A 72,089-nucleotide genomic window follows, 5' to 3' on the forward strand; every position below is an offset into this window, starting at 1 on the left:
CGCACTGTGATGCAAATATAAAAGTGATTATTATTTTGTTTTTTATGTTACCATTTTTCCAGAAAAAGCAAAAACGAAAAACATAATATGGATAAACGAAATAACATTTTATTAATGATAATGAAATTTGAAACAAAGCCCACATAGATTCACTTTCACCTTGGGAATAGTGAAAGGATTTTGAAAATAACAAAAAACAAACATATTACTTCGACAAGTGAATAACATAAGGAACATCAACAACAATCCAATTCTGGCAGATCGATCCACGTGTCACAAAGTCTGGCACTTGTTGCTCTTCATCGTCTTCTAAGATTGCGGCAACAGACTGATCCTTAGAATGAATAAAGCCAGCAATGTAAAACACTTCTTGAATTCACTTCAAATCTCTTCGGCTTGTACTGGTTGAAAAAACCAAACTAGCTTTGTTCTTGTTCTCAGCAAGCTCAACAATTTGTCCCCAGCTAGCGGATTGACCATTCTCCACCATAAACTAAGCATCTTTTAAGGATGATATGGATTCACCATCCTTGTTAACAAAAATGTTATCAATAGAAAGAGCTTGAAACGATATTCCCTAAGCTTCGCCGACATCTACATATGAAAATGAAGAGAGATGACTCGCCAACATGGCCTGCTCGCCACCCATGATTCGTCTCAAGCATAATAATCACGACAGCTTAACACACTTCCAACCACTTAGTATGTAAGCAATCCTGACCCTTGTGGCGTTCCTTCGTTGAAAAGGTATTGGTGAAATGCTGCAACCTATACAGACCTGCAGCCTTTCATATAACCAGCATAAACATAAGCCAAGTTGTAGAAACAACGATCCACCTGCAATTAAGCTTAAGTCAGAACACGATACACATAGGCTTCGGGACATGGAAACTAAATCAATAACTGTGCTATAAGGCACAAGCCCTAAGGTGTTGCTAACAAGGGAAAACCAAGTGGGTTTTCTGCAGGACACAATACCTATTGCAGTCATCATTCACATGATCACATGCGGTAAAAGAGAACAAGCCAAACCATTAGCGGTGGACATCGACATAGTTTACTCACAAAAGCATGATGACCTAAGTTGTATTTCATTGCAAGCTAACCATTCAAGCCAAGCAATCATCAGGCACTTAGTCGTCGTGCATTTGAACACCTGCAGGAAAACAAATTGACCAAATTATTTCAATAGGTGATGCACCACCCTATACGCCTGGGGAACCATGATGCATCACATCAAACCAATCCCAAATGGGATATAGCCACGTCAAGGTATGATGAATACCCTGCAGGGCCAAGTCAGTAACACTGAGCAAAAAGATAAGCTGCAACGACATAACATTTACACCGCAATTTTCATTTCCAACTGACATAGCAACTAACCGACCATTCACCAATTAAATTGCACTAACCAGGTAATGCCAGCTAGATTACCTAGAGATCCACCATAATCAAAACTAAAATTATGACTGTGCTAAATGAAAAAACTGATGGACGAGATTAACATTAAGCTACCGATAGAGTGTGCCCAGACTACCAATGTTTTAGTCACCCGCAACCATATATTCTCTTTGCTTTCTGTTGTTATTAAAGTCTTGCCATGAAACATTTTCGAGCATATACTTGATATTCTTCTGGTTATTGGGGTATCAGCCATTGCACATATTGACATTCATTCAAAGCATGTTTTTGAGGATCTTATATTTGCAATTGTTCCTTGCTAGTTGTCTAAGACAAATCATGTGGAGAAATTACTGAAGGTTTTCATAGATATGTTTCCTGAAATAGTTGAGCACAAAAGGCTATCCATTGTTTTACATCTCCTATCGAACTTTGGGCAAGGGTAAAAGCTTGTCCTTATTGCTTATCTTGTTGTTCTCTTCACTGGTTTCAAGGAAAGCCAACCTTTTCGTCAATATTTAGACGCTAGATGATTTATCATTTTGTACTAAAGAAGGGGAATATGACTTAGCAGTGTAGATTTGTGAGCAGTTTACAAATTTGACATGCCGGCAAGGAGCTATTGAAGTAGCTGGGATTATATACGAAGTTCGTAAAGAGACCGAGGATTAAGGTTTTGAACTCAACATGAGTTGGGTGTGTTAGGAACCAAACCGTCAACATGAAAAGGCCCCGGAAGAGCTTCTAGAAGAAGCTAACTCCAAAGGAGAAAGCGCAACAGAATCTCTACAACCTTCAAAATCCAGAACAACTCCCTCTACACCTCCCGGCACAACTGAGTCGACGATACCAGACCTTCCTTCTCCGATGAGATAACTTCCAAAACAACAACCTGCAAACGAACACAAAAAACTCAAAATAGAAACTCACAAGAAAACCAATCTTCAACTCTTATCCACAATTCATAACAGACAGAAATTTCTCAATAGAAAAACCTATCAGTCTCACTTCAACTTTTAAACAGAACTTACAATTAACTTCAAAAATATAACAGTATCAAAAATCAGTTGCAAAATTCATCAATCCCTAAGTTTCCCTTAGCTTACCTAAACTGCCCCATTCGGTTACAACCAACCCTGACTTCTATAAAACCAACCAGTTCCCAATCATTTGGGGGATTCTCCATTTTTTTTGCTCTCATCTTCATCACTCTCAATCACACGTGATTCTCACAGCTCCCTCCCAATTCCTCACTATACGCTCTCCATTACCGTAACTGTTAGAGCTTCAACATCAGAAGCTCTAACCAGTTGAGCTTCAACCTTCATCATCCTCTCTGATACAATAAATCGCAGGTGCATCTCAAGAAGAAGTTATTCCCACAGATTGGAGATTGGAGAAGAAGAAGATTGCTTCGCATTCATAAAGAAGAAGGAAACATCGTCACTGCCTGGAACTAGAGCCCTCGTCGGCGCCAACATAGTCATCACCATCGTCGCATCCGATAAGGTAAGGTTTCGAAACTCGCTTTCTTTCAATCCTTTGTAGCCATGACATAGATGAGAACTAGGGAGTTTAGAGCCCCAATCCCTTGGGTTCTGATCCTCGGAGAGAGGCATTTGATTTAGGATTTCAGTCTTAGGATTCTTGGAAGATGCCGTTTCAGTTGTGGATCTGGAATAAGGATTTCGTAGAATTAATGAGATATTCGGACTAAGGAGGTGTAGATGAACTAGTCGATGTATAGAATTCCTGTTTTGGTGGCCATCGCCGCTGGAACCGTGTCTCTGGTTGGCGCGCGCCTTCAGGCTATTTTTTCAAACCAAGTCTTCTTCCCCAATTGCCATGTGACTGAATTGCTGAGGGTCAAGAGATTAGGATTCTGCAAGCCAAGCCCAATACAGTTGCTGGTTACCACCCCTATGTTCCAAACACACCCCCTGGCCAGAAGGCTAGTTTTAGTGGGCCTTGACCCGTAGGCCCACTCGCCTGGAGGGAAATCTTGCACCCTATAACTCCAGTATGCACCTCCTGGCCATTTTCAATTATTTTATTTTCTTTGTTGTTTTTTGCGTGGAATTTTTTATTGTTTTAACTTCCTTGGTTATTAGAATTAGTAGTAATACATTTAGTAGAATTTAATTAGAGTAAATTTAGATTTTTAACATGATTAGGATTTATTTGTTTTGTTAATCCATTTGTTAACCATGAAAAACTCCCTAAAAAATGCTTGATTACCATGTGAGGTTTGATTAGAATTTTCCCATAATTCTTGACTTTTTAATTCATGTTTAGGAGTAAAATTGATAAATGCCACGTTCGTGTTCATGTCTTGAATTTTAATTCCATTTAAAGTGTTCAAGTTCTTTGATTATGGTTGTTAGACCCAAATTGAAAATGTTATTTCAATTTGACATGACGAGTTAGCATGTCCATTATTGTTCACCATGATCACTATACCATATCATTCCATCATTTTACCATCTCATTCACGTGAATTAGCATTGTAATTACATTTTATTAATCCATACTAACCACTTGCTTTTTTTGTGGTGACATGTGAGCGAGAGATCCGAACATCCTCCAAGTATTCCTTTTATTTTTATTTAATAGTTTGTAAAGAGTAGCTCCCTTTCATGGCTTTATGTTGTATTGTGTGGGTTCCCCCCATTGTGGGTCAAATGTCCCTCATCCCTTAACCATGTAATAGCTTAGATTTATTGCTTTCTAGCTTAGTTTACCATGCATGTCAATAATCAAGATAAAATACAAAAGGATAAATAAAGCATTTCAAAAGAAACAAAAGGTACTTGATTCAACGTTGTAGCGGGGTATTCGTTACCATTAGAGATATTGACTAAATCCAAGGTAAACCATACAAGTCAAGTCGCCACCGCACTTCTATTTATCCAAAGGAATGGTTAGAAAGCGAACAAAAATATAAAAGTTTTATCGAATCAAAAACTAGTAAAAATGTCAGAGATCGGGGTAAGGGGGTTGGTTATGCAATGGAAGTGTCGCACCTCGAAAAAATGAGAACACGACCTAAGCAAAGCGCAATCGCACGCTCGCAATGATGGACTGAACAGAGTCGCCGCCGAACTTTATTTATTCCTAAAAAGGAAAGGGGAAATATCGATAAAACCCAAGAAAGAACGACAATGATTATGGTCGTCGCAACCAATATCAGGGTTCGGGAGTCGGTTACGCAAGGGGAAGGTATTAGCACCCCTCACGTCCGTTGTATTCAACGGGAACCGTTTAGTTAGTTTTATTTTGAATGTTAGCTTATGTTAGTCTTCTCAAGTTATTATGAGGGAAAGAATAATAGGATCAAAAGAAAAGAGAAGATGTTTTTGGATTTTTGACGAAGGACTAAACCTAAGTTTTTTATTAGTGGGCCTGACAAGATTTACAAATCCTGCTCCTACGTATCTCAATAGAGAAGTCAAGGCTTACGTAGTTCTGGGTAGAAAAATGTTTGTTTGTTGGTCGATTTTAGCGAAAGTTATATTGTATTAATCGATGAAAAACATTATTTTACCCAAAACAGATGAGGAGCAGACGTATACCACACATCGAATGGATTTACAAATCTACATTCGGAAAAACGTCACTTATCTCGACTCAACAATCGTGGCCGAAACATTGTTTTGCATCACCTTAAGACAATATATCTTTCGTTTATTAAAAAGTTTTTTGATTAGTCGCACGACAGCGAGAAAAGAGTTTGATTGGTTAGATGTATTTTGAGTAATGGCGAGAACTTGGATGAGCGAGATATCCATCTCGAATCCTAGTCTCAGGAGTGCACGGTATACACCATGTTCCATTTCCATCTTTATTGAAAAAGTGTTTAATAAAGATTAAGTGTTTTGAATTTGATTGAGAAAGGGGTTTGAAGAAACCTGTAAGACCCCAATTTTGACCCTAAGATCCCTCATGGCATCATAACATTGCATTTGCATTGCCTCAAGGATCTTTAGCATCTTGGTTCCCTTTGCCTTTGGGTGGGACTCCTTGTGATTGGTTTGAGATCACCAAGCATGCTTGAATTATACATCATTGTTTCTCTTACTTTTGTTTATTAACCAAAAGCACAAAAATGTGTCACTAACATCTTTTATTTGAAGCTTGAGTATCATCCAAGACACTTTGTGGCTTCTATTTAGATGATCAGTCAACACAAGGGAATGGCTTAAGATACTTCCAACAAGTTCAAATGGGGTCTATTCGTCAGTCAAAACGTTAATCTTGAAGGAGAAAAAGTTTGTTCATGAGTTGTCATGCTCGCTAGGCGAGCAGAATGGATCGCCTAGCGAGTCCCAAGAAAAGCCACTAGAATCACCTACGCTCAGAGGAATTTCTTGAACTGTCATGCTCGCTAGGCGAAGCCCATGTGTTTAAAAAAAAAGAACGAAAAACGGAAAAAAAAAGAATGAAAAACGAAGAAAAAGAAAACGAAAAAAAATAAAATAATAAATAAATAAAATATAACAGAAAAATTTTGGACTTGGGCCTCTCTCATTTGAGCCCACAGGTCCACAGAAATCATGTTATAAATTCAGAGTTTCAGTGAAACAAAAGGATTATATTCCTATTACCCTGGCAGGGAAAAAGATAGTGAGAGAAGAGCTAACAGAGTTCAGAGCAACCTCCAGAGACTGAAGGGAACTCATCGGCAAAGAACCAATTCCCTCTCATATAAACCCTAAGAGTGCTTTGCAAACCCAACCGGGCAATTCAATTTCATTCGATCTCTCCAGTCAGGTTTGCCTTATTCCCATTACTTTATGCTTTTAATTTGAATGCTCTGAATGTATGAGGTATTATGGGTGAATTTGATACCCTTTTGATGCATGTGTTTGACAAGAGGTTTAGGCCTCCTACCCTTGGTTGCTTTTTGTGAGCTTTTTGTGAATTTTAATGGCATGATTCATGTGGTTACATTTTGATTTGGGGGCAACTCTTGATTACCCTATCTTGTTTCTCTAACCTGTTTGTTGAGTTTTTTTGTGTGAGGGCTCACATACTCTTGCAGAGATGGCCTGGTGTTCCACTTTATTTGTGGGATACCACCTGGAGGTTTATTCCGATTACCTGTACTGACTCACTTTCTTTGATGGTGCTAACTTGAGAGATCTCTGGGTTTCTTATTCCTTTATTTGTTGTTGCTTCGGATCTTTATCCGCGTGGTACTTTATTTTTCCCGCATTTTACCGCTTTCTTAGGTTTCGCATAGCCTCTCGTGGCATGTCATTTAAGGTAGCGTGGTTCCTTCATCTAGGACTGCCTTTTTGCATGAGCATCCCTAAACACCCCAAACTCATTGACTTTTCTTCTCCTAAGAACACGTTATCTCCTTATACTACAGGCGAGTAAGTCTCCAAAGGTCGAGCATCCGGTAGATTGCGTAGTAATGTCGTTCACCCCAAAACACAACCCTTACCCCATAGGCGGTCGAACTACATTTTGCTCTGATTTTCATCCCAGATGAGATACGTAGGCATAAGACGTGATGTCTTAGCGAGCACACTCCTCTTTAACCCATAGGTAGCCGAGCTACGAAGACTCTGATTCTCAGATTCAGATGAGATACGTATGCAATGGATGCGACGTCTGTGCGAGTCATTTTCTTTTGACCTTCTTTTAGTAAGTAGTACATTAGATAAACATACACGCTTTTCTCATCCCTTCAATCATGTTTGCACAAATAAATTTTCAAAAAAAAAACAACAACCTTTGCAACAAATGTGAAAAGGGCTCCCTAGGAGTACCTAGGATGCTTTGGGTGCCTAACACCTTCCCATTGCATAACCAACCCCCTTACCCAGATCTCTGACATTTTTACTAGTTTTTGATTCGATAAAACTTTTAGGTTTTTGTTCGCTTTCTAACCATTCCTTTGGATAAATAGAAGTGCGGTGGCGACTCGACTTGTATGATTTACCTTGGATTTAGTCAATATCTCTAATGGTAACGAATACCCTGCTACAAAACCATATTGACAATTTTAGACGATGGCGAGAGCTAAGGTAGGCAAGGCATCCACCTTGAATCTTAATCTCAGGAGTGCACGGTATACACCATGTTCCTTTTCCATCTTCATTGAAAAAGTGTTAAGGTAGGAATTAAGTATTTTTTGAGTTTGAAAGACGAATATTTGTAAGAACGAGACATAAGCCCCGAGATCAATAATTCAGGGTTCCACCGGAATGCCAGATTCCAATGGTCCCTTTTCATTCGAATTATTTAAGAAAATTATTTAATGGACAACGAACACTTGATAAGAATCAATTGCTCAAAGAGTTACGCCAGAATGCTTGATCCCAACGGCCCTTATTTTGTCCAAGTTAATTAAAGTGTTTTAGGGACGAAAGAAAAGAATGAATGGTTAACCCAAAACGCGTGGCTCGGAATCAATCATTCGAGAGTTCCCACCAGAATGCTAGATTCCAATGGTCCTCTTCTTTCGAGTTTATTTAAGAAAAGATTTTTGTAAGTTATGTTTGATTGGGAAAGTACTTGAATCGCACCGAGAATGATTTAATCGGGTTTGGAAATTATTAATGATTAATGTACAAAGGTTTGAATTTATTGCAAACTACGCGGGTATTGCTTAAAAGCACTCGACTCACAAGGGTATAAAATATGATGCAACTGATTCCAATAAAAAAAGACCCAAAGTCTGATAAAAAGGATGAAGAGAATGTTGTGACAGCTCCTGCAAACGACGACAGCACCAAAAGCAACCAATTAATTGCAAGCTGAATTCAATTTGGAGTTAAAAGATGGAATTGAACAAACCCTCTCCAAGTCAGAACCCAGCTTGAGAGAACCCTCTAAAAAACAAATCCTGTAGTAAATAACGCATGAACTCAGTTTCCGTCAACCTATCCAAATTGCAATACATCCTCCTTGAAAATCCAGTCTAAAGCAGACCATTTACAACCATCCAAGCATGACCAAACATTCAAGTCACAACCATGGCAAATCGCATTGGTTTGATAGCCCACACTCATGTAAAGCCAAGTCTTGAACCATCTAGGAAAAATTCATTTAGCACAACCATTTTGACATCATAAGCTTATCCTAAGGGATTCATTTAGTGGTGACAGTGGCAAGAAAATCGAAACAAAGTCAGAACCAAAACAGAATTCTCCAACGGTGATAACAACCTCCAACTGAAATTCTAACAAACTCTCTCTTCTCCAAAAACAGAACGAATAACAAACTTTAACCGACAATACACCACTGTAAATATCTAACCAATTCTTCAATCCCGCCGCTACAACCGTCAACGGCGTGCTCAGCGAACCCCGAGTACTCTCATTCACAAAAGCAGCAAAGAACAATGACGATGACGAAGTTCCAATCGATAAACATAGTTCCAGCGGCGGAAGAATGTTAACAAAATCTTTGATACATGAAAACCGCAATTCCGAATAGAGTGGTCATAGCTCGAGTAGAACCCGAGAGATTAACGGTGTCGTCGTTGATAGGAGATTGCGGTGTCGGTGGTGCGGTAGTTACGGTGCAGGTGGTTACGGTGGTTTTACGATTGGTTGAAATTGAAAAGGTTTTGGTTTGGCGTTTTTTGTGGTATAAGGTTTGGTTGGAAGGCGAGAAGTCGAGAAGAGGTTGAGAAGTGTGAAGTTACGGTCATGGCGATACCCATGGTTCGTCATCACTAGCAACTGTGCCATAAACAATCTCTTCACCAGAACTTGGGGTGTCATTCATCCATTCGCGAAAAGTGGTTTCACCAATTTTAACTTCAACAGAGGAACGATCCCACTGCTGCATTTCATCAAACACCTCGAACGCATCATGATCTACCGGAACCTTCTGGCTCCATAGAGAAATGGGTCAGGAGATCGTGCGAGATCTCTCCGGGCACCCTTTTCTTTTTGTGTGTGTGTGTTTGACAACTATTAGGTCCAAGTTCCCGACTCCCTTTTAGTCTGTGTGTTCAACCTCTTTGTTTCTTTTGACGTCTCAGCGTCTTCTTGGTGTTTGCTTGACAACTACTAGGCTCGAGTTCCAGACTCCCTTTTAGTTTGTCAGTTGGAGAACCTTTGGTGTTCGCTGGTTAGCGATTGTTTGCTTTTGTTTAGAGTCGGATGTAAGCTCATCTATTGGCCTTCTGTTTCCTGTTTGCTTCTGTTTGGAGTTGGATGTAAGCCCAGCCATTGGCATTCCATTTCCTTGTTTGTTTTGTGGAGTCGGATATAAGCCCAGTTATTGGCATTCCGTTTCCTTGTTGAGTTTCTTTTGACGTCTCAGCGTCTCTGTGTTGTGTTTTGTTTCGGCGTGCGTTAGCCGAACTACGGTAGCTCTGATTCTCATTCCAGATGAGACACGTAGGCATAGGATGTGATATCCTAGCGAGCCCGCTTCCCATTTCCCCGAACTACGTTGACTCTGATGTTTGTTTCTGACAAACTACGTAGGCCCAAGATGCGACATCCTGCCGAGTCCCCTTCCTCCGTCTTCTTCCACCTGTTTATTCCAGTGTGTGTGCATTCTTTTAAGAAGTTATTTAGAAACCTTTTTCTATTATTTTGAGCGTGGATCCCGTCGAGTACGGCGGATGTGAGGGGTGCTAATACCTTCCCCTTGCGTAACCGACTCCCGTGCCTTGCAGTCTCTGGTCGTAAGACCATTCCTTTCCCTTCTTCAGGTTTACTTCGAGCGTTTCCTTTCCCTCCTTTGGGATAAATAACGCACGGTGGCGGCTCTGTGTGTTTTTCCGCCGGTTGTTTTTCGCGTTGCGGCACATTGCAACGTGAATGCTTGATCCAACGTCAAGCATTCTCCATCGACTCCAAGATCCATCATTTACATCTCTTCTCCATTACCTTCTCAACCTTATCCTATCTCACCTCCATTCTTCACTCACTATTTTCATGATAAAATCAAACACTTGATTCAACGTCAAGTTCCTTTTTTAAAACCATTTTCATAACAAATTGGAATGCAAATGGGGTGTATGTGTTTGTACACAAAATTCAAGTAATTGGGTTGTCGGCCGTACCTAGCCTGAGGACCCGACACTTGACTTTCCCCCCTAAAAACATCTAATGATTCAAACAAGTTAGATCTAGGCGCTATGAGGAAGAAAAAGAATAGTTAGGACTCCATTGTCCTCTCGATTCCCATGTACTTTGATTGTTGATTGTACTTAGTCAAGGGTTAGATACTTGTCTCCCTCTAAGTTCCAACGATTAAACTTGCCAAATTCTTTTCATAATTCAAATCTCTTTTGGATGAAAAAGAGTGGTTAGGATAACTTATCATCTCAACTCCTGAGTTATTGGACCGTTGGTTGTATCTAGCCAAGGGTTTAATGCTTGTATCCATGCATAAAATTAACCCTAACAAATCAAATCATCTTTTGCCTTAGTGCACTCTTCAAAACCTTTCAATAAGGACGTGTTACTTCCGTTCTACCGCGAACGAAGCTTAAGCCTCCATGTGTGAGCAAGTAATGTTTAACTGCTAGAGTGCGAACCAAGCGTATCCACTTTACCACAAACAAGCAAATACTTTCTGCTCCCATGACATAGTATATAAGCAAGTGAACAATAGCGCGCAAACGTCAATACTGTTCAGTAAAAACAACCAAACAAATACGCCATTTTGAGCCAAACTACGAAGCTCTGACTTTTCTATTGCACGTATGGGGATACGTAGGCACAAGGGCCCAAATCCTTGGCGAGCACACTAAATTAAAACTTATTTTCTCTCCCATCACATTTTTCATCTCACTCCTTATAGCAAGCAACTTACAGATAAATAAACATCCATAGGCATTTGATACGAGCAAGTGGTTCCCATGGAATACCATGGATGTGAGGGGTGCTAATACCTTCCCCTTGTATAACCGACTTCCGAATCCGCTCTTGGTTGCGATACCATTTCTCTCATTTGGGGTTTTATTGCTATTTTCCCTTTCCTTTGGAATAAATAAACTTCGGTGGCGACTCTGTATTTTTCGCGGCGCGTCAGCTGGCGACTCTGTTGGGGATAATATGGAGTTCCCATAAGCGAGTCAAGCCTAGCTTGCATGTATCATTTTGATTGGATGTTTATCTTTATTATTACTTACTTTATTTATCCATGCCTGTTATATATTCTTGTTATACATTATCTTGCTCTGATCTTGTGGGATAAGTAGTATATAGCGAGAAGCCCAATACACAGGCTTAAAGAGTTCACCTAAGATAAGAGGGCTATTCGTATTGACCCGTCGGATGTAGTTGTCTTGAGGGGGAGGTACGAAGACCCCGCTTGGAGTAGATTATTTTTGGGGTTTGGTTGGCACGTGAGTCACATTCGCATTGACGGCCATTCTTCCGAAGAGGGTCCATGACTCCGAGGACCTTTAAACAATCCTTGGCTTTCTAGGTTGAAAGAAACTTCACTTAGAGGAGGTCATCCCGAAAGTGTTGTTGGCCCACAAGTATTTTGTATCGACGACACTTTCGCCTCATGACCCGTGAATCTAAGCATCTTCAGAAGTCTTAGTACTCAACTTGTAAGGGTACATGGGTTTCTTGCAGGGAAACTTAACCTCCAACACACCTTGAATATACAGTGATCTGGTCCTCTTGTAGCATATCCATTCATAACATATTTCATTTTTCATACATACATTGGGCCTTATTCTCGGAGAACCCTAAAGGTCTGTGATTGTGCAGTGAACATTCCAAGATGGGCTCAGAAAGGAGGAATACCCTTCCACTCAAGTTCAAGCTTCCTAGAGAGGATACCCTGATAACTCTCCGCAACAAGGTCACTCCTTGCAAGAAGAACAACTTCATCTGCAGATATGGGCGGATCCTCGATCTCATTACTACTCCGATAGAAGTCTCAACTCTGGTGGCCTTGTCCCAGTATTATGATCCACCTCTCATATGTTTCACGTTCCAAGACTTCCAACTGGCTCCAACTATTTAAGAGTATGAGAGACTCCTAGGTTGGTATGTGAAGGACCATCCTCCCTTCACTAAGTTGGGTGAACCACTGGTGCCTGAATCGGTCGCCGAAGCACTCCACCTACCTATTAAAGATGTCTCCCTTGGTCTGGGACCTAGGGGGTTTGCTAGAAAGTTCTTGGAAGAAAAGGCACGGGCCTTGGAGAAAGAGGGGAAATGGCTTCCTTTCAGTGCCATCCTTGCTCTACTGATTTATGGAGTCGTCCTGTTCCCAAATGACGACGACTACATAAACCACTCCATCATCAGTGTGTTCGTGTCTGGGAATCCTGTCCCTGCATTGGTATCTGATGTGTACTACTGCTTGCACACTAGGCATGAGAAGAGAAAGGGTGTCATGTTGAGTTGAGCTCCACTGTTGTATACTTGGCTCATATCTCATATGCCTCAGAAGGGGCCTTGGGTGGACTTCCTGAAAGATTTGAGATGGTCCCAAAAGTTTGCTTCTCTCACCGCCAAAGCTTTGATCTGGTAACTTCCTGCCTCCAACGTAGAGCAAGTGATCATGAGCTGTGGAGACTTCCTGAATGTGCCACTCATGGGTCCACGAGGTTGCCTCAATTACAACCCTTCGTTGGCCCTGAGACAATTGGGATACTCGATGGAGAATGAACCAAGAGTTGAACTACTGAGGGGGCTTCATCTTGCCTGATGTAGGAACAGAAAACCCAACTCTGTTGCAGAGGGTTAAGAGAGCTTGGACCCACTGAGGGGCTTCATCTTGCCTGATGTAGGAACAGAAAACCCAACTCTGTTGCAGAGGGTTAAGAGAGCTTGGACCCAGATTCATCGAAAGGGCAAAGAGCTAGGCAAGCGTGATTGCCGAGCTAAAGAGCCGTACCGCCAATGGGTGGTGCAAAGGGCCAAGGAAGTCAAGATGCCATATAGTGTGGATGTCCCGATTCCTCATCCAAAACCAGAACCAGTACATGCTTCTAAGGAAGAAGTGGACGTACTGAAAGCAACCATCGCACTGTTGACCAAAGAAAATGAGGACTTGCGATCTAAGCTTCATGCATTGGATAGAGACCATGCTAGGATGAAAAGAAAGAGTGAGGAGGATCTCGAGCTTTTGTCAGAAAGCAGGAAGAATGCTAAAATTGAGGAAGATCTCAAAGAGAAATACCAAGAGGGTTTAGCTCAAGCTGATATGGGGTTGAGTTCTCTCCGCAGACAGCTGAAACAGACAGAGAAAGAACGAGGGGACAACCACCATTGGTTCGAGTTGGCTGTCAAGGAGAAGAAGGCATTGAGAGATGCGTCCGACCTGGAGATTCAGGATCTCAAGCTTGCCCTCCGCGAGGCCAAGGCCAAGATAGAGGTGGAACGTCACCTCAAAGAGGAGGCAATAAGGGTTTCCTATGTTACCCCTCAAATATGGAAGGAGAAGTGCCACCAGGTTGAGATTTCCATAGCAAGTCTCGAACATTGGAAGGACCATTTTCCTGCTTTAAAGAATGAGAGTTTGGGTTGGCTCAAAGGAGAAGACTAAGATGAATAGCCTTCTCGACACCTATGTTGGATCTATCAATTTGCTGCAACCTACAGCCGTTCTATACTGAGCCAAGTATGATTGCTTGGCAAGGTTCTGCAATGAATTGACCCAAGAAGTTCCTTGGAAGCTAGAGGACGCCCTAAAGGACGCTGATGAGAAAATCACTCCCCACTTTATACTCCGATTCCTCTACCTTTGTGACCGAATGATGAAAAGGTTCGAATTTGAGCTGAATGAGATGAAGGAGCGAAAAGCAAAATGTGTCATTTGAGCGTAGATCCATGTTTTCTTTTCCATGTTTTGAATTACTTTACTTAATTCTTTTGTAATTGTAATATCAAATTCATGAATAAAATTGCTTGATTTGAGTGAAGTCAGTGTTCCAACTTTTTATGTCTACTCTATAATGCTTTATTGTCGCATCATGAATCGTATAAGGTTTCCCCGAGAATAAAAAAATGAACATGCATCATGCATCAATCATTTATCCATGCATTTCATAATACATCTAGTTGGTCTCACCATTATTTTGGCTTTTCGCTCAGTATCTCTCGTCGTCAAGCTGACTTCCCACTGTAAGACCCTAATTTTAACCCTAAGATCTCTCATGGCATCATATCATTGCACATTGCGTTTTGCCTCAAGGATCATAGTATCTTGGCTCCTTAACCCTTGGATTGGGACTTGTGTGAGTTGGTCTGAGACCACCAAGCATGCTTGAATTGTATTATTGCTTTTCTTATTTTGTTTACTAACCAAAATCACAAAAATATGTCACTAACTTGTTTGTTTTGTAGCTTGAGCAATCATAAGATCTAAGGCTCCTAGGAGGCCCCTATGCTCAAAGAATGGTCAGGTGAAGGTTAAAGAAAGCATGACAATGGTTCACAAAGCTCTCATTCATCATATATGCCTCCCAAGTATCTCAATTTTTCAATTTGATCAAAGCAAACCAAGGGGCTTGGGGATTGTTTCCCAAGGAAGCCCTAATTCATCTATGCATCAAATGTGCCTTACTCATGAAGCAACCTCAACCCATGATCAAATAAAATCAAGGGAAGTTCTTTCATTCATAATTTCATGCATATTTGAGCTTATGTGAGTATCCTCAATCATCAATTCATCAAGGTTTGAAGTTTGGACTTGAGAAGTTGATCAGTCAATTCATCTGACTATTTTGAAATCCACTGAGACCTAACTTTTGATGTGTTTGTCAAATGATGATGACCCCAAGAGCAACAATTTCCTTAAGAACCATATTAACAACTTTCATGTTTATCAAAAATTGATTTGAAGCATGGAAGGTCATCATCCATTTCAATACATTATAGGTCATTTTGACTGAAACCCTAATTGTGGGTCAACTTCCCAAGGACCTAACTCACTCATTTTTCATGATTTTGAGGTGGGATCAAATGCATTGGAAAGTTTAAGATGTATACTTAATTTTTTATGTTGAACAAATTTTAATAATCCTAAAAGAAACACATTTGGTAATGCAAAACATTATAGGTCACTTTGGACCAAAGTCATTGAAATGTGAAAAAGTCCAACTTCAAGTGCCCATAACTTTCTAATCAAAACTCCAAATGATGCAAAATTTAAGTCCAAATTGTTTGTATTGAAAAGTTATACAACTTTTATGTTTAAGGATTTGTCATTTGAGGTTTTCATCATTGAAACAGAAGGGCTTGAAGTTGGTCCATTTTGGAAAATTTCACATGCACATGTTTTGCACCTTGAACTGTATGACCAATTTTAATTAATTTCCCAATTCCAAATGGATTTTTGTTCAACATAACAATTTTTCCTCATGTCAAGACCTTTCCAACCATTACCCACAAGGCCATGTTTCATTTTGGTAAGGTGCACTTTCGAAGAAGGGAAGATTTATGTGCATTTTTGGAAACTTTGTTAAAACTTCATGCACACTCCAATTCAATTACATGTGCACGTCCAAACCAGCTCAATTACATTTCAGCATGCCAAATCAATTAGATTTGGGCCTCCCATGTGCCTGTACAGGCCCATGCATGGAGGCCCTCATCACACATGCACATGAAATTTGCCTTGCTTCCATCAGCATTTGCTATAGATAGAGGTGCTTAGCTTCACCATTTCTCAACCTCAAGGCGCCTTATATGCTGCAGAACTCAATCCAAACCTCACTCAAAAGGAATTTTGCAATTTCATTTCAATTTTTCAGATCCAATTTTCAACTTCCTTGGTTGATTATTGGACTCTAATTCCTTAGCCTAGCCCTATTTCCATCTCAAGAACAAGCTGATATCAAGAATTGGGAAGGATCGTGCCTCATAGATCTGCATTTCAAAGGTTGTTATCCAAACTTTTTCAATTCGAAACTCACTAATTCTAGCTCATTTCTTGTGTTTGTTGGCTCCTCTGAAGTCCTGTCATAAGAGGCAATTGAATTGTGTATTTAATTTTGTGAATCCATCAAGTTCAGTTTGAACTCCATTATTTTCCATCTCTGATTTTTCTTCCTATGAAGATCTAGAGTGAAAACCAATGGCACATGGGTGATGTACATCACCCCAGCTTTCCAATGATATGAGGATCGCCCATTTTTGTTAAGATTTTTGGACCTGCAACTTCCACCGGAGTTAAGACACTCGCCAGAGAAGACGGTGGTGTACACCACCGTCCCCGTTGCCAGATGTGATATGGACCGTTTGATTGCATCTTCAGATCTAATCACAGCCTTCCATTCTTATGACTTTTAATAATGCATGATGTTTCTCAGTTGACTTGAGACCATGGTGAGCGTGCGCATGAGGATCCTTTGATGTGCCACCTCATTTAATGAGGTTGATCCAACGCGCCTGGATTTTTTTGCTTTTCTGATTTTTCTATTTTTATTTTCTTAATTCCATTTTATTTCAAAAATTCATATCTCTTTCATTTTAAATCCAAAAAATATGGGACCAATTGCATTATTTCCCTTTTAAATTCTAGTTTCTGAAAATGATTTTTAATATTTTTTATTTTGTCATTTGATATTTTTTGTGAATTTTCTCTTTTCTGGTTATTTTTATTTCATTTTAAATAGTTTCCAATATTCAAAAAATGCAAAAATATTTTCTTAACCTCTTTGAATGATGATGAATCTATGAAAAATATTCTCATCAATTTATTAATTGATTTGAGATTTATTTGAGTTTTTAGTTCAATTAGGTTATTTTTTATTCATTTTTAATTGTTTAAAAATAGTTTCTGATTTCTAAAAATGCTGAATTTTTTTGTCAAACTTTGTTTGACCTTATTGAACTTAGGATGATCCATTTGGACTTTTCAAAGTTGATTTGAAATGGATTTGAAGTTTGACCTTTAATTGTTTATTTTAATTCAAGTATTATTTTAATTTTCAAAAATACCAAAAATATTTTATTTGTTTCTTGATCTTTAAGCTTCATTTTGCTTCTGTTTACCGTTGATTGACTTTGATTCTATTCATGTTTGATCAATGTGTGTTGGATATTTCATTTGAATTCCATTTATGTACATTCTTATTCATCTTCTTCTTCATCTTTTTTCTTTTTGATCAATGAGTTAAAGATTGGTGGTTAGCCTTGACATATGGGAGGCTTAACCTTCCTTGATTCAAATCTAATTCATCTTGATCAAAGATCAAGTGAATGGCTTTGCATTAAGGATAGGTTGCTTCTTGGTCAAGCAAAAAACCTAAATCAATACAAGATCATTCTTCTTTTTCTTTTGGCATGGCAAGTTGTAGGAGCTTGGCTTACTAGTCAAGGTCTCTAACATGTGTTTGTTGCCTATATTTTTATTGACCGGTCTCAGATAGATGTGACTACTACATTAGTCCACTTACGATTGCTTAACATAGCACTAAATTGCCTTATGGCACACTAACACTAACTATTGACCATTAACTTTTAATTCAAGTCATTTAATTCTTGCAATTTACTTTTATGCAATTTAATATCTTGTTCATTAATTCATTTGCTTTTGCCCTTTGCTCACTTGAGCTCATGTTTATGTTAATGCAATTTGCCTTTTGCTCACTTGAGCACATAATTGTGTATATACTATTGTGCTTGTTTTGTTTTGATTGTGTGGACCAAATGCAAATGGACAAAAGGACTTAGACTTTAGGACATTCCCTATGTAAAATGGAGTCAAAGAGCAACTAGGCCTCATGCCTTTAGAATGGTATAAAAGAAGAAAAATGTTAAAGAGCAACTAGGCCTCATGCCTTTAGAATGCTTAATCTTGAAGAGGACTTTGAAATGACCAAATTCTAAACTCCCTCTTGTCTATTCTTTCTATTGCATTGTAGAACTTTTTGATTTGTGTGTTCTTGTGCTAGGGATCCCAAACATTGAGCCAAGTAGAAGAACCATTGTCATGAGCATCTAAAGTGAGAGATACAAAAGCCATTGGAAGATTCCTAGGAGCTTGATTGTTTGATTGATTGCTTGAGTATTTGCTTTATTGCTTGCTATTCCAAAGGAAAGGGGACAACTTGGATCATAACTATGATCTCAATAAGGGAACTCCAATGTGGTTTTATTTCTCCTCCTTCATCTTTGCATGTTTAGGACCTTAGCCATTCTTCTTCTTCCCTTCACTCTAACCCAAGCCAAACTTTTGTGCAAACATTAACATTCTTTTCAAAACTAGAAACCTAAGCACTATGCTTTTGATTTTCCAAACTTCTTTTTCATAACACTTATTTTGAATTGAATCTTAAGTCAACTTTGACCTTACTTTGTGAATACTTTTCATTTGTAAATACAACTCACTCAGTTGTTTTTATGGTTCCAATGACCATTTGTGTTAAATCTTTTCATAAACATTAGCCATTAGGTTTGAGTTATCCTAGAGGTTGATATAATGCTCACCTGTATCCTTAGTGATGGACTATAAGTCTTCCATGCTTATTATAGGGTTAACCCCCTCACTAGCATGTTGAAGCTCTCCTCACATGGTGGATTTGTGGTTTTAGGTTGAGTTTTCTCCCTTTGATAACAAAAGACCTTAAGGCTTTTGGACCAATCAATTCACCAACTTGTTTTGAGATTTTTATCCCGAACTACGAGGTTTTGATCCTACCTTTTTAAGATGGTACGTAGGCAATGGGTTTATCCATTCAAACAAAAAAATTGTAAATAATTTGTATATTCTTCTCTCATCTCCTCAATCATGTTTGCACAAATTATTTTCACAAATACCAACCTACCTTACAACATTAGTGAAAAGGGCTCCTTAGGAGTACCTAGGATGTTTTGGGTGCTTAAAACCTTCCCATTGCATAACCAACCCCCTTACCCAGATCTCTGACATTTTTATTAGCTTTTGATTTGATAAAACTTCTCGGTTTTTGTTCGCTTTCTAACCTTTCCTTTGGATAAATAGAAGTGCGGTGGCGACTCGAATTATATGATTTACTTTTGATTTAGTCAATAAATCTAAAGGTAACGAATACCTCGCTACACCCACTTCTACAACATCCGAGCTAAGAAAAAGATAGTTATGGAAAGGATTGAGCAAAACTAGACTGCCATGCAGGCGGAGATGGCTCAAGTGAGGGCCCAACTAGGGCAACTCATGGACATCATGCAGAACATCGTCCATCGATAAGAAGAGAATCTCCAGGCTAACCCAGGGGCCAATGTCAACATGAACGCTGCTAATCCCATCATAGGGAATGGGATCTCGATCGCCAATCAAACCCATGTTAAAGGGATGCCTAACAATCCAAATGCTGCTCACACTTACCATGTCCCTATCCATGGGGGTCCCCAAGTTGGTACAGAGGACCACGATGGAGACTTCTTCATTCCTAGGAATGATTCAGTGTACGAACCTTTCGGGCCACCACAGAATGAGCTTGAAAGGAAACTCAAGATGATGGACAAAAGAGTCCGAGCCATTGAGGTCCTTAACACCTTCGGGCTGGAGGCTGCTGATATGTGCTTAGTCCCAGGGATCAAGATCCCAGCTAAGTTCAAAGTACCTGGCTTCGAGAAATATCAGGGAAATACCTGCCCCAAGACCCATGTCAGGTCTTACTGCAGGAAAATGGCTGCTTATTCGGGCGATGAAAAATTGCTGATACATTTCTTTCAAGACAGTCTCAGTGGAGCATCCCTCGAATGGTACATGCAGCTTGAACGCTCGCATGTACGTTCTTGGAGAGAGTTAGCAGAAGCTTTCTTGAAGCACTACCAGTATAACACTGACATGGCACCGAATAGGATGCAACTTTAGAGCTTGACTCAGAAATCCGAAGAATCCTTCAAAGAATACGCACAACATTGGAGGGACCTAGCTTCTAGGGTCCAGCCACCTATGCTTGAGAAGGAGCAGGTTGATATGTTCATGGGAACACTTCAGGGCCCTTACTATGAGAAGCTGGTAGGGAGTACATCGGCTGAATTCTCTGATCTGGTCGTTGCTGGCGAAAGGATTGAAAGCGGTGTAAAGGCCGGAAAGATCCCGAACCCTGCTAATCGTTCCTATGGGGCGAAGAAACCTTACAATGGTTTTCCTAAGAAAAAAGAGGGAGAGACCAACGCCGCATCAACCTCCAAGGGGAAGGGTAAAGCTTACCGAACCCCGTATTATCAGATCGCAGAAGTGACTCCTAACCACTATCAACCACCCACATACGCTATTCCTGCCGCTTTGTAGCAAGTCCCTGGCCAGCAGCCTGCCCAGTACCAGCAGCCGTACGCCCCCAGGCCGAACAATTATCAACAATACCCACCGGGCCAACAACGTCAAAGAAGACAAGAAAGGAAACTCGATCCTCTTCCTATGAGCTGCAGTCAACTACTAAACCATTTGTTGAACTGTTCTCTTATCAAGCTAAGGGAAGCCAGGCCTCCGCCGTCCCCACTCCCACCGGGATACGATGCAAACGCACGATGTGAGTTCCACACTGGGGCACCCGACCATACTCTTGATAATTGTAAAGCGTTCCGGTATAAAGTGCAAGATATCCTTGACTCGAATGCCATATCGTTCGCGCCAGCGAGGCCCAATGTCAACAATAATCCGATGCCTCCTCACGCCGGACATCTCGTGAACATGATCCAAGAGTCTGTTGTGGTCGACCGTATCTCGAAGGTCAACATGATAAAGACTCTGTTACTGGAAGTGAAGAAATAGTTGCTCCTAAGGAACGTGTTCCCTGGATGAAATAACGACTGTGCACGTTGTGGGGATACCCCACAAGGTTGTGAAGAGCTTAGAGAAGGTGTTCAAATGCTGATAGATCAGGGAATCTTCCTAGTAGAACATTCCTCGGCAGTCGACGAGGTGTCGACTCTGGAGATACCTTACTATCCAATACAAATACCTGTTGAGAATGCTCCCACAACGCCCCTGGTAATTGTTGTACCGGCTCCGTTCCCGTATGAAAACACCAAAGCGTCCCCTGGAACTATGACTCCACACGAAGAAAGGGTACTGATGAAGCCCGGTGCATTGATAGTGCGGGCATTCAATGGTTCACGTCGGTCCGTCGTATGAGAGGTAGACCTTCCTATCAAGATAGGGCCGTACACTTTCTTCGTGACCTTCTATGTGATGGATATCCATCCAGCATATAGCTGCCTCTTGGGCCGCCCATGGATCCACGTTGTAGGGGAAGTAACCACTACCCTCCATCAAAAACTGAAGTTTATCATCAGTGACAAGTTGGTCACCATTGATGGAGAGGAAGACATTCTGGTCAGCCAGCTATCCTCTTTCCAGTATGTTGAAGTGGATGGGGAGATTCACTAAACACCCTTTCAGGCATTCGAGATCACCAACGTGTTGATGAATCCCCTTAACGGAAGAACCTCCGGAAAATCTGAGCTCCCAATGTCGTCCCTAAAGGATGCTCAGACAATGATAAAAGCAGACCATCCGAAGGGATGGGGGAGAATCTTGGAGCTGCCTGTCAACAAAAACAGGTCTGGCTTAGGGTACCACCCAGAGCAGACGATCCAGCAAAGTACACCAATGAGGGGCGACGAGATGGCCCTTTCCATTCCAAAAAACTTCATAAATGATGGGCATCTCTTCCAGGAACAGGTCACCATGGTAGGCGAAGACCTTAATACCTCAGAAGCCGATTGCTTCGTGCTCAAGAAAGCGACAGGACAACAGCTCAACAATTGGAAAGAAGTGGACCTACCTGAAGTTACTTTATGTCAAACGTAATTTTCTATTTTTCGTTTCGGATCCCTATGCCTGTGCCCAAGGCATAATGGAACTTGTAGGGCCCCCGTTATTTTCATCATTGTTTTAAAATGAAATAAAATGAGTGTTTCGCATACAATTTTGCTCTCTGTCTTTCTCTTTTCATTTTTTCAATTTTTTTCTCTAAAATAAAGCATGAATCACTCATGCAGATCCGACTCGGATTCCATTGACAACAAAAATGCTATGGCTGATTATAATTTCGAGAGTCCGATCTACCGAGCTGAGGAAGATTGTGACGAAGATTGTGAACTCCCAGAGGAGCTAGCCAGGCTGCTACAGTAGGAATCCAAATTGATTCAACCGCATCAGGAGCCGTTGGAGACTATCAATCTTGGGACCGAAGACTGCAGGAAGGAAATTAGGATTGGCGCTGACCTACATGCCAAGGTCAAGAAGAGGTTGATCGAGTTACTGCATGAATATGTCAATGTGTTTGCTTGGTCATATCAAGATATGCCCAGGTTAGACACAGACATTGTGATGCACCGTCTGCCGCTCAAACAGGACTGTCCTCCAGTGAAGCAGAAATTAAGAAGAACTCGACCTGATATGGATATCAAGATTAAGGAAGAGGATCAAAAACAGTTGGATGCAGGTTTTTTAGTAGTTGCGAATTACCCTCAGTGGGTTGCCAATATCGTGCTTGTACCTAAGAAGGATGGTAAGGTACGCATGTGTGTGGATTACAGAGACCTGAACAGGGCTAGTCCAAAGGATGACTTTCCACTGCCACACATTGATGTGTTAGTGGACAATACCGCACAATTCTTTGTATTCTCCTTCATGGACGATTTCTCTGGATGTAACCAAATTAAATTGGATCTAGAAGACAGGAAGAAGACAACATTTATCACCCCGTGGGGGACATTCTGCTACAAAGTCATGTCGTTCGGCCTGAAGAACGATGGGGCAACGTATCAAAGAGCTATGGTCATCCTCTTTCATGATATGATCCACAAAGAGATTGAAGTATACGTTGATGATATGATTGCTAAGTCCCAAACAGAAGAGGAACACCTCACCCATTTGCACAAGTTGTTCGAGAGGCTGAGGAAGTTCTGATTGAGACTTAATCCAAACAAATGCACGTTTGAAGTAAGATCTGGCAAGTTGCTAGGTTTTATCGGGAGCCTGATTCCTCCAAGTGGATACCGATAAGTGGTCTCCAGGAGCCATCCATCTTGATACCACCGATACCAGGAAGACCACTTATCATGTACTTGACAGTTCTAGAGGACTCCATGGGCTGCGTGTTGGGTCAACACGACGAAACAGGTAGAAAGGAACATGTCATCTACTACCTTAGCAAGAAGTTCACTGATTGCGAATCGAGGTATTCTTCACTAGAAAAAACTTGTTGCGCCCTCGCTTGGGCTGCCAAACGATTAAGGCAGTACATGGTGACACACACCACTCTACTGATCTCCAAAATGGACCCAATTAAGTACATCTTTGAGAAACCCGCTCTTACCGGAAGGGTTTCCCGTTGGCAGATGGCCTTGACTGAATACGACATTCAACACGTCACCCAAAAAGCCATTAAGAGAAGTGTTTTGTCTGATTACTTGGCCCACCAGCTGGTGGAAGACTACCAGCCAATGAAATTTGATTTCCCCGACGAGGACATCCTATTCATAAGAGAATGTAATATCCCAGGCCCCGAAGAAGGCCCCAAACCGGGATCACGATGGATGCTCGCGTTCGATGGTGCTTCCAACGCACAAGGCCATGGAGTAGGTGCCATCATTACATCACCAACAGTATTTCATCTGCCTTTCACCGCAAGATTGTGTTTCGACTGCACCAACAATATGGCAGAGTACGAGGCATGTATCTTCGGTATTGAAGCGGCAATCGACTTAAGGATCAAGATACTTGAGGTTTATGGAGACTTAGCTCTCGTCATTAGCCAAGTACGGGGAGATTGGGAGATCTGCGATCAGAAGTTGATTCCATACAAAGAACACGTCCTAAAATTGATCCCTTACTTCGATCAAATCTCTTTTCATCACATCCCAAGGGAAGAGAATCAATTAGCAGATGCCCTTGCTACCCTAGCGGCCATGTTCAAAATCACTTGGAGGAATAAAGCTCCTGCTATCAGCATTGACCGCCTAGATGAGCCGGCATACTGTCTAGCTACCGAAGAAGAGTCAAATGGCAAACCCTAGTATCATGACATCAAGACGTATCTCGAAAAACAGGTGTACCCAGACAACGCGTCGATCACAGACAAGAAAGCTTTAAGGAGGCTCTCCTATAAGTTCTTCTTAAGTGGAGATGTGTTGTATAAACAAAGCTATGATTCAGTGTTACTCAGGTGCGTGGACAGACGCGAAGTCGAGCAAATTATAACTGACGTGCATGAAGGGTCATTTGGGACACACTCCAGCGGGCATTCAATGGCTAAAAAGATCCTCAGAGCAAGATACTACTGGTTGACCATGGAAACAGACTGCTTTTGTCACGTGCAGACTTATCACAAATGCCAAATCTATGCTGACAGGATACACGTGCCTCCGGTACCTCTCAATGTCATTTCATCGCTATGGCAGTTCTCTATATGGGGCATCGATGTGATCGGCCATATTGAACCAACTGCTTCGAATGGGCATATGTTCATCCTGTTCGCCATCGACTATTTTACCAAATGGGTAAAAGCTGCGTCATACACAAACGTCACCAAACAAGTAGTAGCTCGCTTCCTGAAACACGATATCATCTGCCTCTATGGGATTCCTAACAAGATCATCACCGATAATGGTTCGAATCTTAACAACAAGATGATGAAGGAATTGTGCAAGAGTTTCAAGATCGAACACCATAATTCTTCACCTTATCGGCCAAAGATGAATGGTGCAGTAAAAGCAGCCAATAAGATCATAAAAAAAGTTCTTCATAAGATGGAGAAGACATACAAGGATTGGCACGAGATGTTTCCCTTTGCACTGCATGGCTATCGTACTTCGGTACGAACCTCGATCGGGGCAACCCCGTTCTCTCTGGTATACGGTATGGAAGCATTCCTCCCAATTAAGGTAGAGATCCACTCGCTAAGAATCCTAGAAGACGTCAAACTAGACGAAGCAGAATGGATTCAGGCCAGACTCGATCAGCTGAACCTCATCGAAGAGAAACGCATGACAACTCTGTGCCACGGCCAACTTTATCAGAAGCAGTTGAAGAAGGCTTTCAATAAGAAAGTGCGTCCCAGGAATATCCAGGTCGGCGACCTGGTACTCAAAAAAATCCTGCCTATCCATACAGACCCTCAAGGAAAGTGGACCCCCAATTACGAAGGACCATATGTCGTGAGGAAGGTTTTCTCAGGAGGAGCCCTGATCCTCTCAACTATGGATGGGGACGATCTGGCGTCACCCATAAATGCAGACGCAGTCAAAAAATATTATGCCTGATATGTGACCCACTAAGTTGAGCACCCCAAGGGGCAACTTAGGCAAAAATGGGCATCCCGGTGGACCACAAAAAGAAAAGGTCCAGGAGAAAATTAGGGATGTAAAACAAAAGAACTAAAAACCCGCTAAGTTGATCCTCTCTCAAAGGGGCAACTTAGGCAAAAAAGGGTGTCCTGCTAGGTCAAAAACCCGAAAGGGCGGTCTAGGCAAAAGTTAAGGATTGATAGGCAAGACTGCGTATTGTTCAGGGTCTGTAAATGTATCCTCCCAAGCAGTGGAAACCCGAACGGAGGGATCAATCCAATCACTATCGACTGGGGCAAAGTGCGAAGATTCAGAAAGTATAACGGCCATAGCATGATTGGACCTTAACGAAAATCCGAGACTTTCCTATTGCCAAGTTATTTTCATGCAATTACCTCATTTAGGAATTGCTTCCTTATTGTAAACGCCCATTTACGGGCCCATTTTCAATCAATAAAATCTTCATTCAGAATCTCCTCTTTTTTTCCTATTTTTTTGCTTGTGTGCGAAATATAACCGTTATTTCTATATAAACAATGCATTGAAAATTTCGGGGATAACAACAGTAACGCTGAAATGAAAATCCAATTTTTTACGTTAATCACAAAGTGCCTAAAGGTAGGCACGATACCCAATTTGTTGTGCACATTGCACGAAGACATAAGATTGCTAAAATCCTGAGGAAACTACGGCCAAGAAGTTGTGAAGAATCGTCATTTACCTTGGTAGCCCCTCATTCTGTATTCATACACCAGCCTGGGTATCAAAGGATCCATGGAAGATTCTTTCCCCCAACGACAGTGGGAGGACGAGAAGTCGGGAAGTCTTGCAAGATGCATCCCGCACCCTACAAACAAGAGGCCTTGTGACCCAAGCAGATGTACCTCTGTTCAGGGCACACAACGCCCAAACTTGGGGCATCCGTAGACCCGCATACCAGCGCATAAGCCTGTCATGCATAATTCATACCGTTTCATGCATATCATCTGATATAATCATGAAGCTCTCTAAACGAGAAAGAAGCAAATCCAAAACTCTCTTGGCACTACTCAATAGCCCATTTTCGGCGGCACCTTCCTTGAATCCAACCTGGTGGATAAACCTTCTTTCAATACCCCCGTGGCATTCGGTCCCAGTCGAGAGAACCGTTTGTAAGTCCAGTCCCGTTGGCCAAACCATAGCGTCAGACCTCCCCGTGTGTCTTTGCAAATTGAATGTTTTTGACCAAGCCTTCCATTCGCTCTAGAGTGAGTCACATGGCTATAGCCTTTCTCTTCCTGTTCCAATAAGGTTAACTTTGGGACAACACCCCTAATGGTGTCTCCACTTCTTCTCTTTCCGATAAGGTTAAATTCGGAAACTCGTATTCATTTCCTCTCTTCCTGATAAGGTCAACTTCAGGGTTCATTTTTCGCCTTCCTGATAAGGTCAACTTCATGATCCATCTTCTTCTTTTCCTGATAAGGTCAACTTCAGGATCCATTTCTTCTCCTCCTGATAAGGTTAACTTCAGGACACCTTTCTTCCCTTTCCGATAAGGTTAAATATGGAAACTCGTATTCATTTCTTCTCTTCCTGATAAGGTCAACTTCAGGGTTCATTTTTCGCCTTCCTGATAAGGTCAACTTCGGGATACATCTTCTTCTCTTCCTGATAAGTTCAACTTCAGGATCCATTTCTTCTCCTCCTGATAAGGTTAACTTCAGGACACCTTTCTTCCCTTTCCAATAAGGTTAAATTTGGAAACTCGTATTCATTTCTTATCTTCCTAATAAGGTCAACTTCAGGGTTCATTTTTCGCCTCCCTGATAAGGTTAACTTCAGGATTCATTTCTTTCCTTCCGATAAGGTTAACTTCGGAACCCCCCATTTCGTGTCTTCTCTTCCCGATAAGGTTAACTTCGGGACCCCCCCCCCCTATTTTTCTTCTCCAGTTCCAAAAAGGGTAACCTTGGAATGTTTCCCCTAGCGATGTTGCCTCTTTTCTTCTCTCCTGATAAGGTTAACTCCAGGATTCATTTCTTCCCTTTCTGATAAAATTAAATTCGGAATCCCGTTTTCATCCCTTCTCTTCCTGATAAGGTTAACTTCATGATTCATTTCTTCCTTTTCCGATAAGGTTAAATTCGGAATCCCGCGCTCACTTCTTTCTTTCCTGATAAGTTTAACTTCAGGATCCATTCCTTCGCTTTTCGATAAGGTTAACTTCAGAACCATCTTCCATTTCTTTCCCTCTTAATGAGGTTAACTTCAGGATACTTCCCTCCTCTTCTCGATAAGGTTAACTTCAGGATCCGTTTCTTCTCTTCCTGATAAGATCAACTTCAGGATCCTTTTCCCGATGAGGTTAACTATGGAAAAATGTTTTCACCCCTTCTCTTCCTGATAAGGTTAACTTCAGGATACCTTTCTTCTCTTTCTAATAAGGTTAACTTCGGAAATCCGTATCCTACTTATTGTCTTCCTGATAAGGTTAACTTCACGATCCTTGTCTTCTCTTCCTTATAAGGTTAACTTCAGGACCATTTCCTTCTCTTCCCGATATGGTTAACTTCAGAAACCCGTTTTCATCTCTTCCTGATAAGGTTAACTTCAGGATCCCTTTCCTCCCTTTCCGATAAGGTTAACTTTGGAGCCCATCCCTTTACCCTTCTCTTCTCCTTCCGATAAGGTTAACTTCGGACCCCATCCCTCAACAAATAAGAATTGTGTTTGGCCTCCCCTTCTTTCTTCCCAGTTCGGAAAAAAAACAAAAAAATAAAATCCAGGTTCCACTTGGTAAACAATGCTCAAAAAAATCTTTCACCCATTTCTTCGCGACTGAAAATTTTCTCAATGAATGCTAGAGAGTTTCGAAAAAAAAATGAAAAAAGAAAAACTTGTTAATAAAAATACCGAGATCTTTTTGTGAAAAATAAAAAGGGAGAATAATCATACTGCATTAGCATCATGCATATGTCATGCATCTCTAACCTTTCACAACCATCGACCAGATAACGTTCGAATCCCCAGCAGCTGCCTTGCACAAAAACTATCTTGTTCATCCTATACCTCAGTGGAGAATTTCTTCATGACCTATCTTCACATTTCATTTGTTTTGGGTGGGCAAATTTTTCGATATTTTAGTATTTAATCCTCTCCTACCTTGAATGTCCTGGAAGCTGGTGCTATCCATACATTCAGGTTTGAGAAGATTAAATAGGGGCAGCTCACCCTACCTTTCACAAAGTTCATCTAGGTCACTAACCCTAGTCACATGCATAATTCATATCATTCATATCATTTGCATAACCAGGGTCCAATACATGAGGACAAGTATCTGGGATTCTTAGCCTTGTGCTTGCACCTAGTGGAAAATGGGATGTCTCTGCAGCTAAAGGTGGCTCAACGATCCAACCCTAAGTGGAGGTAACTCTTGGTGCTTATTCATTGCGCCCATCATTGAAGACTTCTTGGTTAGGCAAAACCCTAATTTGGGGGTGACCATCAGGTCACAGTTCTTTATGGAAGTTTACTGGGTTGTGTTTAGCTTTGACTTCATGGTCTTACACGTTCATCCTTTGCTTGATAGTATTGATTGGTGCAAGCCCACTTCCATGGCATCATAACTTGGTTCAATTCATTAATGGCATGTCATCCATTCATTTCCTCACTCCTAGCCCAGAGTTTGTTCATGGTTTGGGTTGTGTTCATTGCATCTGATTGTTTCTAGTGCATAGTTTGTTCATGGCATGACTATTGCTTCATGTAATCCCATTTCCCTTTGGGCCATGTTAAGGCCCAAGGTGATTCGTATAAATCTTATATCATCCACGTCCACTGTCTAGGTCATGTTTGTTGTTCGTTTATCCATGTCAAGATGATCCACTAAAGTCTTGTTAACCATCATTCATTATATCAATCGTTCAAGTATGTTGATTTTAAGAGGTTGAGGTTGGGTTATGCGAATGGTTCACTCAAGTCCATTTTCCATTCAATTCATTCCATTTTCAATACCATAGCTTGCTTATGCTCATTTCGATGTATTCAATTTCAAAGTCAATCAATTTCATTCGAATGCCATTCAAAATACATCAACCCATTCATTCATAAAATATCCATCACAAAGCAAAGCGTCCAACAACATGAGAAATTACAAAAATGGAAGTGTTGACCAAATGTTGACTTTGGTCAACAATTGACTTTTTGGTCAACTTTGAACAAAGTCCACCCATATCCGTAAAACCCTAAACTCTCATCCTAAGACCCAAAATCTTTTTTAATCTCCAAAGTTCCACCATGATCCATTTGTTTGCCATCTTCACATGAAGGCTTCAAGTTCAAACTTGACCTTTTGTGTTCAACCACCATTTTCCATGACCTACAAAATAAGGTAAAGCGTGAAATGCAATCAAATGGGAAGGATACAAATTGGTCAGAATCAACACCTAAACTATTCCGCAATATCATGGAAATTCTGTTAGGCAATTACCAAGTCAAAATGCAATGTTACATTGGCCATAGTTGGACTTTAATTTGAGCCTATGCATGCCTGAACCAAGCTAAAGCCATTCCCATTATCCAAGTTAAGACCGGTATCATTTGAATCAAAACAAAACCCTGCGATGCCAAACTTGTAATTGGCTTTCCAAATAACACAGACTTACTGCAAGTCTTGAACCAGAAAGCAATGCATCAGGCCCTAGTGCAGAACAGCTTGTTGGACTTGCTACCATTCATATAAACATGCATAGCACTTGAACATGCCGCAGATCATCATGTAAACCCGCTCCAAACTTGCACAAACACCCTGCACAACCAGCAATGCAGTAACTCTGGAACCATGCCAAATGTAGCTAAATAGAAGAACATCACACGCCTACAAATCGGTTGTGCCAGTCATGAGCCGTGATACCATATGCTGCAAGCCATTGTAAAAATGGAATAAGGAGGGAGTGCAGATGGCATTCTTCCGTTTCGTGTTGATCCCATGCAATCAGATCTTGAGCATTTTTTTGGGACTCTTGCTAAACGGTGCAAGAAAGATGAGCTAAATTTGAAGTCAATTACTATGGTTCAGCTTCCTGATGGTTGGCAACCCGGAAATCCAGAGGGGGCAGCTGTTTGGGATGAAGATTAGGGAAGTTTGAAGATCTCGCTTTTAATACGAAAAGTGCATCTTTAGTGCCAAAGCCTTCATTCATTCCCGGAGAAAATTCCTTTGATGATAGCTCAGTTCATGGTTCACCTGTGAATGCAAATGGGATGAAAGAAAATTTCACTAATGGTGGTTATACAGTTAAGAAGGAACATTCTTATGCACATAATGAAGACGACTTGGCAAAAAGCCCTCATGATAGCCCATTTGTAAGGAGTACAGCGGAGAGTCCTTCAAACGAATTTTCAACTGCTCCTTTTGCAAAAAGTTCCGAAGCAGATGCATAAACACACAGAAGTTTGATGAATCAACCTGGGGAGCATTTTAATACATCAAGCAGCAGGGATTCTGGTGACAATTTTGGCAATGGTCACGAGAAATTTTCAAGATTTGCTTCCATTGGTAACAGCAGGGAACACCCCTAACCATAACAGAAAGAAAAGAAGATATGACAGAATTCCAAAATTCTGGAGTTTGTAACAATGACATAGCAGGACCTTTTCTGCCTAACATTCCCTCAACAACCGCTTTGCGACCAATTCCTGACTCATTCAACTGAACTGAACTTCGAATCAATACCTGCAATGATTCGCCAATAACAAAAAATATATATAGCAGCTCAGCTCGAGAATCCTTTGTTGGTGTAAGCCCTAGAGGCCAATACTTTTTGGTACTTGTATCGAATTAAGAAAAGGCTTTTTCTTTATTATGGTTGATTAATAAAGTCCCTGGAATAGATAGTCTGTTTAATGTATTAAGTGTGACTTAATCATGAGAACACATTAAACATAAGGACACTATTCTTAAAGTATCTGTAGTCGAGCTTTAGTGTGAAGTGGGATAACATTAAAGCATTAAGACTATTATGTTTGTAGACTGATGATCACATCTCATGGATCATGGATAAAGAGTTATCAAGTCTTAAACATAGGTATGAATATTAGGAGTAATACTTATACCGGATTGACCCGCTATGAGAATACTATATAGAAAGTTATGCAAGGTGTCATAAGTTATTCTCATGGTGATAATAGTGTATTCCACTCTTCGACCTGAAACCACTATGGATCCTAGATGTAGAGTCGAGTGCTTTATTGCTGATCCAACGTTGTCCGTAACTGGATAACCATAAAGACAGTTGATGGGTACTCCACGAAGCATGCTGAGGGACATGAGTGACCTAGATGGAATTTGCCCATCCTGCATAACAGGATAAATGTCTATGGGCCCAATATTGAACTGGAAAAGGATGACATGGTCTATGCCTTGTGTTCAATATAGACATAAGGGCAAAAGGGTAATTATACACATAATTATTATCACAGATGGTTTTGTCAGATCACATGACATTTTCGTGTCTTGGGTAGCAGTGATGTGTTGCTAGATACCGCTCACTGTTTATTATATTAAATGCGTGATTTAATATAATTGCCAATGTCACGAAAACCTACAGGGTCACACACAAAGGACGGATTGATGAGAGATAGAGTAACTAAGGAATAACGTAAGGTACGGTGCCCTTAAGTGAATTATAGAACATCGTAAGGTACGGTGGACTTGAGTAGAATACGAAATATGGTAAGGTACCATGGGCTTAAGTGATTTTGGGCATATTATAAGATATGGGCCAAAATAAACTTAAGTGGGCTTTTAGCTTGAAGCCCACACAAGTGGTTCTATAAATAGAACCCTTGTGCAGAAGCAAAAATTGGCGGTTGCATTCTTTTCGTTTTCTCTCTCTCTCTCTCTCTCTTACTCAAAGCCTTCATTCGTACCAGCTAGCACTGAGATTGAAGGAAACCGTTCGTGTGGACTGAGTAGAGACGTTGTCATTGTTCAACGTTCGTGATCGTTTAGTGGATCTGCATCAAAGGGTTTGATTGTCACAAGAGATCTGCACCAAAGGTTTCAACCGTCACAAGAGGTAAATATTCTATCACTGATCATGACCATTCGTAAGGATCTCTAAAGGAGAAATTTTTAATTTCCGCTGCGCTTTGGGTCGCAATTCTCCTTCATCCTTTTCATCCCAATTTATTATACTGGCTACAGTGATGGAGAAAACCGCTTTTGCTGAAATCTGTTCGCGATATTTACCGGCGTGGCAGTCTGTTATTAAGCCAATGGCATTCCGCAAAAACCAGCAAAGCATGGTAGAAACCTGCACAAATGAGGCGTCAATTAAAGGAAAGGTGTATCGAATTTGTTTTCTTCTCAAGCATAATAATCACGACAGCTTAACACACTTCCACCCACTTAGTATGCAAGCAATCCCGACCCTTGTGGCGTTCCTGCGTTGAAAAGGTATTGGTGAAATGCTGCAGCCTATACAGGCCTGCAGCCATTCATATAACCAGCATAAACATAAGTCAAGTTGCAGAAACAACGATCCACCTGCAATAGAGCTTAAGTCAGAACACGATACACATAGGCTTCGGGACATGGAAACCAAATCAAGAACCGTGCTATGAGGCACAAGCCCTAAGGTGTTGCTAACAAGGGAAAACCAAGTATGTTTTCTGCAGGACACAATAACTGTTGCAGTCATCATGCACATGATCACCTGCGGTAAAAGAGAATAAGCCAAACCATTAGCGGTGGACATCAACATAGTTTACTCACAGAAGCATGATGACCTATGTTATATTTCATTGCAAGCTAACCATTCAAGCCAAGCAATCATCAGGCACTTAGTCGTCGTGCATTTGAACACCTGCAGGAAAATAAATTGACCAAATTATTGCAATAGGTGATGCACCACGTTATACGCCTGTGGAACCATGATTCATCACATCAAACCAATCCCAAATGGGACATAGCCATGTCAAGGTGTGATGAATACCCTGCAGGGCCAAGTCAGTAACACTGAGCAAAAAGATAAGCTGCAACGACATAACATTTACACCTCAATTTTCATTTTCAACTGACATAACTGACCATTCACCAATTAAATTGCACTAACCAGGTAATGCCAGCAAGATTACCTAGAGATCCACCATAATCAAAACTGAAATTATGACTGCGCTAAATGAAAAAACTGATGGACGAGATTAACATTAAGCTACTGATAAAGTGTGCCCGGACTACTAATGGTTTAGTCACCTGTAACCATATATTCCCTCTGCTTTCTGCTGTTATTAAAGTCTTGCCAGGAAATGTTTTCGAGAATATACTTGATATTCTTCCGGTTATTGGGGTATCAGCCGTTGCACAGATTGACATTCATTCAAAGCATGTTTTTGAGGATCTTATATCTACAATTTGTCCTTGCTGGCTGTCTAAGACAGATCATGTAGAGAAATTACTGAAGGTTTTCATAGATATATTTCCTGAAACAGTTGAGCATAAAAGGCTATCCATTGTTTTACATCTCCTATCGAACTTTGGGCAAGGGTAAAAGGTTGTCCTCATTGCTTATCTTGTTGTTCTCTTCACTGGTTTCAAGGAAAGCCAACCTTTTCGTCAATATTCAGACGCCAGATGATTTATCATTTTGTACTAAAGAAAGGGAATATGAATTAGCAGTGTAGATTTGTGAGCAGTTTACAAATTTGACATGCCGGCAAGGAGTTATTGAAGTAGTTGGGGTTATATACGAAGTTTGTAAAGAGACCGAGGATTAAGGTTTTGAACTCAACATGAGCTGGGTGTGTTAGGAATCAAACCGTCAACATGAAAGGGCCCCGGAAGGGCCCCGGAAGAGCTTCTAGAAGAAGCTAACTCCAAAGGAGAAAGCGCAACAAAATCTCTGCAACCTTCAAAAGCCAGAACAACTCCCTCTACACCTCACGGCGCAACTGAGCCGGTGATACCATACCTTCCTTCGCTGACGAGATAACTTCCAAAACAACAGCCTGCAAACAAACACAAAAAACTCAAAATAGAAACTCACAAGAAAACCAATCTTCAACTCTTCTCCACAATTCATAACAGACAGAAATTTCTCAATAGAAAAACCTATCAGTCTCACTTCAACTTTTAAACAGAACTTACAATTAACTTCAAAAATATAACAGTATCAAAAATCAGTTGCAAAATTCATCAATCCCTAAGCTGCCCTTAGCTGATCTAAACTGCCCCATTCGGTTGCAACCAACTCCGACTTCTATAAAACCAACCAGTTCCCAATCATTTGGGGGATTCTCCATTTTTTTTGCTCTCATCTTCATCACTCTCAATCACACGTGATTCTCACAGCTCCCTCCCAATTCCTCACTATACGCTCTCCATTACCGTAACTGTTTGAGCTTCAACATCAGAAGCTCTAACCAGTTGAGCTTTAACCTTCATCATCCTCTATGATACAATAAACTGCAGGTGCATCTCAAGAAGAAGTTATTCCCACGGGTTGGAGATTGCAGAAGAAGAAGATTGCTTCGCATTCATAAAGAAGAAGGAAACATCCTCACTACCTGGAACTAGAGCCCTCGTCGGCGCCAACATAGTCATCACCGTCGTCGCATCCGATAAGGTAAGGTTTCGAAACTAGCTTTCTTTCAATCCTTCGTAGCCATGACGTAGATGAGAACTAGGGAGTTCAGAGCCCCAATCCCTTGGGCTCTGATCCTCGGAGAGAGGCATTTGATTTAGAATCTCGGTCTTAGGATTCTTGGAAGATGCCGTTTCAGTTGTGGATCTGGAATAAGGATTTCGTAGAATTGATGAGATATTCAGACTAAGGAGGTGTAGACGAACTAGTCGATGTATAGAATTCCTGTTTTGGTGGCCACCGCCGCCGGAAGCGATTTCTGGCGCGGTGGTCCACGGCGGTGATAAGTGAGAGGTTCACCGGAACCGTGTCTCTGGTTAGCGAGCGCCTTCAGGCTATTTTTTCAAACCAAGTCTTCTTCCCTAATTGCCACATGACTGAATTGCTGAGGGTCAAGAGATTGGGCTTCTGCAAGCCAAGCCCAATACAGTTGTTGGTTACCATCCCCATGTTCCAAACACACCCCTTGGCCAGAAGGCCAGTTTTAGTGGGCCTTGACCCGTAGGCCCACTCGCCTGGAGGGAAATCTTGCACCCTATAATTCCATTATGCACCTTCTGGCCATTTTCAATTATTTTATTTTGTTTGTTGTTTTTTGCGTGGATTTTTTTATTGTTTTAACTTACTTGGTTATTAGAATTAGTAGTAGTACATTTAGTAGAATTTAATTAGAGTCAATTTAGATTTTTAACATGATTAGGATTTATTTGTTTTGTTAATCCATTTGTTAACCATGAAAAAACTCCCTAAAAAATGCTTGATTACCATGTGAGGTTTGATTAGAATTTTCCCATAATTCTTGACTTTTTAATTCATGTTTAGGAGTAATATTGATAAATGCCACGTTCGTGTTCATGTCTTGAATTTTAATTCCATTTAAAGTGTTCAAGTTCTTTGATTATGGTTGTTAGACCCAAATTGAAAATGTTATTTCAATTTGACATGACGAGTTAGCATGTCCATTATTGTTCACCATGATCACTATACCATATCATTCCATCATTATACCATCTCATTCACGTGAATTAGCATTGTAATTCCATTTTATTAATGCATATTAACCACTTGTTGTTTTTTGGTGGTGACATGTGAGCAAGAGATCCGAACATCCTCCAAGTATTCCTTTTATTTTTATTCAATAGTTTGTAAAGAGTAGCTCCATTTCATGGCTTTATGTTGTATTGTGTGGGTTCCCCCCATTGTGGGTCAAATGCCCCCCCTCCCTTAACCATGTAATAACTTAGATTTATTGCTTTCTAGCTTAGTTTACCATGCATGTAAATAATCAAGATAAAATACAAAACGATAAATAAAGCCTTTCAAAAGAAACAAAAGGTACTTGATTCAACGTCAAGTTATTTTCCGAATAAAACTCACACCATTGCAACGTGAATGCTTGATCCAACGTCAAGCATTCTCCATCCACTCCAAGATCCATCGTTTACATCTCTTCTCCATTCTCTTCTCAACCTTATCCTATCTCACCTTCATTCTTCACTCACTATTTTCATAATAAAATCAAACACTTTATTCAACGTCAAGTTCCTTTTTCAAAACCATTTTCATAACAAATTGGAATGCAAATGGGGTGTACGTGTTTGTACACAACATTCAAGTAATTTGGTTGTCGGCCGTACCTAGCCTGAGGACCCGACACTTGACTTTCCCCCCCTAAAAACATCTAATGATTCAAACAAGTTAGATCTAGGCGCTATGAGGAAGAAAAAGAATAGTTAGGACTTCATTGTCCTCTCGATTCCCATGTACTTTGATTGTTGATTGTACTTAGTCAAGGGTTAGAGACTTGTCTCCCTCTAAGTTCTAATGATTAAACTTGCCAAATTCTTTTCATAATTCAAATCTCTTTTGGATGAAAAAGAGTGGTTAGGATAAATTATCCTCTTAACTCCCGAGTTATTGGATCGTTGACTGTATCTAGCCAAGGGTTTAATGCTTGTCTCCATGCATAAAATCAACCCTAACAAATCAAATCATCTTTTGCCTTAGTGCACTCTTCAAAACCTTTCAATAAGGACGTGTTACTTATGTTCTACCGTGAACGAAGCTTAAGCCTCCATATGTGAGCAAGTAATGTTTAACTGCTAGAGTGCGAACCAAGCATATCCATTTTACCGCAAACAAGCAAATACTTTCTGCTCCCATGACAGAGTATATAAGCAAGTGAACAGTAGCGCGCGAACGTCAATACTGTTCAGTATAAACAACCAAACAAATACGCCATTTTTGAGCCAAACTACAAAGCTTTGACTTCCCTATTGCACGTATGGGGATACGTAGGCACAAGGGCCCAAATCCTTGGCGAGCACACTAAATTAAAACTTATTTTCTCTCCCATCGCATCTTTCATCTTACTCCTTATAGCAAGCAACTTACAGATAAATAAACATCCATACGCATTTGATACGAGCAAGTGGTTCCCATGGAATACCATGGATGTGAGGGGTGCTAATACATTCCCCTTGCATAACCGACTTCCGAATCCACTCTTGGTTGCGAGACCATTTCTCTCATTTGGGGTTTTATCTCTATTTTCCCTTTCCTTTGGAATAAATAAAATCCGGTGGCGACTCTGTATTTTTTGCGGTGCGTCAACGCTCAGCAGAGACAAGACCCTTCACCTTCCAATGAAGTAGAAGAGTTCTTACGCATTATCAAGAAGAGAGATTATCAAGTAGTTGACCAGCTTAACCAGGCACCCTCGAAGATCTCAATGTTGTCTTTATTAATGTGCTCGGAGGCCCATAGGGATGCTTTGGTAAAAATTTTAAGGATAACTCACGTGCCGCAAGAGATCTCTGTTTGTCAGTTTGAAGGGGTAGTTAACAATACCGCTACTAGCTTAAGCTTAGGTTTCAGTGGTGAAGAGCTTCCCACCAAGGGGAGGAATCATAACAAGGCTCTCCACATTTCTATTAAGTGTGTGGACATAGTCCTATCAAGAGTTTTGGTAGACACTTGGTCTTCCTTCAATGTGATGCCTAAGAGCTCCCTTACTAAGCTAACTATTGAAGGAATCATAATGAAACCGAGTGAGCTTATAGTAGGAGAATTTGATGGGACTAGGAGGACTATAATCGGTGAGGTGAATTTGCATATGAAGATTGGTCCCCATACTTTCTTTATCACTTTCTTCGTAATGGACATCTATCCAACCTACAATTGTCTGCTTGGAAGGCCTTGGATCCATTCAGCTGGTGCAGTCACTTCAACGCTTCACCAAAGATTGAAATTTTTAGCTAACGATAAACTGGTTGTTGTCGAGGGTGAGGAGGACATTATGGTAAGTCACCTCGCATCTTTCCATTACATTGAAGGAGAAGGGGATATGAGGGAAATCATGTTCCAATCATTTGAAGTTATCAATGTTGAAATGGTTCGCCAACAAGGGATGAATCAAAAGATGCCGAATCTCCAATGGCCTCTCTTAAGGACGCCCTGACAATCATAAATGATGGGGAAGAATGCTTGAACTGCCTGCCAATAAGGACCACCCGGTTTAAGATACAACTCCCATAATTTGAAGAAGCCCGCATCGATAGCTACAAAGGGATCAACGCTCCCGCTACCTAAAAACTTCTCAAGTGCTAGTTACCTTGATGACAACCGTATATGTGCCGTGGAAGAAGATGAAGAAGAAGATGATGGATTGGTCTTCAAAAAGACAAATGGAAAGGGTGCCACCAAATGGACCGAGATTGAAATACCTAAAGTGACCCTGAATAAAATCCAATTCCCAATGTTGTTTTCTTTTCTTTTTATCAAAAGAACTCATGTCAAGCCCAAGGCATGAGGGAATCATTTGTAGGGCCTCATCAAATTTCCTTATTAATCATTAATGAAAAAGGTTCATGTTCGCAATCAATTTTGAGATCCTTGTCTTTCATTTATTTATTTCACCTTTTTCAAAATGGCAATTTTCTTAAAAAAAAATTCTTTTCAAATCATTCTCTCTTTCATATCAATAAAAGCATGGACCTTAAATCGTGTATGTTTCCCTCGACAACCACCAATGACAATTCTGCTACGGTCTCATACGACTTTGACAACCCAATTAATCAAGCCGATGAAGAGTGTGAGGAAGAGGCCGAACTCCCCGAAGAATTGGCAAGGTTGCTCAAGCAAGAGGAAAAATTCATCCAGCTGCACGAAGAATCAGTGGAAGTGATTAACCTTGGGACAGACGAGGAAGCGAAAGAAGTCTGAGTCGGCTCCGCTCTAAAAGACGATGTGAAGGAAAAATTGATCGAGCTCTTGAAGGAGTACAAATATGTGTTTGCATGGTCATACCAAGACATGGCTGGCCTAGATACTGACATTGTAGTCCACCATATACCTCTTAAATAAGAATGTCCTCCAATAAAGCAAAATCTATGAAGGACCCGTCCCGATATGGCTATGAAAATCAAGGAGGAGGTACAAAAACAGCTCAACAGTGACTTCCTAGAAGTCTCTAATCATCCTCAATGAATTTCTAACATTGTACCTGTACCTAAGAAGGATGGAAAAGTGAGAATGTGCGTAGATTATAGAGATCTAAATAGAGCAAGTCCAAAAGATGACTTTCCACTACCACATATTGACTTGCTAGTAGAATACCGCTCAGTTCTATGTTTTCTCTTTTATGGATGGTTTCTCCGGTTATAACCAGTTGGTTCTATGTGTTGGCAGCAATTTTGGTAAAACCTAGAGTGTTCACAAGTTGTCACAAGTGTTGTCTTGACATAAGATAACATGTACCTGCAGAGTGTTTAAAATGTGAATGTGCAGGATTTTACTGAGATGTCAGACCCGATGCCATGACATCTGTATACAGAACATTCAGTATGAATGTTATGTATTGTGTGATTGCGTTTTTTATGCTAATCTATGTATGATTGAAGAGATGATTTAACACGCCATTCAATCAGTAATTACAACCAGATTGACTTATTTTCCAACGAGATATAATCAGCTGTCATGAGAAGATATGAATGGAAAATAGTTTTAGGGTTTTGTAATGTCCAAGCCCAGCCAAACACTTCTATATAAAGGACATGGAAAACCTGGTTTTATACATAAGAAATAACGAACGAAATATTGAGAGAGAATAAGGGTTTTAGTCTTGTGTGGTAGTGTGTATTGTGAGCCATTCATTCATCCATAGATGATTGAATTGGACTGACTTTTGAGTTGTAATTTGTCCACTCTAAGCTTTGAAGCATGAGTGTGTGTTTACTTGATTGAAGCTTTTAAGAAAGATCAAGTATGTGTTCTTGAAGAGTGTCTTTTTTTCATTGTAATTCTTGTTTTATATCACTGCTGTGATTGAGGGGGAGTGAGTAGGATCTCATATCTAAGAGTTCTTAGGTAGAGGTCACATGGGTATAGATTAGGTGAAAAGACTGTAAATTGAGGTTGTCTACTGAGAATCTTTGAACTAATTCTGTTTAGTGGATTTCCTTCCTGGCTTGGTAGCCCCCAGACATAGGTGAGTTTGCACCGAACCGGGTTAACAATTGCTTGTGTCTCTTGCATTACTATTCTTTATCTTTTATCCTGTTATTATTGTTCAGATATTAGTGTCGTAACATTAAGCTCTGGGTAATTAGCCTTGGAAGTCTATGGAGATTCAACCTTGGTAATCAGCCAATTCAAAGGAGATTGGGATACTAGAGATCATAAGCTCATTCCTTACAAAGAGCATGTATTGAAACTAGTCCCCTAATTTGATGAGATTACATTCCACCACATCCCTCGAGAAGAGAATCAGCTAGCTGACGCCTTGGAAACTTTGGCATCCATGTTTAAAGTTAAGTGGAAGAACGAAGCGCCATCATTTCACCTCAACTACTTGGACGAGCCTGCTTACTGTCTGGAAGCAGAAGACGAAGCTGACGGTCATCCTTGGTTCTACGACATCATGAAATTCTTAGAGAACCAAGAGTACACTATGGACGCATCCATCACCGACAAGAAGTATCTTCAGAAACTATCATCCAAAGTCTTCTTACATGGAGGGGTATTATAAAAGATGAATTATGATTCCGTTTTGCTTAGATGTGTAAACAAGCAAGAAGAAAACCAGATTATAACGGAAATTCACGGAGGATCCTTTAGGACGCATGCCAGTGGAAACACTATGGTAAAGAAAATCTTAAGGGTCGACTACTATTTAATGACTATGGAGGTTGACTGTCATCGCCACGCCCAAACATGCCACAAGTTCCAGATCTATGCCGACAAGATCCATGTGTCACTAACACCGATTAATGTCCTAACATCATCTTGGCCCTTCGCCATGTGGGGCATTAACATGATCATACGCATAGAGCCAACTGCCTCGAATGGACACCACTTCATCCTTGTAGCCATTGACTACTTCGCAAAATGGGTAGAAGCAGCCTCGTACGCCAACATTACCAGACAAGTGGTGACTCAATTCCTCAGGAAAGAAATCATTTGTCGTTATGGGGTCCCTAATGAGATCATTATTGATAATGGATCTAACCTCAATAATAAAATGATGAAAGAGCTATGCCAAAATTTCAAGATCGACCACCACAACTCATCGCCTTATAGGCCTAAAATGAATGGCGTTATTGAGGCAGCTAACAAAAACATCAAGAAGATCATGCAAAAGATGGTGGAAACCTACAAAGATTGGCACGAAATTCTCCCATTCGCGTTACAAGGTTATCGTATTTCAGTACGCACTTCCATTGGGGAAACTCCTTTCTCCCTTGTGTATGGCATGGATGCAGTCTTTCCGGTCGAAGTAGAGATTCCTTCCTTAAGGATTTGACCAACTAAACCTCATTGATGAGAAGTGCTTGGTAGCCATCAGCCATGACCAACTCTATCAAAAACGCGTAAAGAGGGCACATGACGAAAAGGTTTTCCCTCGCAGCCTAAAGGCCGAAGACCTTATATTAAAAAAGATTCTTCCAATCCACACTGACCCAAGGGGAAAATGGGCGCCAAAGTACGAAGGCCCATATGTTGTGAGAAAGGTCTTCTCCAGAGGAGCCTTAATCCTGGAAATTATGGATGGTGAAGATGTTTCATCCCCGGTGAATGCGGATGTAGTTAAAAAATACTACGCTTGAAAAAAAAGGAGAAATCCCGATAAGTTGAAAACCGGAAAGGGAGACTTATGCAAAAATGGGTATCCCGGTAGACCGAAAACCCGAAAGGGCGGTCTAGGCAAAAATTTAGGATTTAATAAGAGAAAGAGGTTGCATCCCGCAAGGAACCCTTTTTCATTCCCTGGTGAGTCAATTTCGTGGGTCCCCTAGCAAGTCAATCCTATCACCCTCCTTCTAAAACCAAGATCAAAGTAGGACAAAAGGCATAGAGGCTATAGCAGAGTTGGAGTTTGGTGGAAACCTGAGATGTTTCATTGCCATTACAATTATCACTTTCTTTTTACAATCACCTCTTTTAGGAATTGCTTCCTTTGTACAAAATCACCCATATTTTGGGGACCACTTATCAATAAAATCAGTTCCCTTACATGTGCTCCATATTTTTACTTTTCCTGCTTTGTCTGCGAAATATGACTTTTTCTAAATAATATTACATTTGAAATTTTCGTTAAAAGACCCTTTTCAAAAAAAAACTATAAGGGAGACAACATAAAATTACATTTCTTTTAGAAATTTGCTAAAGGTAACCAAAATGCATTTGGAATTCCTAACCTGAGGGCGCCACACAGTTGGACTTGGCCAATCATTTCTCCCCCCAACACGAATTCTCAACCTTTACATTCAGCGCTTACTCAGACGTCGAGCTCCAATTTCTCAAGTATCAGAAGGTCAATACACTTTCCCCAATCACCCTTTTTAATCCCAATCACCATTGGCATTCCCCAAATACACTCCCCCACAAAGCCCAATCATACTTGGCATAACTTGCAAACTCTGCATTTCATACATTCCCCCGCGAAAGCCCAAACACGCATTGGCATACATAACATCACATCATAAGTATCTCCTTAACTTACTCAATTTAACTCATTAGAGTTCGGAATTTCCCAGTCGTTGTTAGGAATTTTCCCCAATAAAATCAACGTTCATCCTCAAAACATTTCCCAAGCAGATTCGCACATTCCATTAGTTACTAGGAATCGTCGCTAAACAGTTTCGTTTCATTCCAATTTTCCCCAGAGGAGTCGAGTATTCTAGCTGTTGCTGGGAAAAATCATTGTACTTCTTTTATCCTTAGAAAGTCATCACCATATTTTCCCCTTTCCCCGTAGAGTCAGGTATTCTTAGCCGTTGTTGAGAATCGTCACTGAACTCTCCTTTTTTAGACTAGAGGCATCTTGGGCTCATTCCCCAAGCCGAGTCAGATATTCATATCTGAGAATCATCCTTAAATTTATTTTCCCAACATTAGTCAGGTATTCCGATCTTTACAAAGAATCATCACTGAAGTGCTCCTTTTCTCCAGCAGATGTCAGGTATTCCAGCCATTGCTAGGAATCATCATTTGACTTCTTTATTCTCCTCAACAGAGTTAGGTATTATAGTCGTTGATAAGAATCGTCACTGAACTGTTTGATCTTCCCGGCGGATTTCAGGTATTCTAGCTTTCGCTAAGAATCATCGTTGTACCATCATGGAAAGTTGTATCTGCAGTCGAGTCAGGTATTCCAGCCATTGCTAAGAATCGTCATTGAACAACCTCTTTTCCCCATAAGAGTCGGGTATTCTAGCTGTCACTAGGAATCGTCACCGTACATTGTCTTTTCTCTCCACCCGGTTCAAATGTTCCAACCACTGCTAGGCATCATCATTTAAAATCATTTATCATCCCCACTAAGTCAGGTATTCTAGCCATTTCTAAGAATCATCACTGAATTCGTTTGTTTGGCCCCCAATAGATGTTAGGTGTTCCAGTCGTTGCTAAGAAACACCGTATTATTTCCCCCCGACCGTTGCTAGGAGAGGTCACCCTTTTTCTCATTCCCTAGTGGAGTTTTCTTCCCTTAATTTTCTTGGGATTTTGACATCAAACTTGTGAATGAATGGTTGAGTGTTCTCCAAAGAATAACTCGGTCTAAGGATTCATACTTGTGAGTTGTCTTGGTCTAAGGATTCATACTTGTGAATGAGTGGTTGAGTGTTCTCCAAAGAATGACTTAATCAATTAAAATCACCACTAACACTTGACTAACTCTTATTAATATTTATTTACTTTCAAGTCATTTATTTTATGCAATTTAGATTTTAGTCATTTATCATTCATTACCATTTACATTTCATTTAAACTTGTTTATGTTTATGTCATTTTCACTTTGCTCATTTGAGCCATATCTTGTGATTCTATATATTTTGTTTGTGTGTTTTGATTTTGCTTGTGGTCTTATGACCTTAAAATACTTAATAATAACAAAAACATTAAAAAATATATGTTGGACTGTTGAACTTGATCTGAACTTTTGGACTTAGGATTAGGCAACATTCCCTGTGCAAAAAGGACTTGGCCAATGCCAACATTCTGAGGCTAAGTGTAGCACCTCAAATTTGCCCTCCCCATTCATGCATTCATTTCATTTTTTAGGTCATTCGTCATTCCATATTGCATTGCACCATGGCAGTCAGAATTGGCATCAAGAGAGTCCTTTGGACAAAAGAGCAAGTGTTTCCTTGAGATGAGGATCATATGATATTATGTTGAGCTTATATGAGCTTTGGTTCCATTTTGGAGCATTTTCCCCAAGTGGTAGAAGCCCAAATTCATCAGTGCACTTCCAGGTCATCTGAGGACCATAAAATACAACTGTGCAGTCAACTGAGGGCTTTGAGTTGGGGAAGTGAGTGGAAGCATCTCATTCATGTTCAAAAGAGGCCTATTCATCATGTCAAGCATCTATCTTGAAGATTTTGAAGTCAAATCAAAAGTTTCTAAAAATGGAAAGTGACCTATAATTTCAAGTTTCCAAAAATGGCAAGTTTTTGGTTCACATTCAACTTAACTTTACAACATCAAAGAAGCTTCAAATGAATTTTTGGTCAACATGAAAGTTGAAGATCTTTCTCTCCCATTTTTAAAAAGTCCAAGATCATGTCCATCTGATGAATGGTTAAGAAGTTATGGTCCAATGATTACAAAGTGTACATGGAAGTTCAACATGCCATAACTTTTGATCCAAAACTCCAAATTGAGTCACTCTTTTTGCAAAATGCTCCTTGTGACCAATGCTTTCCAAATGAATCATTGCCTTGCTTGAAAAAAAGTTCACATGATCACTTGCCCATACATGTGCTTTTTGGAGGGAAATGGGATAATTTGAATTTGGTGAATCACATGAGCCAGGTACCAATCCTATCATGTTCATGAGCTGATTTTAAGTGGAATTGCACACTTGCATGGCACTGTTCACGTGCATACTATCACATGCTAAGCACACTTGTGTATTTTGCACTTTCACCTCATTCTTCCTTAATCATAATTAACCAATGCTTAAACTTGATTTCAGCATGATTAGTGGGGAGTATATAAGCCTAATCCTAACAGAATTGGATCAGAACAACAATTTTCAGATCTCAAATTCAAGTTTCCCTCTCAATTTTCTCTCTCATCAAAACTAAAATTTCTTCACACAAACACAAGATTTCTTTGTAGATTCATGATCATGGAAGAGTTTTGAGCAGGATTCATCATCTGGTTTGAAGAATTTGATCAAGATTCGAGCTCCACAAGTGCAAGTTCATGAAGTTGGTTTTCTGAAATTAAGCAAGATTCAATCCATTTCCATTGCCAATTCTTCCACAAAGCTTCAAGGCACGCATAAAGAAGTGAATCTGGAGCTCCATAGCAGCTGAGGACACTGTTTCATCACACTGCACTTCAAGAAGGTTGGAATTCGATTACCTCTTTTCTCCATTTTATTACGATAAATGTGTAGAGCTTGTTGTGCTGAGGATTCTGATATAAATATCTTTGAATTTGGTCAAGAAATGAGTTAGATATGATGATTTGAATTTTTGATGTTCAATATGTTTTTGATCGATCCGTTTCATTCGTTAGGAATTAGATGAAATAATTGTGGTATTCTTACTCCTGGTAACAAGACCTTTCGATCCGTGTATGATATGCGCAATTCTGGAAAATTTGTTCATCGCCGTCGCCGGAAAACCGTCGGAGAAGACGACCAGAATCACTATTCCGGCCGTCTGGTTCAGCGCTTAGGGTTTTACTGTTAGCGCGCTTGCAACCTCGCTTACGCCAGTTCGATTTCCTTGCCATACTGTTTTATTTTCCATTTTGTTTTCTCACTTGATTGAAGCGCAGCGTTTTGCTATGTACGCGCCTGTGACCTACCACACCTCTGTTCGATCCTTCGCTTAGTTGTTTTTCTTATTCCATTTTGTTTGAGCGCTTCATGGATCTCACAAACCTTGGTTGGATTCTCAGCGCATGCATTTTTATTCCATTTTTACTGAGCGCTTATTTGACCCTATGCACCTGTGTTCGAACCTAGCATTTGCATCTTCTAATTCCAATTGTTTTTCATTTCTGAGTGCGCTTTTGACCTGATGCGCCTGGGTTCAATCCTTACCTATTTCATTTTTCTGAATTACATTCACATTTCATTTTTTTTACATGATTTTCATTTTTATTTCATTTTTGTTCATCAACTTGCAAAAATCATAAAAAATAGAATACATGTCCAATTTAATTCAAACTTTTTTCCACATGTTTGTTTTAATGTCCATTATTTTTTTATGTTAATTTCTTGATTTTTGTATTTCTGGATTTTTAAATATGCTTGTGTGTTTGAACATGATGCCAAAATGACATGTTGTGCTAATTATTTTGTGGAATGCTCATCCTTAATCAAATTGCCTTTAAATTTGACATGCCTAATCCTAACATGTAACATGATCTTTTGGCTTTTGTTTGGCATTTTTACCATTTAATACCACTGTTTTGGACACATGGACATATGTTGTAACATTTGGTGTCACATTCTTGACCTTGTACTTGTGCATTTTCATTCACACACCATTTGTTGTCTTCTGGACTTAATATTTGGTATGATGTTTGTCCATAACATGTTAAGTGCACATAAAAAATTTCATGATCATTGGATACATTTCTGTTTTAATATGGATTTTCTATGTTTGATGTCCAAGTTTGATGACATTGTTTGCCTTTGCCTTATCTTGATTATTTGATGGCTTTGCTTTATGATTTGGATTTGGTCCTTTTGAGGACTCTTGCTTGATTGATTGAATGTGCTTCATGTGAAATATTGACTTCTGTTTTGACTATTTGACTTGCCTTTGACCCTAGTCTTTGTACTAGTGGTTTGTACTCACCAATTGTGTTTTGTATTTCAGGTATTGAGCAATTAACGCTAATGGTTGATGTGATCTCATTACATGAGATGCCATTTGATTTGATCACTAACTCTTGTTGTGTTGTAGGTCCATTGATGTGATGAACTCACTTGAGTGCTTGCATTTGTGACTTGCATTGTGTAGATATTGGAAAGTTCCCCTATTGTTGTCTGTTGTTTTTTCTGTCTGAGATATTGACTGTTTGGCTTTTGTACAGGTACATTAGTCACTTTTAGCTCTTGCTTGAGCTTTGCTTTGGTTTGTGGTTGATATACCACCTAGGTAGCCACTCTTTTACTCCATGTAGTCTGGAAGCCCTGTCGCTTTTTTGGCAGGCATTTGGCTGAAGTCCTCCTTAAGAGGCAATGTCTGTGATTGTTTACATTTGTGCTGTTACTTGTTAAGTCCTCCTAAGTGAAGAGGAAATTGATAGATAGAAGGGATTTGCAATCAATCCCCTGTTATTCAATTGAGTCTTTCATTATGCTCGCACTACGTGCTGATGCTTTTGAATAAACACCCAAGATCTTGTATATAGTCAGTCAAGTAGAATAGGGTCCCTCATTCTGGATCCCTACGCTTTCTTTGATTTAAGCTCACCCAGGCCAGGGTTAAGAGCATGAGGTCTAATCCTCATTACCTTTCATCAGCTTCACCCTAACTCTCAATGTTAGTGGTTAAGAGCTTCAGAACACCCCTATAGTTTTGGCTTGTTTGTCGAGGTTGATATGACCCCTTGACTAAAGCCTAACCTTTTGTCTGAGCCTCTTGTTTGTATATAGAGTGTGATGATTGCATTTTTGTGTGTTTGCATTTGTTGCTTGATTGTTTTAGGAGTTAGATGTAAGACCATTGATTGGCTTTCTGTTTCCTATCTGTTTTGGGGAGTTGGATGTAAGTCCATTGATTGGCATTCTGTTTCCAGTTTTTGTTGTTCTCTTATGAGACTTACTTATAGTCTCCCCATAGGATTGCTAGACTTCGTATAGTCTCTCGTTTGCATGTCAATTAAGGTAGCACGGTTCCTTCGTCTAGGACTTCCTTTCTTGCATGAGCATTCCTAAAACACAAACAAACTCTATCTTCTCTTAAGGACACATTGACTCCTTCTACTATAGGTGAGTAAGTCTCCAAAGGTCGAGCATCCGGTAGATTGCGTAGTAGCGTCGTTCACCTAAAAAACACAAAACAAACAGAAACAGGTTAGCCGAGCTACGGTGCTCTGATTCTCAATCCTTCTTGAGATATGTATGCAGCAGGGTAGGGCCTGTGCGAGCAATAACTCTTTATTTTCCCTACTTTGATTTTCTCTCTTTTGCATTGCATATAGGATTTTTATACACACTTTAGACATAAATAGAAAACGTGGATCCTGTGGAGTACCACAGACGTGAAGGGGTGCGATAACCTTCCCTTCACGTAACCGCCCCCCTTACTCAGTTTTCTTTGGTTCGAGACTTCGTTTTATCCGTTCCCTCTAGGTTATGCAGTACTACCTTTCCCTTCTATTGGGATAAAAGTACATAGCTTGCGACTCTACCCTTTTTGTTTCTCGCCACTCTTCTTCGCGTTTGTACCTGGATTCGGGAAATCCTGGGGAGCGACACTAAGCTATCTTGAACCGAGTCTTCATCTGATACAAGCCTTGGGATTTGTTTGAATCATCTGCTACTCTATCTTTGTACTTAATTGTTATTTTTATCTTGTGCCTGATGCTTTGCTCTGAGTTGATTAAGGAATATTTCATCTGATACATTGGAAGACAAAGAAGACTGCTAGCTATGGGATTTGCTTGCTTGGACGTGGCTATCTTTATTTGATGCCTTGATCTTCATGATGTCTGGATAATTTTCATTTCTTATTGATCATTGCTTGATTAAAGTCCAAGGGAAAATGGGTTTCTATATGACATTCTTGTCTGTTGGATTGCATCCCATTGGTCAAATATTTTCAACTCTTAACTTTTAAATTTGTGTTTAGGATATCCTCTTCATCTCCTCCCACTTCTTAAAATTCAAAATCTCTCCCCCTTTTCAAAAACTTCTCTGCTTGTGATTTTAAACTTAGACTTTATTTTAATGATTAGAAACTTTGGCCTTATGCCAATGAATTTTCAAACTCTTACTTAAACCAAATGTGTAAATAAACTTAATCATATTGACTTAAAATTTCAGAAAGACAAAAATAACTAACAAACCCATTCAAATTTTTGGCCCATTGGTGCCTTTTCATTTAAACTCTTGTTACAAGTAATTCACCAACTTTGAAATTTTTACCACGAACTACGAGGTTTTGATCCCACATTTTTATGTTGGTATGTAGGCATAAGACCGAAGGTCTTGTCAAACACAAAAATATAATCAATGAATTATTTTATCATCCCCACACTCTATTTTTACCAAACATCATTTATACCAAACACACACACACACACACAAAAAGGGCTCCCTAGGATTACCTAGGACACTTTGGGTGCTAACACCTTCCCTCTGTGTAACCAACCCTCTTACCTGTAGTCTCTGGCATTTTACTAGTTTTGATTTGAAAACTTATTATCTTTGGGTTTTGTTCGTACTTTTCCCTTTTCCTTTGGAAACAATTAAAGCACGGTGGTGACTCTGGTTTTATTGACGCCAAGTTTATCCATAGCTTGACGGTCATGAATTTACCGCTATAGAAATTAAGTGGCGACTCTGCTGGGGAGTATTCCTTAGTGGGTTTAGCCTACTCTTTTATGTGTATATATTTGTATATTTGATGTTTTTATTTTGTTTGTGTGATATAATATGTCTGTTGTGCTTGGTGATCTCTGAGTGGTGAGATAAGTTCTAACCCGAACTTGAGTGCAATTAAGATAGGAGGATGGTATAATCATGTTCAACTTGTGTGAAGTAGTCCTTAACAAGTTGGCTTGAGATCCATCTACTCAGTGGAGACCCTTTTGGAGTTACTCATGTCACACAAGTTATTTTTGGATAGGTAATACTTTCTCTGATTTGGGGTCCGAGAAGCTGGGAACCGTAGAACAATTAAACCAACTTGGCCTATTTAGGACGTAGTGTGGAGACTGTTCAGGTGTAGACCTGATAACAATTGTTACACGATACTATACTCAGACGAGTTTCTCTTGAGAATATTATGGGTTGATGAGTCAGTCATCCTAACTTATTAATCACACTGAATTACACCGTGTTTTTGACTCGGATTTCACATGTTTATTAGGACTTTATTATCATTTTGTTTGTATTATGCTCTCTTTTATGTTGTTTTCAGATATTTAGCACTTTCGGACCCTTTTGGAAGAAACGAAGCAAAAAGACCTAAAATTAGGGTTTTTCGACGAAAATTATACACAAGGCGTTGCACATGGCGGCCGCTATAGGAGAAGCCATGACTCACCAGCCATCAACCAGGAGGTAACCGCCACGTTCCCATGATCTTTCCCATTTACACACATGACGGGCGCAATGAAAGGATGGCGGGCGCCACCTTTGGAAATCACGTTCCCACTACGGAGAAGTTGGAGGGCACCATGGTCTTTGTATGCTGCTGAAATCCTCTATAAATAGTTCGTTCCATTTCATTTTCAAATCATCCAACTTAGTTTACAATACTAAGCCTATATTTATCATTTGTAATAGCAGTAATCCGTCACATCGAGGGGTTATCGCACCTTAGTGAGATTGAGTTAGGTCACTTCGAGTTGCTGTCGTCTTTAGCTTCAGGAGTCGGAGGTTTATTTTTCTTGTACCAGATTTAAAGCCCTCCGTTAAGAGCAGGTTCTTATTTACGCTTTTATTTTATTTACTTTCTGTCTACGCTTTTATTTTATTTATTTTCCACACTCGCTTTACTTTATTTATTTTTCGCAATCGCTTTACTTTATTTATTTTTCGCACTCACTTTACTTTATTTATTTTCCGCACTCGCTTTACTTTATTTATTTTCCGCACTCGCTTTACTTTATTTATTTTACGCACTTTACTCACTCTTTACGCCTCACATTCTAAAATAAACTTTTCATCATGATCAATACTGTTGTGTTTGTTTGTGTTACCATGTCTGGCTAAATCTTTTAAAGGTTAGAATGTAAGGATCGCGGTTAAAGAGATGTTTCACATATTGAATTTGTAGAAATACTTTAAAGGCTGTTTTGATTTTTAACTTGAATTTTCTAAAACAAACTTGGTTAGTTTTAATTATTCAAGGAGTGCGAAAGCACCCTGGCTTAGTAACTAGGAATTTTTATCATCTTAAGGAAAAACTATTTTTGAAACTGTTTTCGGACGCGTTGATAGATTTAAAATCAGGAAACTCCTTGGATAAACTTTCCAAATCAAAATCACTTTTCAACTAAGTTTACGAGTCTCATTTCTTAAAAATAAGTTTACTACTTTAGCATTCTGCGCACCTTTTATAAGTGACAATAAAAGGCCTGAATTTAAGGGTAAACTTGGTTTTGAATACGCGAAAGCGACAGTTCCTGTTAAATGGATTCTTTTCAAGAGTAGAAAATATTTCCTCATAAGTAGTTCTATTTAGACAATCGAAACATCACTTAACTGACGTGAAATACATTCAACCTGTCTTTACCTGCATTTATTATTTACCGTTATTTTGCAAACCCAATATCTCTTTTATACCGCCTTAGATAAACACCGTAACGATAGTAATCGATAGATTGACGATTGGTCTCTGTGGGATCGATATTCTTTTATATTACTTTGACGTTATTCATGCACTTGCGAATTCACACGATCAAGTTTTTAGCGCCTTGCCGGGGACCAACTTCGTCAAATTTCGTACGCTGTTGTTACACCGTGTAAACTAAGGCATTATTAGTCGGTAAATGCGAAAAACCCGTAGTACCGGAAATTTAGTAGATCCTTTAGCGGAACCCGAACGTTACACTCGTACACGCCTCTTACTCATCCGAATTAAGAAAGCTATGGCCGGGAATCGCGACCGGAGACCTCTTAAGGAATTTGCCCAACCCTTTGACGAGGAACCTAGTTCGAGTATAGTAAACCCCCTTATTCCTGCTAACAATTTCGAACTAAAACCGTCTTTGTTGCAATTAGTGCAACAGAACCAATACGCGGGTCTCGCTACTGAGAACCCGAATCAACATTTAAAAGTTTTTATCCAACTAGCCGACACCTTTAAATCTAATGGCGCTTCACCTGATGCGATCCGTTTAAGATTACTTCCTTTATCCCTCAGGGATAGAGCACGTTCATGGTTAGATTCACTTCCAGCGAATTCAATAACTACTTGGGAAGACCTTAGGAGAGTATTCCTTGCTAGATATTTCCCTCTAGTAAGACTGTTGTTCTTCGAAACCAAATAACTAGATTTACTCAAAACCAAGGAGAATCGCTTTTCGAAGCTTGAGAGAGATATAAAGAGCTATTAAGAGTCTGCCCATACCATGGCCTAGAACAATGGCTGATCGTTCATACCTTCTACAATGGACTCCACTATAACACCAAGATGAGCATCGACGCTGCCGCATGTGGCGCGCTGATGAACAAACCTTACCCTGAAGCTTGTGACCTAATTGAGGATATAGCCCAAAACCATTACCAATGGGGAACTGAATGAGCATCAATAGATAAAAAGGAGACCCAAGGTGGAATACATGAGATAAGTTCTTTGGACATGATGCAGGCGAAAATGGATGCTTTAGCCCTTAGGATCGAGCATATGTCTACAAACACTAACACCACAGCAGTAGTCCACACAAAGTGCGAACTCTGTGGATCTAAAGGACACGAATCAACAGAGTGTAACCTATTGAACGACCTGAACACCGACAAAGTGAATTACTCCCAAGGTAACCCCATTTTCAAACACTTACAACCCTGGATGGAAGAATCATCCAAATTTCTCCTATAAAAACCAGAACCCTATCCAAAATCATGCACCTCAGAGACCGCAAGGTTATCAAGCCCAAAAACCAAACCAACCTATGCAAGTTGTGCCCCAGAAGTCTAACCTTGAGAAGATCATGGAGAGCTTTATATCGGGCCAGACTCAGCAAAATAAAGAATTCCTAAACCAGAACATTCACGTAAACGAACTTATAACGCAATTAAGAACCAAGGTTGATCAGATAATCACTCACAACAAGATGCTTGAGACCCAGATCTCACAGGTAGCACAAAACCAAGCCCCACAAACTACACCTAGAGGCCAATTCCCTGGACAACCTCAACCAAACCCTCGAGGGAAAGCTAACGATATCTCGTTACGAAATAGGACCGCTTACGAAGGGCCTCATAACCCAGCAATGAGAGAGTCAAAAACTTCTAAAGAAAATTTACCTACCAACCAAGAAGAGGAACCAGTGGAACCCGAAAAACGAACCGACCAAGAAGGAGAAGCCAAGGATAAAACTTACAAACCACCACCCCCGTACAAACCACCAATCCCATATCCACAAAGACTTAAACAAACTAAAGTCAATAACCAATACCAAAAATTTATAAAAGTAATAGAAAAGCTTCATGTAGAGATTCCTTTCACCGAAGCTATCACCCAAATTCCGTCTTACGCCAAATTTCTCAAAGACATCTTAACCAACAAGCGTAGGCTTGACGACCCAAAACCCTTGGAATGCAACTTTATTTCTGAGGATAAACTTGCTAAGAAGGAGAAAGACCCTGGTAGTTTTTCTATACCTTGCATTTTAGGGAGTCATGTGATCGACAAAGCTTTCCTAGACTTAGGTGCTAGTGTGAGTTTAATGCCCTTAGCTGTATGTAAAAGGTTAAACTTAGGAGAGTTGCAACCAACTAAGATATCCCTCCAATTAGCCGATAGGTCTGTTAAGTATCCTGTAGGCATTTTAGAAGACATCCCAGTTAGGATCGATCAACTTTATATCCCAACAGACTTTGTGGTCATGGATATCAAAGAAGACGAAGATATCCCTATCCTTTTAGGTAGACCATTCTTATCAACAGCCGAAGCTATGATAGATGTCAAAAGAGGGAAATTAACCTTCGAAGTAGGGGACGAAAAGATCGAGTTCATTCTTTCAAAATTCCTGATGGCATCAATTCTAGGAGACACGTGTTAAGCGATCGATATTATAGATTAGTGCATAAGAGAATTTGATCAAGGAGAACCTAAGATCGAACCATTTTCAAACCCGAATGAAAAGGATGGCGAGCTAGAGGAAACAGAACCTCACACTAACAATGTCTGGATCTTACTCCAAACCTTTCGCCAAATTCTCAAAAACCAGCCCAAGAACTTAAGGAACTACCCAAGAACCTAAGATATGAGTTTTTGGATAAAGAAATGAACCGCCCAGTAATAGTTAGTGCCACCTTAAACCAAGACGAGACGAATCGACTCTTGAATGTTTTAAGAAGATACCCCTCTGCCTTAGGGTACAACATCTCTTATTTAAAAGGTATAAGCCAATCCGTGTGTATGCACAGGATCTCACTAGAGGAGGATTCAAAACCTTCCAGAGAACATCAGAGAAGAATCAACCCTGTAATGAGCGAGGTGGTGAAGAAGGAAGTCCTTAAACTACTGGAAGCTGGTATAATCTATCAGATCTCTGATAGTAAGTGGGTAAGTCATGTACATGTGGTACCCAAGAAGGGAGGCATCACAGTCGTGCAGAACAAAAAGGGAGAGCATGTCGCTAAACGCATAGAAGGAGGATGGCGTATGTGCATAGATTATAGGAAGCTCAATAAGGCAACTAGGAAAGACCATTTCCCCCTTCCATTCATAGATCAAATGCTGGAGCGTCTTGCCAGACACTCTTACTTTTGTTATCTTGATGGATATTCTGGATTTTTCCAAATACCCATACACCCCGAGGATCAAGAGAAAATAACCTTTACCTGTCCTTACGGAACGTTTGCTTATAGACGAATGCCGTTTGGACTCTGTAATACGCCAGCTACTTTCCAATGTTGTATGATGTCAATCTTCACAGATTATCCAAACGGAATTATGGAAGTATTTATGGATGATTTCTCGGTGTGTGGGTTAGACTTTGAAGATTGCCTTATTAACCTTGTGAAAATCCTAGAGAGATGCACAGAAGTTAACCTTGTGTTAAACTGGGAGAAATGCCACTTTATGGTTAAAGAAGGCATAGTGTTAGGACATATAATATCTGAAAGAGGCATTGAGGTCGATAAAGCAAAGATAGAAGTTATAAAAAAACCTTAACCCTCCTAAGACAGTTAGAGAAGTCCGTAGTTTCCTTGGACACGCCGGTTTCAACCGACGCTTCATCAAAGACTTCTCTAAAATAACAAAACCCCTGATCGACCTTCTGATGAAGTCATTGAATTCATTTTCGATGAAAAATGTATCGAGGCCTTTAACCATTTAAAACAAGCATTAATTTCAGCACCCATTCTACAAACTCCGGGTTGGACTAAACCCTTCGAAATAATGTGTGATGCTAGCGATTTCGCTATAGGAGCTATTTTAGGGCAAAGAAAAGATAAGAAACTACACGTAATATATTATGCTAGTAGAACCCTAGATGCCGCTCAATTAAATTATACAACAACAAAGAAGGAACTCCTAGCTGTAGTTTTTGCAATCGATAAATTTAGGTCTTATCTTGTAGGATCTAAGATTATAGTCTATACAGACCATGTAACTATCTGTTACCTTCTGAGCAAAAAGGATGCAAAACCTAGATTACTCAGGTGGATCCTTTTACTACAAGAATTTGATTTAGATATTAGAGACAAAAAAGGAACAGAGAACGTAGTTGCTGACCATCTTTCCAGACTAGAGCATTTGAAGCCAGATCATTTACCTATAAATGATGACTTCACCTATGACAGACTGATAGCTAAGATAGATACCGCTCCCCTTGAACCTGATAGAGACAACCTTAGGACAATTTCAGAAATTAGCAGAGTACCATGGTACGCTGATTTTATGAACTATCTAGTCGCTGATATCATACCACCTGACCTCAACTATCGATAGAAGAAGAAGTTCTTTAAGGATATAAGACATTTCTATTGGGACGAACCACTCCTTTTCAAAAGAGGAACGGATAACATCTTTCTACGTTGCGTCCCAGAGGAAGAAGTCAAAAACATCATAGAGCATTGTCACTCTTCACCCTATGGTGGACATTCAAGCACATCCAAGACATACACTAAGATCCTTCAAGCTGGTCTTTATTGGCCAACACTTTGGTGTGATGTCCATACTTATATTGTCCAATGTGACCGATGCCAACGCCCTGGAAACATCTCAAGACGTGACGAAATGCCTTTGAAGAACATCCAAGAAGTAGAACTATTTGACGTTTGGGGTATTGATTTCATGGGACCTTTTCCAACTTCGTTGGGAAACAAGTACATTTTGGTAGCCGTTGACTATATGTCCAAGTGGATAGAAGCTATAGCCGCACCCACCAGCGATACAAGAGTAGTCATCAAGATGTTCAAGAATAATATCTTCCCCTGATTTGGAGTTCCACGACTTGTTATAAGTGATGGTGGATCACATTTTATATCAAGGATATTTAACAAACTCTTAAGGAAATATGGAGTAAAACACAGAGTAGCAACACCATATCACCCCCAGACTAATGGTCAAATGGAAGTATCTAATAGAGAGATTAAGCAGATCTTGGAGAAAACTGTATCAATATCTAGAAAAGATTGGTCTGAAAAGCTAACAGAAGCATTGTGGGCTTACAGAACTGCTTACAAAACCCCTATTGGAACTACACCGTACCAGTTGGTCTACGGGAAGTCATGCCACTTACCTTTTGAACTCAAGCACAAGGCATAGTGGGCCATCAAGACCTTGAATTTGGATTACCTAGCACCTGGAAAGAAGCGAATCCTTGATATCCACAAATTGGAGGAACTCCGCCAGTACGCTTACGAGAATGCCGTTATATACAAAGAAAGAACCAAAGCTTGGCACGACAAAAGGATTGTGAAAAAGGAATTTAATATAGGAGACTATGTTCTCCTCTTCAATTCGAGATTACGTCTTTTTCCGCTGCGTTCGAGATGGACAGGCCCCTTTGAGGTTTCCAAAATCCTAAAATCAGGAGCAGTTGAAATCCGGAACAGTTCATGTAATCCGTTTGTGGTAAATGGACAAAGACTGAAGCAATACCAAGGAGGTGACATCCCCACAGAATGTCATGACCAAACTCTGATTGACCCTCCAGTTCCTACCTCTATCATATAAAGTTCGAATCATCAAGCTAACGACGTTAAACAAGCGCTGCATGGGAGGCAACCCATGATTTCTTTTCCTTTACTTTTACTATTTTCAATTTATATTTTTATTTGTTATATATATATATATATATATATATATATATATATATATATATATATGTGGAGACTAACAGTTATGATATTTGCGATTTCAGGTGTCCTCTGTTTCTAATCATACTTTTTAGGAATGGAGAATATCGACATTATGCCAGTAATCTTTCGTGACCTAGTTCAAGAGCAGCGCTACGCCATGCTTTCACAGCGCCCAATGTTGCCCACCAGATATCCCGACTCGAGCTGCATGGAGGCATTAGGCATTAAGCCCAGTGTCAGGCATTTATGAAATCAGTTGTAGTGGGATGAATATACTGATGCTATGCATATGACTTACAGGAACCTGACTTTGGAGTTCCTGAGCTCGCTGACCTACGAGCCCTATGTTGGTCATGCCAGTGATGGAGGATACATTAATTTTAGATTGTTTGGGGCAGAATACACCTTCAACCACAAGCGTTTCAGCGACTTTCTTGGATTTCAGACTGCCTAAGACGCTTCATTTGAGCTGTCCATGAGCTATTTCCTGAGCCGAGACGTCGAGAAATTTTGGAGTGATATTACGTGTGGAGGTAGTCCTGACCCTTCCACCCAAATCTCCAACAAGATTCACAACCCTGCTTTCAGATACTTCCAGATGATCATTGCCCACACCTTCCTGGGGAAGAGTGACCCTGATACGCATGTGAGTGCTGAAGAGATCTTCTTTATGTACTGTACCACTCAGTCATGCCCAGTAGATTGTGGAGCTTTCCTAATCGAGAGTCGATATCTTAATGCTCGCTCTGCTACGAGCCCTATACATGTTGGAAGCACGGTGACTCATATAGCCTCAACCCTGAGACTCAATAGAAGACTATCTCACCTGACGTCTTATTGCAGCTACACCTTGAGGGATATTGATTTTTGTCTGGACCGTGGCCTCATGAGGAGATCTTCTTTCCAATCGGATCAATACAGGCTATTAATCGAGGGTGAGACTATTCACTACTTCACTTTACCTGACCCCCAGGTGACTTGTGTTATTGATCAGGCCAACTGGACCTACGCCATAGAAGGGCAGGGAGAGATAGTAGACGAGCCAAAGATCGCACCTATCAAAATCAAAGTTCGTACCAACAATCCAAATCTCCAAACTCCAAGCGTGCAATTTGAATTGGTTAAGCTTCGCATGGAGATAACCTAGCTTCTCCAGGAGCTTGCTGACGTTGCTTTGCAGGTCGAAGTATCAGTCGCCTTGCATGACACCGAGACTGATATACTGAATGATGAGATCGTCGACCTCCGACGCCAGATCGCAGAGCTTCGAGGATACGAAGTCGAGGAGACTCCACCATACCCTGAGCATTGATGCTATCATGAACCAAGAAATACCGTTTGAATTTCCCTATTTTCCCGTTATTTATTATACATGCTTATTTTTATTGTTTCATATGATATTATGCTTGCTTTATTTTTCCTAAGATCTCTGGACTCGTGAATTATTATTAAGTCTTCATATATATATATATATATATATATATATATATATATATATATATATATATATATATATATATATATATATATATATATATATATATATATATATATATATATATATATATATATATATATATATATATATATATATAATATATATATATATATATATATATATATATATATATATATATATATATATATATATATATATATATATATATATGCATTATTATTATTATTATTATTATTATTATTATTATTATGTTTTTATGTCCATTTTGTTTTATTTTACTTTACTATTTCATTTCATTTTATTTTATTTTGTTTTGTTTTATTTTATTTTATTTTATTTTATTTTATTTATTTTATTTTATTTTATTTTATTTTGTTTTATTTCGTTTTATCAAGCTTAAGTCAAAAAACAACATTCATAGAAAACCTATGTGCCCCCCCCCCCCCCCCCCCCCCCCTTTACAAAAAATGAAGACAAAAAGACAAAGGTCCAAGTAGCAATGAGCAAAGTCGGCCCAACCAAATCCGAAGACATGGCGGGCGCCATAGGCTTCATGGCGAGCCCCATGACGTAACGTGCAGAATTCTCTTTTTCACCATTTTTACCTTCTTCAACCTCTCCAAACCCATTTTCTTCTTCTCCCAACTCCATCAAGGTTCATAAAAAATTCTCAACTTTCTCATTTTGACTACAAACCATTACCATTCCCAAACTTCACTTCTCCATTTCTCCACAAAAAACCCATTAAACTCTATTTTTCATTTCTTGTCTATAACTACCCATTTTTCTCTACAATCACCATTAATGGTCGGGATGGAGTTCAACAACATCATTCTTCGTGGAGGAAAACCCGGTGAGCGACAAAACAAGATTTTGCAAAAATTGCAAACTCGGGAGATCCTCGCTACCAGGTATGTCGACGAAGACTGTTTGTACACTTTAGGCACATACCATAGTGTTTTCCACATGCTTGATAATTTAGGATTACACGATATTTTTTCTAGTAAAGTATATGATACTCCATGAGTCCAAGATATCAAGAAAACTTCAAGTTTGCAAGTTGGTTCATGGTGGTTGACCAGAGAAAGTCAACTGGTCAAAACTAGGGTTCCCTAGACCCTATCTCCTACAATTTTTGTCATATGAAAATTATTCCAAGATCAACGTTACTCCTTATGACATTACAAACAACTTTCATGTTGAGGTCAAGATCTATATTTCCTTGGAAAGTCATTTTTTTATGGTGAAAGATTATAGGTCATTTTCTCTGAACCCTAGTTAGGAGGTCCACTTCCAAGGACCATAACTTGCTCAATTTTTATGCGATAAAGGCCATATAAGTTTAATGATCAATTTCAAGACGTCCTCTCCAACTTTTATTCTTTGATAAACTTCAAATTCTACTTGCAAGTGCATGTTCCAAGAGGAAACATTATAGGTCATTTTGGGCATTACCATTGAACAAGCAATTTTCCTCAACTTCTAAAATGCATAACTCCTTCATACCAAATATAAATGAGGTAAAATTTGTTACCAGATTGAAGAGGTTTGAAATATATACAACTTTTATGAAGGAACTTTTTCCATTTGAATCCCATAGCAAAAGTTATTCAATATGGAATAAGTGAACATTTGACTTGGTACTTGGAAAATTTTGAAATATGTTTGATTTTCCAAACTTCCACCTCAAAATTCATCATGATCCAAGCTTCAAATGGAAAAGTGTTCAAAATGAAAGTTGTTCCCCTTGATCTCACCTTTCCAAAAAGTCCAAAATCACTTCATTTAGCCAAGTATTGAATGATTTGCACATGGCTTTTCTTCAAGGTTCCATTTGGATGAATTTCATGATCACTTTTCAATTCCAATTGCATGACTTCATGGCACACTTTCAGCATTGCTCATGATCAATTTTGGACCATTTAACATCATTTCATGGACCTATTACATGCCCATGCATCCATGCAAGTGAGAATTGCTATTTTTGGTATTTGAATGGAAGTGTGTGGAAATCAATTGCCTAGCCTATAAATACATTGCCTCATGCTCAGAATTAAGGACACCTTGCCCAAGCTTTGATCCTGCAACCCTACCCTTCACCATTAGAGGATAAACTTGAAGGTTTTCAATTGAAAATCGAGTTTCAATTTCACTTCTGTTTTGAAGTTGAAACTCCAAGAATCCAAGTCATTCTTTGATCCAATTCACTTCATGCAAGCTTCTGAAGTCAAGCCAAGGCCAATTGGAAGCAAGATTCAAGCTCCTCGAAGGTGACATTTCAGAAACTTTCTCTCTTCGATTCTCTCTCAATTCTCCACCATTCTCTTCGATTTTTGGTTGACTGAAGTCCTACCAATATAGGCAACAAGATTGAGTTTCTTTGAGCTCAAATCGAAGCAACTCAGTTCATGATCCTCATAATTCAAATTCCTGTATCTTTTAATATACTTGGAATTGGAGAAAATTGAGGCCAGATTTGAGCTCCTGGGCATTTTCTCTTTGAAATAGTGTCCTTGTTTTTCATTGTTCATTAAGTTGAAGATGGACCAGTCCAGTGAGATCCATCGGAGAAGATGACCGGAGCCCTAGCTCTGGTGGTGTGTTGGCATATCTAGAACCATTTGATGATGATCTCATGTTTTAATCTCAGCATTTCCTTTTGATTACCAAGTGTGTGGCACAGTTGACTGAGGTGTTTGTGGAATGCGCGCGCTTGGCCATCAGATCTGCCACCTCAATTAATGAGGGAGATCTGATGGCCCTTGTTTTTTTTCTGTTTTTTTATTTAATCTATTTGATTTGTTTATTTCATAAAAAAATCATTTTTAATCCAAAAATATGAGACTTTCACCAAAAATCTTTAAATATTTTTCTCTTCCAAATTCTGAATTAAAATTATTTTTTGGATTAATTTTGATATTTTTCATGAATTAAATTTTTGTGTGCATATTTTTAATTATTTAAAAATACTTCTGAGTTTTCAAAAATAGTGAATTTTTTTGTCTAAGGTCCTTTGACCTTGTTTGACCTAGGATAAATCCCTTGGCCATTTATTTGGTGTTTTGAAGGGATTTTAGGTTTTAACCAAATTAAAATGCATTTTAATTTATTTTAAATTCATTTTTAATTGATTAAATGCTTGAAAATTATGTTGAGCCCTTTTTAGGGTCTTGTGGTGTTTGACTTTCTGTTTGGGCCTTGGTCAAGGTTGATTTGACTTTTGTTGGATCAAAATCATTGGGTTTAGGGGATTGATGAAAATGTACATTTCATCTCCCAAAATGAATGAATGATTTTGATTTGATGAAAGTCCTCCCATGATCAATGTTTTTTCTATCTTCCCCTCCCTCTTCATCTTTATCCCTATTCTTCCCCATTCTCTCATTAGACCAATGAAATCTCTAATGTCTAAAGGCTAATTGGTTCATCAATGACCTTGTGTCAGATGAACCAATACAAGTATGACTAAGATAGGTCCTTCCTTCTTGATCTTTTCTTTTAGTGTGTGATATATTTTAGGAGTTTGGTTCTTCATACCAAATCTATAACATGCATTAACACCTAAACTTTTATTGCCCGACCTCAGATAGTTGTGACTTCTACATAAGTCCAATTATGATTGCTTAACATAGAGCTAAATTTGACCCTCAAGGCATAACATTCTAGTAAGTGAGATTGTAAGTCTCTCATTCTTCATGGAATTGTATGGAGACTTGACCTTTTTTCCTTTCATGGGAGCTAGTGGCATACTTGTTGAATTATCCAAGTTGGAGCCCTTCTCATGGAAGATGTCTTGGTCTAAGGATTCATACTTGTGAATGAATGGTTGCGTGTTCTCCAAAGAATGACTTAATCAATTAAAATCACCACTAACACTTGAATAACTTTTGACTAACATTTGACTAACTCTTATTAATATTTCTTTACTTTTAAGTCATTTATTTTATGCAATTTAAATTTCAGTCATTTATCATTCACTGCCATTTACATTTCATTTAAACTTGTTTATGTTTATGTCATTTTCACTTTGCTCATTTAAGCCATATCTTGTGATTGTATATATTTTGTTTGTCTGTTTTGATTTTGCTTGTGGTCTTAGGACCTTAAAATACTTAATAACAACAAAAACTAAAAAACATATGTTGGACTATTGAACTTGATTTGAACTTTTGGACTTAGGATTAGGCAACATTCATTGTGCAAAAAGGACTTGGCCAATGCTAATATTCTGAGACTAAGCTATCTTAAATTGAGCCTTCATCTTATACAAGCCTTGGGATTTGTTTGAACCCATCTACTACTCTATCTTTGTACTTAATTGTTATTTTGATCTTATGTCTGATGTTTTTCTCTGAGTTGATCAAGGAATATTTCATCTGATACATTAGAAGACAAAGAAGACTGCTAGCTATGGGAATTACTTGCTGGGATATGGCAAACTTTTATTTGGTGCCCTGATCTTCATGATGTCTGGATAGTGTTCATTGCTTATTGATCATTGCTTGATTAAAGTCCAAGGGAAAATGGGTTTCTATATGACATTCTTGTTTGTTGGATTGCATCCCATTGGTCAGATCTTTTCAACTCTTAACTTTTAAATTTGTGCTTAGGATAGCCTCTTCATCTCCTCCCACTTCTTAAATTTCAAAATCTCTCTCCGCTTTTCAAAAACTTCTCTGCTTGTGATTTTAAAATTAGACTTTTATTTAATGATTAGAAACTTTGGCCTTATGCCAATGAATTTTCAAACTCTTACTTAAATCAAATGTGTAAATAAACTTAATCATATTGACTTAAAATTTCAAAAAGACAAAAAGAACTAACAACCCCACTCAATTTTTGGCCCCTTGGTGCCTTTTCATTTAAACTCTTGTTAAAAGCAATTCCCCAACTTTGAAATTTTTACCACGAACTACGAGGTTTTGATCCCTCATTTTTATGTTGGTACGTACGCACAAGACCGAAGGTCTTGTCAAACACAAAAATATAATCAATGAATTCTTTTCTCGTCCCACACTCTATTTTTACCAAACATCATTTATACCAAACACACATGCACACATAAAAAAGGGCTCCCTAGGAGTACCTAGGACACTTTGGATGCTAACATCTTCCCTTTGTATAACCAACCCCCTTACTTGTAATCTCTGGCATTTTATTAGTTTTGTTTTGAAAACTTTTTATCTTTGGGTTTTGTTCGTACTTTTCCCTTTTCCTTTGGAAATAATAAAAGCACAGTGGCGACTCTGGTTTTATTGACGTCAATTATATCCATAGCTTGATGGTCATGAATTTATCGCTACAGTACTCACTACCAAAAGCCCAAGAAGATTGTTGATACTAAAGTTCAAGGGAAGGTTTTTGCTCTCAGTGGTGCAGATGCTTCAAATTCCGATAATCTCAGAAGAGGTACAAGTTTTATTAATGGAATTCCTTTGGTTACTATTATTGATACGGGTGCTATGCATTCGTTCATATCTGCTAATTGTGTGAAAAAGGTTGAATCTTGAGGTGTCTTCTATGAATGGCCGTATGGTTATTGATACTCCAGCTAATGGCTCAGTGACCACTATAATGGTTTGTTTGCATTGTCATGTGACTGTTTATGGTAGGGATTTCATCATTGACTTAGTGTGCTTACCGTTAAGTCAACTCATTATTATCTTGGGTTTGAATTGGTTGATATTCAACCACGTCTACATCAACTGTTACAATAATTCCGTGCTTTTTCCAGAGTTTGTTATAGAGGAAGATTCTATGTTTATTTCTGCTAGTCAAGTGGAAAAGTTATTGAAAGGTGAAGAGAAGGTGTTTGCTATATTTGCTTCCTTGAAACTCGAGATAGAAGAAATGATCGGTAATCTGCAGGTAGTCTATGATTTTCCAGATGTATTTCCTAACAGCATTAATGATCTACCTCCAAAAAGAGAAGTTGAATTCACCATAGATTTAGTACCTGGTACTAGACCTGTATCGATGGATCCTTACAAAATGTCTCCATCAGAGTTAAGTGAACTGAAGCAGCAATTAGAAGAATTAATTGAGAAGAGATTTATCATACCAAGTGTGTCACCTTGGGGAGCACCAGTGTTGCTTGTAAAGACAAAGGATGAGAGTATGCAGTTGTGTGTTGATTACCGCCAGCTGAATAAAGTGACGATTAAGAACAAGTATCCAATTCCTAGAATTGATGATCTAATGGATCAGCTGGTAAGGGCTTGTGTGTTTAGTAAGATTGATTTAAGGTCAAGCTATCACCAGATCCGAGTGAAAAGCGAAGATATTCCGAAGATAGCATTTAGAACTCAATACGGTCATTATGAGTACTCTGTGATACCGTTCGGAGTGTCTAATGCTCCCAGTGTGTTTATGGAGTACATGAATCGTATTTTCCATCCTTATCTGGATCAATTCATTGTAGTGTTCATTGATGATATATTGGTGTTCTAAATCCGATGAGGATCATGCAGAGCATCTTCGTGTGGTACTACAAGTGTTGAAGGAGAAGAAATTATATGCCAAGTTATCTAAATATGAGTTCTAGTTACGAGAAATGAGCTTTCTCGGGCATGTAATTTCAGGTGGTGGTATAGCAGTTGACCCGAAGAAGATTGATGTGGTGCTTCAGTGGGTGGCTCCGAAGACCGTTTTTGAGATTCGAAGTTTCCTTGGTTTGACTGGCTACTACAGAAGGTTTATTAAGGGGTTATCGAAGCTAGCTTTACCTCTAACCCAATTGACTCGAAAGGGTCAAGCCTGTGTGTGGGATATGCAGTGTGAGAACAATTTTCAAGAACTGAAGAAGAAGTTAAGAACGGTACCCGTTTTGATATTACCAGAACCTTCAAAACCATTTGTTGTTTATTGTTATGTGTCCTAGATGGGTTTGGGTGGTGTTTTGATGCAGAACAGTCAAGTGGTAGTTTATGCCTCTTGATAGTTGAGGATTCACGAACGTAACTACCCTACTCATGATTTGGAGCTTGCTGTAATTGTGTTTGTGTTGAAGATGTGGCGACATTATTTGTATGGTTCCTGATTTGAGGTATTCAGTGATGATAAGAGCTTGAAATATCTGTTTGATTAGAAGGAACTGAATATGCGTCAGAGGAGGTGGTTAGAATTCTTGAAAGACTATGATTTTGGTTTAAATTACCATCCTAGTAAAGCCAATGTTGTAGCAGATGCTTTTAATCATAAATCTTTACACATTTTAGCTTTGATGGTCAGGGAGTTGGATTTGATCGAACAATTCAGAGACTTGAGTTTAGTATGCAAAGTGACAACTACTAGTGTGAGATTGGGTATGCTGAAGTTGACCAGTAGATTTCTTGATGAGATTAGAGAGGGTCAGACGAAGGATGTAACTTTGGTTGATCGATTGTCTTCAGATAACCAAATTGTGGATGCAAATTTCAGACGTGATGATAATGGTGTATTGAGATTTCAGAATAGGGTTTGTGTACCTGATGTGCTGGAGCTCAAGCAAATGATTTTGGAGGAGAGCAATAGAAGCAATTTGAGTATTCATCCAGGTGCTACTCAGATGTACCAAGATCTGGAAAAGTTATTTTAGTGGTCGGGAATGAAGAGAGACATTGCTCAGTTTGTGTACTCTTGCTTGACTTGTCAAAAGTCAAAGGTGGAGCACCAGAGACCAGGTGGGCTAATGCAACCGTTGGATGTCCCTGAGTGGATATGGGATAATATATCGGTGGACTTTGTGACAGGTTTACCAAACACCGCTAAAGGAAATGATGTTATATGGGTTGTTATGGATAAACTGACTAAATTGGCTCATTTCATTCCGATTAAGATCAGCTTTTCGTTGCAGAAGCTAGCATAGATTTATATCAGCATAATTGTGAAGCTTCATGGTATTCCATCTAGTATTGTTTCTGATAGAGACTCGAGGTTCACGTCTAGATTTTGGGGGAGATTACAGGATTCTTTAGGTTCTAAGTTGAGGTTAAATTCTGCATATCATCCACAAACTGATGGCCAGACTGAGAGGACAATTCAGTCTCTAGAGGATTTGTTGCGAGCTTGTGTCCTAGAGTAGGGAGGTGCTTGGGACGACCACCTTCCATTGATAGAGTTCACGTATAATAATAGTTACCGTTCCAGTATTGGGATGGAACCTTTTGATGCTTTCTATGGTAGGAGGTGTAGAACTCCTCTATGTTGGTATGAGACTAGAGAGAATGATGTGATTGGGCATGAGATTGTTCAAGAGAAGATGAAGGCATCTCAGAGAAGGCAAAAAAGTTACCATGACAAGAGGAGGAAGACTCTTGCGTTCAGTGAGGGTGACCATTTTTTTCTGAGAGTCACTCCGGTGACTGGTGTTGGGCGTGCGCTAAAGTCGAAGAAGCTTACACCTCGTTTCATTGGTCCATACCAGATCACTCAGCAGGTTGGAACTGTTGCTTATAGAATAGCTTTACCTCCGTCATTGGAAAATTTGCATGATGTATTCCAGGTGTCCCAGCTCCGAAATTATATTCCTAATCCTTCTCATGTGATTCAGATGGATGATGTGCATGTGAGAGATAATCTGACTATGGAGGCTCTACCTTTGAGGATTGTGAATCGAGAAGTGAAGCAACTCGGAGGTAAGGAGATTGCTCTTGTGAAGATCGTTTGGGGAAGAATTGGTGGATGGAGCATGACTTGGGAGTAGGAAAGTTAGATGAAGGAGTCTCATCCAAATATATTTTTATCAGGTAATTTTTTAGGGCAAAAATCTTCTAAGTGGGGAAGAGTCGTAACGCCTCGACTTAGAAATTTTGCTATTTTTAATTATTTTTGTATTTGTTGTGTGATTTGATTGATGTTATCAACTATTTATGATAATTGAGGGTATTTTGGTAATTTTATAATTAATAGGGTTGATTGGTTTTGAAAACAGGGAGTGTAGAAATATTTATTTAATCAATTTAGTATTTTAAAAAATTATTTAGATATGTATTTAATTGATTTAAATATTTATTTAAATAGTTATTTAAGGTGTGATATTATTTTATTATTAAAGTTAAATAATTATTTAGTTAGAATAATTAATTGAGTCATTTAATTTTGAGAATCTCTTTAATCGTATGTAATGAAATAAATATAAAGTGAAAAGTCATATGCTTTATTATTATTATTATTATTATTATTATTAAAGTTATTATTATTATAATTATTATGGTCATTATCATTATTATTATTATTATTATTATTATTATTATTATTATTATTATTATTATTATTATTATTATTATATTATGGGAAGGGAGAGAAAAAAAAGGGAAAGGTATCCAACAATAAAAATAAAAAGAAAAGATACAGACAAAAGGAAATTGGGAAGAAAAAAAATATTATCGTGAAGAGACGTGAAGAATTGGGATACACCAAGGATTTGGGAAGAACGTCTATTTCGAGGTAAGGGTTTTTTTTTTTTTTACTAATAGATGCTTATGGATAGTCAAGATAGTGAGGGGTCCTTATCCTCCCATCTCTTCATTTTTACTATACATAGTTTATGGCCTTGTTTGTAATCAAAGGGGTTTTGGCCAAAACCCCTAAGGTCACTGATTATACGAATATCTTTATATGTGAATTATGCCATTTGAAATTTAATATATAACTTTGCTGTGGTGATTATGTAATGATTTAAGAAAATAATTCAAATGTTTAATTAAATATAGTGATTATGTATTTGTTTTCTTACTATTCAAAGCACAATATTTAAATACTGGGTCCAATTTTCCTGCACATGATTGGGTAGAGCAATTGCAACCTTCATAAAAGCTGGGAAATTTGTTTTTTACTAGTTCATAACTTTTTTTTCTTGTATTATTTGAGTTGGAGTACCCTTATACTACAGGAATATTTGGTAGAGTTTAGGCAATGATACTATAATATTTATTTTTGTATATGTAATTTGAAAAATTCTTTATACATGAACTATATTTATTTTTGTGTATGTAATCTGAAAAATTCTTTATACAATACTCGAATGAACACCAATGTATATATTCATACTCATATTCTATAGTTATCTAAGTACTCATATTCATACTAATTTATTCACATATGTAATAAAAAATAATCGATCCATTATATTTTATCATGTCATTCTACGTTTTTAGCAATATTAAAAAAATATTTAAATATATTATTATTGAGTTAAGAAATAAATAAATATTAATATTAAATATGTATATAATAATAAAAATAAATTTATATAAAGATATTCAATAATTATGTAATTTCTGAAAATAATTTGTCCCAATTTTGCCTAATGTTGAGGTGAAAATTGTCGAACATATATTAGTTTAATTTAAGAAAAAACAATGTCTTAGTTAAAAGTCATGCATCATGAAATAGAAAATAGAATTTTTTTAAAGCAAAATATCACTTACATTATATTAGTATATGTACACATTTGAATTCTTTGTAGGGACAATGGCCCACATACTTGCCTATGTAACTCCGCCCCTCTCTGTCTTTATATATATATATATATATATATATATATATATATATATATATATATATATATATATATATATATATATATATATATATATATATATATATATATATATATATATATATATATATATTATTGGGGTTGTTGGGATTGTTAAATGATAGGAATGAATTGTATGAATAGAAGGAACTCATTTTCCTTAATTTCATGTATATTATTTACTTTAGAAAAACAAGTAAAATATTGAGAATAAAATTGTAATATGTTACCATTATAACCCCCTTCAATGCGATTTTAGAATTTACCACATTATGATTACTGAATATTCAAGGTTAAAGATCGTTTAGCATCCCATAAGATTGGAATGATATTAAATTATATATCAAAGGGATTTAGGTTCTAAAGGATAATTCTCAGTATAATTATAACTTTTGCGTTGGTACAGTAAAATGAGAAGAAACATATATATTATCATGTGTTATGTATATATATAATAAGTATTATTATTATTTAGTTAAATAATTTGATTAGTTTATATTTATCTGTAAAGTGAGTTAAAGTTGAAACATATTAAATAGAATAGAGTATGATAATAATAATAATAATAATAATAATAATAATAATAATAATAATAATAACAATAATAATTTAATATTATTAAATATAATATTTTATAGTTTAGTTAGAAATATGTAATTATTTAGAGTTTCGTAGAGTTGTTACTCGTAATCTAGTAGTATAACACGTTTGAGCACTTTAGAGTATTTTTGGGTATTCTAGAGTTGTTTTTGAGATATAAGAATTATTACAGAGTTGTTTAGAGTTTCTTTGGTAACTCTGTTGAATTAATATAAAAGTGATAATTATTTTCAGAAATTACATAATTATTGAATTTAATTATATAAATAATTTTTGGGTTGGTTCAGGGGTGGAACCTATATTTTGGAGTGTTGTGGTGTGACTATGCATAATAATTATTTTGATGTGTGTATGATGTTTGAGTTATGTTGATGAGTTATCATGTTCATGCACCATACTAGTATGGAGATTAGGTAGGACTTTGGTCCAGTGACGTAGGACCTCAGCCCAGTGATGTGTGACTTTTGTCTCGAAGTGACGTAGGACTTCAGTCCAGTGGTGTTATGGTTGTTGTCCAGTGATGTGGGATAATATCAGTAACACACCTCTGATACCCTAAATTTTTTTTGATACCATCTACATTTTGACGAGGCGTTGGTTCATTAGCATTGCATTATAATTTCTATTACTGATGTTGTTGTGTGAAAATAATTTAAATTTTTATTTTTAACTATCCTGCTGCTTATTTTCACTGTTAACAATTGCAAGGATTATCCTCACCCCTTTCTGGTTTATTTTGTATGTTTCGATACTTGTTGTACAGATAATCAGCAACAATGATTACTTGTGAGTGGGAGATTGTAGCAGGGTATTCGTTACCATTAGAGATATTGATTAAATCCAAGGTAAATCATACAAGTCGAGTCGCCACCACACTTCTATTTATCCAAAGGAATGGTTAGAAAGCGAACAAAAACCTAATAGTTTTAACAAAAACTAGTAAAAGAAACAGAGATCTGGGTAAGGGGGTTGGTTATGCAATGAGAAGGTGTTAGGCACCCAAAACATCCTAGGTACTCCTAGGGAGCCCTTTTCATACTTGTAGCAAAGGTTGTTTGTTTTGTGAAAAATTGTTTGTGCAAACATGATTGAAGAGATGAGAAGAGAATATACAAGTTTATTTACATTTTGTGTTTGAATGGATAAACCCATTCCCTACGTACCATCTTATAAAAAGAATAGGATCAAAACCTCGTAGTTCGGGATAAAAATCTCAAAACAAGTTGGTGAATTGATTGGTCCAAAAGCCTTAAGGTCTTTTGTTATCAAAGGGAGAAAACTCAACCAAACCACAAATCCACCATGTGAGGATAGCTTCAACATGCTAGTGAGGGGTTAACCCTATAATAAGCATGGAAGACTCATTGTCCATCACTAAGGACATAGGTGAGTATTACATCTACCACAAAGATAACTCAAACCTAATAGCTAAAGGTTATGGAAAATTTGATTAAGAAGTGGCCATTGGAACCACAAAAAGAAATTTGAATGGGTTATATTTACCAATTAGAAGTATGTACAAAATAGTCAAAGTTGACTTAAAGATTCAATTCAAAATAAGTATTGTGAAAAGAAAGTTTGAAAATCAAAAGCATAAGGCTTAGGTTTCTAATGTTTGAAA

The 72,089-nt window shown here is 38.9% G+C and overlaps 2 protein-coding genes, 1 long non-coding RNA gene and 1 other non-coding gene across 4 annotated transcripts; 2 read left to right on the forward strand and 2 right to left on the reverse strand.

The window, feature by feature from the left end:
• Positions 1 to 92: 92 nt before the first annotated feature.
• Positions 93 to 3,294, reverse strand: LOC127106258 (uncharacterized). Its single transcript, XR_007795320.1, has 3 exons — positions 2,508 to 3,294; positions 979 to 2,293; positions 93 to 837 (listed from the first exon to the last, which is right to left on the reverse strand). It is a non-coding gene; the product is annotated as an uncharacterized LOC127106258 (long non-coding RNA).
• Positions 3,295 to 23,351: 20,057 nt separating this feature from the next.
• On the forward strand, positions 23,352 to 24,308 carry LOC127103812 (uncharacterized). Its single transcript, XM_051041055.1, has one exon. The coding sequence runs from the start codon at positions 23,352 to 23,354 to the stop codon at positions 24,306 to 24,308; it is 957 nt and encodes a 318-aa protein (XP_050897012.1).
• Positions 24,309 to 52,884: 28,576 nt separating this feature from the next.
• LOC127109325 (small nucleolar RNA R71) lies at positions 52,885 to 52,991 on the reverse strand. Its single transcript, XR_007796639.1, has one exon. It is a non-coding gene; the product is annotated as a small nucleolar RNA R71 (small nucleolar RNA).
• A 14,492-nt stretch (positions 52,992 to 67,483) lies between these two features.
• LOC127103813 (uncharacterized) lies at positions 67,484 to 68,032 on the forward strand. Its single transcript, XM_051041056.1, has one exon. It carries the CDS (start codon positions 67,484 to 67,486, stop codon positions 68,030 to 68,032), a length of 549 nt encoding a protein of 182 aa, XP_050897013.1.
• The last annotated feature ends 4,057 nt before the right edge of the window (positions 68,033 to 72,089 follow it).

The sequence above is a fragment of the Lathyrus oleraceus genome, chromosome 7 (assembly GCF_024323335.1).
Source record: "Lathyrus oleraceus cultivar Zhongwan6 chromosome 7, CAAS_Psat_ZW6_1.0, whole genome shotgun sequence".
Taxonomy (NCBI): domain Eukaryota; kingdom Viridiplantae; phylum Streptophyta; class Magnoliopsida; order Fabales; family Fabaceae; genus Lathyrus; species Lathyrus oleraceus.

What these genes read in the sequence shown, in the direction of transcription:
- LOC127103812 (XM_051041055.1), top strand. Translation starts at nt 23,352, where the DNA reads ATGTACTTGACAGTTCTAGAGGACTCCATGGGCTGCGTGTTGGGTCAA.
- LOC127103813 (XM_051041056.1), top strand. Translation starts at nt 67,484, where the DNA reads ATGGAACCTTTTGATGCTTTCTATGGTAGGAGGTGTAGAACTCCTCTA.